At 37.1% G+C, this 70492-nt stretch overlaps 6 protein-coding genes and 1 long non-coding RNA gene across 14 annotated transcripts in view; 1 reads left to right on the top strand and 6 right to left on the bottom strand.

Annotated features, from left to right (window-relative positions):
• The window catches only part of LOC126710169 (uncharacterized), a 21507-nt gene extending 13566 nt beyond the window's left edge, over window positions 1-7941 (bottom strand). Inside the window, exons 1-2 of the long non-coding RNA XR_007649587.1 lie at window positions 7419-7941; window positions 6527-6574 (exon numbers count right to left, since the gene is read on the bottom strand). This is a non-coding gene — a long non-coding RNA (uncharacterized LOC126710169). The remainder of the gene's footprint in view (window positions 1-6526; window positions 6575-7418) is intronic.
• Window positions 7942-10881: 2940 nt separating this feature from the next.
• Window positions 10882-15105, top strand: LOC126709368 (alpha-L-fucosidase 1-like). Of its 3 annotated transcripts, none has more exons than XR_007649374.1 (4): window positions 10882-11494; window positions 11588-11827; window positions 13631-14367; window positions 14909-15105. XR_007649374.1 is itself a non-coding variant. In XM_050409579.1 (3 exons), the coding sequence occupies exons 1-3, from the start codon at window positions 10950-10952 to the stop codon at window positions 14307-14309; spliced, it is 1464 nt and encodes a 487-aa protein (XP_050265536.1). In that variant the 5' UTR covers window positions 10882-10949; the 3' UTR covers window positions 14310-14529. The 3 variants fall into 3 exon arrangements, 1 of the variants encoding a protein (XP_050265536.1); XR_007649373.1 differs by lacking the exon at window positions 14909-15105 and adding an exon at window positions 14589-14790; XM_050409579.1 differs by lacking the exon at window positions 14909-15105 and having other exon boundaries at window positions 13631-14529.
• A 12305-nt stretch (window positions 15106-27410) lies between these two features.
• On the bottom strand, window positions 27411-30609 carry LOC126709687 (cytochrome P450 704C1-like). Of its 2 annotated transcripts, none has more exons than XM_050410013.1 (6): window positions 30141-30609; window positions 29203-29418; window positions 28901-29116; window positions 28404-28724; window positions 28006-28209; window positions 27411-27841 (listed from the first exon to the last, which is right to left on the bottom strand). In XM_050410013.1, the coding sequence occupies exons 1-6, from the start codon at window positions 30441-30443 to the stop codon at window positions 27644-27646; spliced, it is 1458 nt and encodes a 485-aa protein (XP_050265970.1). In that variant the 5' UTR covers window positions 30444-30609; the 3' UTR covers window positions 27411-27643. The 2 variants fall into 2 exon arrangements, with proteins under 2 accessions (XP_050265970.1, XP_050265969.1); XM_050410012.1 differs by having other exon boundaries at window positions 28826-29116; window positions 30141-30608.
• Window positions 30610-32249: 1640 nt separating this feature from the next.
• LOC126709657 (pentatricopeptide repeat-containing protein At5g66520-like) lies at window positions 32250-37179 on the bottom strand. Of its 4 annotated transcripts, XM_050409968.1 has the most exons (4): window positions 35196-37179; window positions 34546-34684; window positions 33449-33597; window positions 32250-33245 (listed from the first exon to the last, which is right to left on the bottom strand). In XM_050409968.1, the coding sequence occupies exon 1, from the start codon at window positions 37140-37142 to the stop codon at window positions 35481-35483; it is 1662 nt and encodes a 553-aa protein (XP_050265925.1). In that variant the 5' UTR covers window positions 37143-37179; the 3' UTR covers window positions 32250-33245; window positions 33449-33597; window positions 34546-34684; window positions 35196-35480. The 4 variants fall into 4 exon arrangements, with proteins under 4 accessions (XP_050265925.1, XP_050265924.1, XP_050265927.1 ...); XM_050409967.1 differs by lacking the exon at window positions 33449-33597; XM_050409970.1 differs by lacking the exon at window positions 33449-33597 and having other exon boundaries at window positions 32250-33042.
• Window positions 37180-37643: 464 nt separating this feature from the next.
• On the bottom strand, window positions 37644-43562 carry LOC126708755 (mitochondrial metalloendopeptidase OMA1). 2 transcript variants are annotated; one of them, XM_050408679.1, is made up of 3 exons: window positions 42381-43559; window positions 42089-42237; window positions 37644-38108 (listed from the first exon to the last, which is right to left on the bottom strand). In XM_050408679.1, exons 1-3 carry the CDS (start codon window positions 43326-43328, stop codon window positions 37859-37861), a joined length of 1347 nt encoding a protein of 448 aa, XP_050264636.1. In that variant the 5' UTR covers window positions 43329-43559; the 3' UTR covers window positions 37644-37858. The 2 variants fall into 2 exon arrangements, with proteins under 2 accessions (XP_050264636.1, XP_050264637.1); XM_050408680.1 differs by lacking the exon at window positions 37644-38108 and adding an exon at window positions 38115-38400 and having other exon boundaries at window positions 42381-43562.
• Window positions 43563-50132: 6570 nt separating this feature from the next.
• LOC126708001 (DEAD-box ATP-dependent RNA helicase 7) lies at window positions 50133-56413 on the bottom strand. The gene is made up of 14 exons (XM_050407794.1): window positions 55771-56413; window positions 55109-55243; window positions 54878-55018; window positions 54646-54757; window positions 54305-54375; window positions 53990-54144; window positions 53770-53881; window positions 52854-52955; window positions 52707-52767; window positions 52452-52620; window positions 52274-52370; window positions 52057-52151; window positions 50969-51102; window positions 50133-50688 (listed from the first exon to the last, which is right to left on the bottom strand). Exons 1-14 carry the CDS (start codon window positions 56275-56277, stop codon window positions 50456-50458), a joined length of 2124 nt encoding a protein of 707 aa, XP_050263751.1. The 5' UTR covers window positions 56278-56413; the 3' UTR covers window positions 50133-50455.
• Window positions 56414-59415: 3002 nt separating this feature from the next.
• Window positions 59416-61304, bottom strand: LOC126708005 (embryo-specific protein ATS3B-like). The gene is made up of 3 exons (XM_050407799.1): window positions 61044-61304; window positions 60777-60884; window positions 59416-59880 (listed from the first exon to the last, which is right to left on the bottom strand). Exons 1-3 carry the CDS (start codon window positions 61164-61166, stop codon window positions 59557-59559), a joined length of 555 nt encoding a protein of 184 aa, XP_050263756.1. The 5' UTR covers window positions 61167-61304; the 3' UTR covers window positions 59416-59556.
• Window positions 61305-70492: the final 9188 nt, after the last annotated feature.

Genomic DNA, 70492 nt, shown 5'->3' with positions numbered 1-70492 from the left:
AGTTTTGTGCTCTTGGTTGAGATTTTTATCATAGGGGTTGAGAAAACTTAATTTTTGTTAAATTTCTTCATGGGATTGGTTTCTTTTGTTGATTTGCATTGGATGTTGGCCCCTTGTGGCAGATAGAACATGTATTAAGGGTGGTTTTCATGATGTTCATGCATTGTTTCACATTATTGTTCATAGTGTGCATGCTAGGTGTTTGATAAAATGCCTCTTAGACATTTTCTCGCTTGTATGGACTCCGATGAGTACCAAACTTTGGGGTTTCTCATGTCTCCTCATTTGGAACATGTTTGGTTCATTGGTTATGTATTTAACAGACCTTTCCCCACATGTGCATTTTTCATGCATTGGTCATGCATTGCACTTAGCCACCTCTTGCACACACCTTTGCTACCCTTGTCATGCATTGGTCTTGACCTTGCTTCTTCATTTTAGCTTGTCATGTCTACCTTATGCTCTGTAGCATTTTACTTTGTCTTTGATTTGAGCTTCATTTTCTCATTCATCTCACATCCCTCATGCATCATTATCATTGTTCGTTCCTTCATCTCTTGCCCTCGTTTCTCCTTGACCCTTTGTCTATTCCTAACAAAAAGGGGGAGAGTATACTCTAGAGAGTATACCGGAGTGTTTTGTCATTTCTATATGACTCTTGTGCACATCCTTAAGGGGAGAAATTCTATTTCTCATGCACATTTGTAAGGGGAGAGTTTTTCCATAGTGGAGATGCATATACCAAGGGGGAGAATACATTGTGTTAACTAGAAAACTTTGTTCTGTTTGTTTTCTTATTGGTTTTATGGTGCTTTGAGTTATGCTTTGTTGTTCTCATTGCATCATGTTTGTGCTTTGGACATGCATATATCCCTATGCTATTGTGCTTCTTTGAATGCATGTTCGGATGATCATTTGCTTTGCTATGTGATCATTGTAGTCATTTCTATATGACTGTTTTGGTGTATGATCAAGTTGCTCACATGTTTCACATCATGTTTACTTTATCGCAATTTACTTGTTACGTTATACTTGTCCTTTTATTACTTGCTTTACCTTGAGGATCTAATGTATTTTGTGCAAGTGTTTCAGGTTACAAGTATATATGTTCCTAGTGCATCACAGCTTCTCATCATTTTGAAGGGGAGAAACTTTAAGCACTTTTAGTTTATATTGTTTAAGTTTTTATTCAATATAATGTGATTTGTACCCTTGTTGCTTTTGTAAGCTTTTAGGGTTTGATATCATTTTTTGTAGGCTTTATGGTTTGTACCTTGCTTATTGCAGCCTTTTATGCTATGTTTAAATTAGTACTTCTATCTAAATGTCTTGCATTTTGTATTAAGTACTGTCACTCTTGTGCCCTTGTAGGATTGTTCCTAGATGCATATACTTTGTGTATTATGCATTGGTTGAGTGTTGAGCATACAAGTATCTTGCCTTGTGCTTGTTAGCTTGTATGTCCTTGTGTTCATTCCAAGTGTGAATGAGCATTGTGGTCACTACCTTGTAGTGATTACTTGGTTGATCAAGTCATGGTTTGTTTCTTAACTCCATCTTTGCTTGATCACGTATTGCCTGTTTCATATGCATTTCACGATTTTCTGCTTACAATGATCATAGTGTATTGTTGTGTTTCAGGAGTCTTATGTTCATATGATTCAAGTGCTTCACAGCTACTAGAGTTAGGTGTGAGTGAGTTTTGCTCAACTGTTCCCAACTCACATGTTAAGTCTAGAGTCTGTTGTAGGGTTTTGTCACAGAATAGCCAAAGGGGGAGATTGTAAGGTTGAATTTATTGAACCATCTAATTGGCTTTATTCCCTGCCAAATTTGCTTGTATTTCAGCATTTAGTAACCCTGTATTTAGGTGGGTTTGTTGTAAGGGTAGTGAGTGAGATAGAGTGAAGTTTACTCAAGAGTGTGCAAGAAAACAGAGACTCGCGGCTTGGCCTCGCGGGTGACTCGCGGCTGCAAGCCGCCAGACGCAGCACACATGCCAAGCATGCCGGAAGGTGAACAGTCATGCTAGCTGGAGCACTACAGGACAAAACAGGACAACTGGCCATACGGTTATCTCACGACTGGATCTCGCAACTTAGTCAAGTCGCGACGTCAAGCCGCGAGCCACCCCTGTTTTGTAAAACCTGACGTTTCACATTCCTCTCTCACTCCAGTATAAATACCCTTTTTACCCACAAATGTAAGAGAGCTTCCAAAGAGAATTTTGAGAGAGAAACCCTAAAGAAAAACAAGATTGATTCACCCACAATCTATACATTAGAGTCTCTTCAAATTCCTCAACTCTCTTCCTCTCCATGGTCAAATCCTTGAGAGGCCTTTTACCAAACCTTGTTCTCACCATATTCATCACTATGAGAGGGCTGTTTGAATTTCTAGGAAGCAGTTAGGAAGGAACCAATCTACATTGGTTGATGCTACAGTCTAGTAGCGGAATCCGGGAAGCTAGAAAAGAAAAAGATTCGGCGCAACCTCGTTGGAGCAAGAAACTTGGAGGGCTTAGGTGCACTGGGTAGATTAGGCTTAGAGGGTCTATTGCTGTCCATGTATCCCAACTATATTTTCTAGTGGATTGTTTACCGCTTGCAGGGCGGCGAAGCGGTTTTACACCGAGGGCTTCGGTTTCCTCTTCGATAACACATCGCATGTTGTCTTTGTGTTTGCATCTTCCTTCCCTTTTATCTTTGCCTTTTATTATCTGCTATGGGTTGTGATTTTAATGTGGTTTAGATAGTTTTTCCAATTCCATATTATAGTTTATGTTAATTTTTCGCACACTTGTTGTTTGACATATTGCTTGAATTGGTTAAGTTGTAATTTGGGGGTCTAAACGTTCAAGGGTGTTTATACACATATTTGAACTTTCAAAATATAATAATACCAACCCACAGTAGATTAAACTTATGAGACTAATCGAGATAACAGCTGAGTGCTCCATAATGCGCATAAGGTAGTCGTCTGAGAATGAGAAACCCAAAATAAACCATCCGAGAGGGTTGCCGAGTAGTGAGGAACTTTGGCCGTGTTTTTGATAACATCTGGCCTCTGATTCGAGGATTGAGGTATGGTTGTACCGGACCCCAACACATTCGCATTAGTTCCCTTGGTACTGAGGATTCGAGGATAGACCGGGACTTTCATTCGGTCTAGGGATTAACCCCATTATTAATGGGTAACCCCTCCATGGGACAGAGTCCGGGGACCATACAACGTCTGGGTTGTGTCCAAAACTCAGTATTTTTCTTCTAAGTAGTTGGTTTTCCCATAGGCTTGAGTTCGAGGACCATACAAGGCCTTGGTTCTGTCCAAAACTTGTAGTTTTTCCTTTAAGTAGTTAGTTTCCCCATAGGCTTGAGTCCGAGGACCATACAAGGCCTTGGTTCTGTCCAAAACTTGTAATTTTTCTTTTAAGTAGTTGGTTTCCCCATAGGCTTGAGTCCGAGGACCATACAAGGCCTTGGTTCTGTCCAAAACTTGTAATTTTTCCTTTAAGAAGTTGGTTTCCCCATAGGCTTAAGTCCGAAGACCATAAAAGGCCTTGGCTCTGTCTAAAACTTGTAGTTTTTCTTTTAAGTAGTTGGTTTCCCTATAGGCTTGAGTCCGAGGACCATACAAGGCCTTGGCTCTGTCCAAAACTTGTAACTTTTCTTTTAAGTAGTTGGTTTCCCTATAGGCTTGAGTCCGAGGACCATACAAGGCCTTGGTTCTATCCAAAACTTGTAGTTTTCCTTTATATCATTTTTTTTTCGAGGATTGGCCCCTCGACCAAGGTGGGGGGCGTTAGCTTGATGTTGGAAGCCCCTAGAGCTGCCCGTGCCATTGAAACTACGAGGTGTAGCCCCTAGCTGAAATTTATGTCGGGACAACAACAGTGTGTTGCTGGAAATGGAGGAGCTTTCGCAGACCCTTGTTTGACAGAGGCTTGACTCCGCCACCACCTGTGCTAACGCGCAAGCCTTCCCACAGACGGCGCCAATTGTAAGGACACGATTGTTAACGACCCAAGAATGACATTGGGCTCGTACGTAAAGGGCCCGAATAATGTGATTTGTAGAGTGTGGGCTTGAAAGGCTTGACTTTGGTCACTGGACAGCGATCTGATCATGGTTTTTGTGGAAGTTTATATGAGGGTGGACCTGGTGTGGCTGACAAAACCTTCTTTCGGTGTGACCTGTGGGGTTTTTGTCCTTGGAATCCGTCCGAGGAGCTTAGTGTTCTTCCCATTCTCCCTCTTTTAGGACTTACTCCCCTTGGGGGGGGGGGGGGGGGAATCCCCTTCTCCCTTGGTTCTTCTTCCCTTATATACTAGTAGTTACTTTTCTTTCAATGTCCACGTGTAAGTTTCACTTTCTGGGATGGAGACTTGTCCTATCAGCCCATACCTAGAGTGGTTGGGAAATAGACGTAAATGTTGAATAGCATGGTCAAGAGCATGGACCTGTCAGACGCAGAATTCTTTATCACAAAATTGGCAGCTTTTTCACTTGTCCTGCCCCTGCACTGAGCTCGTCCTTTTTCTTTAGGTGTCCTATGGGATGCTGAGCGTGAGATCGTTCTCAACCACATCCTTGGGCTTTTTTGGGGCTTTCATTATGCGTCCTCGGCAATAGATTTCCTTGGCTTGGGTCTTGGGTCTTGGGCTCTAATATAAAGTGGGCCAGGACCACAAATTCTCTGGCCCCACAATATCTAATCTTAATATCTTATATTTAAATCATTTGTTTTATGCCCAAGTCGATTTTGTTGAAAACGAATTTTAGTACCTTATCTTTTAAATGAAGCCTTATATGGTGAGCCTTAGTCCTCATTCAAAGCAGGTTACAAGCCATGAAATGGCCGAAAGGATTGGCATGTGACCAAATGCTTTTCGTCCGCAAGATATCAGAGAAATCATAAAGTTTCACATACAACCAAAACAGTTGCATGTGTATTGCAAAATGAAAGAATAGCAGTGTAAGGCAAAGAGCGAGAGCTGCCAAAGATGTCTTGGTCTGGCTAGAATTAACCGCCACTTCAACCTTATTCCAAAGAATCTCAATTTAGTTAACCCGTCCTTATTGTACTCTTTTGTTTTTACTTGGCAAGTTCTTTGTACTCCTTTGAACGCGTAGTTTTGTGGAAACTATTCATTTGTTTTGGTGTTGATCATGTTGTCTGCTACGTGTGTGTTATTTTGCTTTCAATCAGGGAATGGCAAAGTTTTTTTTCTTCTAGTCCTAGATGTGGTGTAGTTTCGCACAAAGACAAAGTGTTCAATTTAGCAGTCAATGTACAAATTTTGCAACCTTGTGCAGAAGTGCATGAATGTAGGACTGGTTGAGAGAGACCTAGGTTTAGTATAGGACATGCAGAGTTGGATACTAGAACTCGGAAAAAAGAAAATAACAATAAGTGCGTTGGGAAAAAAAAAAAAAAAAAAAAAAACCCTTCTATTTTTTCTTAAAAATCATTTGTTTAGTTATATATTTTGCAAGATTTTGATGGTTGTTTTATTCTAAAAACTCAAAATTAATGAAAAAAATATAAAATTTCCATAGCCATATTATGTCATGTCTTAAATTCATGTTCTAATTTTTCAAAAATTATCATATTATTGTATTTAATATCATATTGTGTCCATATTGACGTATTTATTTACTGATATGTTAGTATTATGTATGTGTACGAACTATGAATAGCACAACACGCTGAAAACAAATAACCTGGGAATTCGACTTCATACTGGTAAATTTGAATTTAACCAAAAACCTGTTAATCCCATGACAAGAATCTCAAGGAGCATATAGCTTTAGTGAATCCCAGTGGAGTGATGTATATATATCACTCTGATCGAACCCTTTGATACTTGAAATTATAATATCCTTCTTTAATTACTAAGTTTCAACTATTACTTAATTAGTTTTGTGCACTTTATATATATATATATATATATATATATAAAATTTAAAGTATCGTACTTGATTTAAGTTTTAATACTTAATGCATTGTCTAAAATTGGAAAGACTTAAGAGATAAGAAGACTCTTTAGCACTAATTAAAACTACTAGATAAGAAAATTCCTTGACAATATAAGAATTTTTAACCGACTTTCTAGCAAAAAGAGTGGTGTCAAACTTTAGTTTCAATATAATATACTAACAACTAACAACTTCCGATAAAGCGATATATGCAACTGTTATTTTAGGTAAAATGTTGCTACTTGCTAAGACGTACATTGTTCAATTCATTAAAGCGAATAATTATTAAATTAAATCCATGCATGCCTCAAATCAACTGATTCGACTCAAAGCTTAAAACAGAACCTGATCCCCTCCCCTCAAAGCAAGTGACTATTGTACACACAAAATCATTGATACAAAAATATAAAAATATCTTATCACGCATTTAGAGAGTTTAGATTTGCTTTAAATTCTAATTAATAGATACCATCAGTATAATACTAAGATATTGTTACAATATCCATCTAGACAAGTATATAAAAAGGCAAAATGAAAAGATTTAATACCCGATTTGCAAAGAGATTCTCTTTCTTCCTATTCTTGAAAAGTGCCAACTGAAATTTAAGCGGGCATAATATCAAGTCAATGTCACATATTGATTTAAAATCTAAACAATCACATTTCCAAATATATATGTATATATATATATATATATATCTATATATATATATATAGATGTTTACTAAACATAGAAATGGACAAGTATAACAATTGTCATCCCAACAAATATCATGCATATGTGTAACTCAGAAAATGAATAGGTTAAATGTGAGGCTATAAACCCAGGTAGGGAGAGAGAGAGTTATCAGAAATGTAATATTTGGAAGCAATATTATAAAAGCTAAGTTGTAATTTGAACAATGGTTAATATAATAGGTGGGACTATAAGCGTGACAAAGTTGTAATTTGCTTACTTGATTTTGGAGATTTAAGCATTTGATAATGAAATTTTGTTGGATCTCAAGTTCAAAAGCTTAACCTGAGCTTGAGTTTGTGTTAGGAGTGTGGTGTGTGTGTGTGGTGCTGCATGTGTATGGTGTTGATGATGAGTGCTACATGTGTATGGGGCTGATGATGAATGCATGTGGTGCTGATGAGGCATTCGTGTGGTGCTGCATGTGTGTGGTGCTAATGGGGTGTGTGTGAGTTGCTGATAAAAGCAACTAAAAGCTACAACTTGAGCTAAAAGCAACTAAAAGTCAAGAATTGATGCCTGAAACAGAATCAAATGGTAATGAAGAGAGGTCCGAGTGAGACTGAGAGAGAGGCCCTTTTGTTCTTGAAAGAAAACAACAAAATATAAAAACCCCATGAAGCAAATCCCTAAAAAAAATCCAATTAAACCCAAAATCAAAACCCTAAACCAAAAATTAAAACAAAAAAAATTTAAAAACTTACTGTTAGGAGGCCTGGGCTTTGTCGACAGCAGCATGGTCAGGAGGATCAAAAATATGTCATCGAGATAAGGATCGAAGGTGAGGGTTTGGGAGTCAAAGGGAAAGAGTGGGAAAGAAGGTGAACAAAGACGAAGAAGAGTGCTCGTGTGCCGGTGAAGGGGATCGGTGGTAGAGAGGAGTGGGTTGAAGGTGAGGGTTTGGGAGTCAAAGGGAGAGAGTGAGAGAGATGGTGAAAGTGTCTTAAGTGAGATTGAGAGTTGGAGAGAGAAAGGGAGAGACCCAAGGCAACGCTGGTGATGGAGGATTGGGCTTTGTCGGCGCCGGTGAGTAGGATCGGTGGTAGAGAGGGCATGAATAGTTGGGAGTTGCAGATTGGGTCTAACCACGGCTTAAGGAGTTTGAAAGGGTTAGACAGATAGTGGCTTAAGGTGTTCGAAGAACTCAGGGGTATTTTTTTTTTTTTTTTTCATTTATACTGGGTCCTGTAGTCGCGTTTATAGAAATGCAGCATAGACATGCTTGAAGTCGGGTTTATATAAACGCAGCTTTAGGGGTGCCTATGGCTGCGTTTGACTCTTAAATGCAGTTTTTGGACAGACCTATAGTTGTGTTGTGTAAACGCAACTTTAGCACATATTTAAAAATAAAAAATAAATTTAAAAAAAAAAAAAAAAAAACTAGATGGGTCTATAGTCGCGTTTCTAAAATGCAGCTTAAGCCCAACCTAGCAAAACGCAACTAAAACATCAAGAAACGCAGCTATAGAGCTGATCTTTGGGCTACATTTGGTAAATGCAGTTGGTGTAGCTGCGTTTTTGCCAAACGCGGCTCAAAGCCATTCTATAGCTGCATTTTTTTAAACACTGCTTAAAAAAATGCAAATAAAGCTTGCGTTTTTTGTAATGAGATAGTAAAATAGACAAACTGGTGTGAGTGTGTAAAATAGAAGAAAAAAAATGTTTTTTTTACACAAAATAGATAGAAATTTTGCACCTATTGATGCAGATGCTCTAAGTCCACAACCACAACCATAACCACAACCCATCATCTGGCAGCGGGTTTTTTCATTTGTGTGGATTCCAAATTAGAAGAGAAGTGTGAGGCACAAGCCGCACAACACAACACATGATGGTGTTCTTTCAAATTTGTGTATTTTCATTAGTTTTTGGTATTACAGAGCTAAAGGCAAGTTGGTACTGTAGCGTCATGTGGAGTCTCTTACTTAGATTCCCATTTCTCATCCAAGATCAAGGAAGAAGACCCTTAAAATCTATTGACTTTTGTGGCATCACCATTCACCAACATCAATGATATCCAAGATATTTCTTGGGAAATCTCTAACTTTCTTGGACATGACAACTGGCGGTCTTTCATAGCATCCTTATTCCTTAGACATACCCATGAAGCTAAATCTAGAAGTTTTTTTCTTTTTTTGAGGAACCAGCTAAACCTAGAAGTGGTTCTGTTTGTTCTACACCAAAATTAGGTGGATGACCCCAAATGCCTCTTAGATTTCTTCAACTGGTCCAAATCCCAAATGGGTATTCCTCCGAATTTAGATTTTTCTTTTTCTTTATTCTTGCTGTTTTCCCCAAATTTGATCCCACATGTGCAGATTTTAATTAATTTTTTTTTTAATTTGATGTAGTGGTACAGTTGGAGGTTGGCGTGACATAAAAAATAATTTTTTATTATTTCATTTGACATATCAACTTTTTTCCATTCAAATGATAACATTAAGGACTAACTTGATATGACATAAAAAAAGTTAAAAATCAATTTGACATAATTAAAAAGTTATGAACTAAATTAAAATTTGATGTAAAGTGAAGAGCTTAACTTTATAATTTGCCCAATTATTAATGAGTTGATATCACAAATAATATACGGAACATTTCTTGCCCCATTTCTCCAACCAACCAACATAGCGTCAGACTTCCATCTAACATAGCGTCAGACTTCCATCTTATCAAAACTTTACATTTACGTTAAGGTATTTATTACTTGACATACGTTAGTCTTCCATCCTTTTTTTGGCTTAAGCGTTAGTCTTCCATCAAAAGAAATAAATATGATTATTTTATAAAATTAAAATAAGAAAGTTGAGTTTGAGTTTAAAGCCTACCTGTTCCTCAAAAAAAAAAAAAAAAAAAAAGTTTAAACTTTAAAGCCTACATAATTTTTTATAGAAAGTTGCGCTTAATTAATTTTCAAAGAGATATCCAATAAAAAAAAATTCAAAGAGATACAGCTTGAGTCACGATAGTTGCAATTTTTGTCAATATTTAAGTCGTAATGCAAGTCTCATGTTTAATATCTTGTGGTCAATTTCACTAGAAACAAATCATTTTATATATGTTCTTTGGAAAAAGTGAAATTCAATCGCCTACTTTCTGGTTTTTTACAAAGTAGAAAGTTAATTACAGTACAAACTAAGGTAAGTCCTATTGTTTGTATTGTAAAACTCATATGAAGATAATTTTTTGTGCTTTCTTATACTTGATAGTATTAGCTAGGTCAATAGCTAAGAGACCTTATAATTGAATTGGCAATTCTCTATACACAAAGTGTTTGGAGGTCTAGAGGAGAAAGAGTTTAAGGTACAAAGTTAGCAGCATGTTGTAATTACCACCGCACTCCCTTGGTGCGATGGTCACTCCACAAGTATAAGTGCTTGTGGAGTGTGGGGGCAAGGGCCGGGATTCAAGTCTCCAGGAGGGAGCTTCACACACATATACACTTAGATTAGGCTAGAGTAGAATTCTATCTTGTAAAAAAAAAAAAAAAAAAAAAAAAAAACATGTTGTAATTATCTCTTTAAAAAAAAAGTCAATAAAAAATTATATATGATCAACATAAAATAGTATTAAAAGTATGAGTTATTTTTAAGAGGTTGTTTTCTGCTAAAAATTTATTATAAAACAACTCTATCTCATAACAAATTAAATAAGAAAAATTAAGAGATAATATTCCAACTCATTTTTAATATCCCTACTAAATATAGAAAAATAAGATAATTTTTGATTTTTTCAAATAATACATTTTAGAAAAGTGACTCATTTTTTAGAAAACAATAACATCAAAACAAATTAAACGAAAATCTTGAATGCGCTTTATTGATAAACACATTTAAAGAGAGAGATCATTTTTATAATGAGATTTATAAAATTTAAAAAGAGGTCAACTATCAATTTATCACATAAATATTTGATTTTGAATTTCATATTAATATTATTAATTACACCAATCATTTACTCTAAATATTTAATTTCTTGATTTTTGTCTTCAATTTTGGAAAACAAAACATAGGAGTGATTTCCAAAGGACGACAGCAAACAAACCCGTGAATGAATTGCTAACGTGAATAATAAAAGGTTCCCCATTATCATTATAAAGAATCTTAACCTGTTGCTTGGTCCCCCAGCTTTGTACTTATTCTCCTCCCTTAAAGTCTCAACCTCTTCATTATTACCAACTTATACTTTAGAGAGGGAAAAACAAAAGGTATAGAAGAAAAACAGCCACCAGAATTATGTTTAAGCTATGGTGCGCTTTGTGCACAAGCATACTTTTTCTACTATTCAATTTTGCAATTTCTAGTCTTGCAATTGTGCCAACAACACCACCATTGCCAATTCTTCCCCTTCCAGCATTTTCTCAATTGAAATGGCAACAAAGGGAAATCATAATGTTCTGCCACTTTGGAGTTAACACATTCTCTGACTCTGAATGGGGCACAGGCAAAGAAAACCCAGCCATATTCAACCCAGTTGGGCTTGACGCAAATCAATGGGTGAACACAGCTGTGGAGGCAGGAATTTCTCTCATGATCCTAACTGCAAAACACCATGATGGGTTTTGCTTGTGGCCTTCAAAGTACACTGACCATTCTGTGAAAAGGAGTCCTTGGAAAAATGGGAAAGGTGATGTTGTTCAAGAGTTTGTCAATGCGGCTAAGGCCCGTGGCGTTGATGTGGGGATATACCTATCACCATGGGATCGACATGATAAAAGATATGGGGATGATTTACAATACAATGAATACTACCTAGCCCAACTACAAGAGCTACTCAATAAGTAAGTTACATTTTATATTTGGTGACAAATTTTTTTCCACATTAAGGTGCATCTGAGTTTTTTTAACAATGTCAATTTTTTTTTTTTTTTTAGCTATGGTAGTGTTAGAGAAATTTGGTTTGATGGAGCAAAGGGCTCCAATGCACCAAACATCTCATATTACTTCTCAGATTGGTTCTATATGGTGAAGGAGTTGCAAAGTTCTATCAACATATTTTCCGACGCCGGCCCGGACGTTAGGTGGGTCGGAAATGAGAAAGGGTTCGCCGGGAGCACATGCTGGTCTACCGTCAATCGGACTTCACTATCAATTGGAAATGCAAGCATTGAAAAGTAAGTATACCATTCAAGCCAAGCAAACAATCATGTTTTGTTCCTTTTCTTTTTTGCACTATATAATTGAGTCGTTGCGTGCAAGCCAAAGTAAGCTTGCATCGTGTGTTTTCTAGTTTACTACAAGTACAAACATTATATGAAAGTAAACTTAGGATTTGCTTAATAGGTTTTTCCACTTCTCTTCTTCTTTAAATTACTTACCAAAAAATTCATGTCCAATATGTTGGTAACTTAAGAAAAATAAAAAATAGAGTAAGTTTGTGTATGATTAGGCATTTAAGAAATTTACGTATGAATTATAAACAATTTGATTATTCTACGTAGATTGAAGAAACTCCTTATTTTTTAGAATAAACTCTTTTTCATAATATATTTGTTATTTTTCATTCTAGTTAATATTATCTATCTTCCCATCAAAATAAGTAAATAAACTATTATATTATTATTATTACTAGTGTGTAACCATGTGCATATACACGGTACATTTAAAAACAATCACAATTATATATATATATATATATATTTTTTGCTTATTGATTATGAATTAAAAAACAAATTGAAATTAACATTTAGAATAATAAACGTAAAGATAGAATTAGTCATGCCAAGACAACATTTCCTAAGGGACCAATCCCTTCACCGAAATAACCTTGAAAAGAGTTTGACAAAGACTTTACTAATTGGGGACTATGGTTTTTAGTGTAGCCAGATATCAAATTCAAGTTATTTAATTCGATGATAAAAGCCTTTACTAATTGAATTTACTTAATCTGCACTTCTTCTTTTTTGGAATTTAATTATTCTGGATCTATGGATTATGGGTTGATTTCCCATTTCCTTTGTGTAATAGATGATCCATCGATGAATTGATGTATGGATTGGTAGCGGAGTACAACACTCAATTATTGACTAATAAGGATGGTAGCAAGTGGTTAGGAGTTGTTTGCCGATGGTAGCAAGTGGTTAGGGGTTGAGATTATATTTAGAGAAACATTTAAGAGAGAGAGAGAGAGAGAGAGAGAGAGAGGAGCTTGAGAGTCTACATAGAAGTGGTTAGGGGTTGAGATTATATTTAGAGAAACATTTAAGAGAGAGAGAGAGGAGCTTGAGAGTCTACATAGAAGTGTCTAGGTGACATGTTCTTGTTTAGGTTATTTTTGTGGTCTTCTTGGTTTTTGTATTAGGTGTTAATGTATTATTTATTTTGGCACAAAAATTTAGATGGGACTCATGGCGCAAAATTAAGAATCCAATTAACTCACTTGACCAAAAAAAAAAAAAAAAAGGACACGCGGTGCAAAATTGAGAATTCAATTGAAATCTAATTGAATTTTCTCTCAGGTTCACCTATTATTATATATATATATGTATATATATATATTATTATTATTATTATGGCAAAATTTAGATACAACACTTAGATGAGTATATAATTATCACGAAACTATTGGTCACAAGTACGGTATAAACAATCTGAACGGATTTAACTAATTCATGTCAATTTTAGAGGTGAAAACGATTTGTTAGGCCAAAAGATTTGATTAGGCACTGAATTTAATTTCACCAGACCAAAATTCGTGCTTTTCAACCGTTGTTGAAAAGCAAGGAATATGTTCATGTCATAACTCATATAGTCATAAGTGTGTGGCTACCAAATTCCTGTTGAATTATATATAGGCTAAAGCTGTAGCCCACGATTGCTTTTTTAACGAAACGTAGAAAATGACTTGTACCCTAGTGGTAAAAGAAGCTAAGTGTGACTTCTGAACAAAGACACTGAACTCTCTTTTAACAATGCAGCTTACTTAACACTGGCGATCCACGAGGGACCGATTGGGTGCCACCAGAATGTGACGTTTCTATCAGACCCGGATGGTTTTGGCATAAATCAGAATCACCAAAAAAATTAAGCCAGCTACTAGAGATTTACTATAATTCAGTGGGACGAAACTGTTTGCTACTTCTAAATGTGCCTCCTAATACAACTGGGCTTATATCTGATACTGATGTTCATAGATTGAAGGAGTTTAGGAGTGCAATTGACACAATTTTTTCAGCCAATTTGGCTGAGAAGGGCATTGTAAAAGCTAGCAGCCAAAGAGGAGGCAAAGTGGGAGGTTTTGGACCTGAAAATGTGCTAGATAGTGACCATATATGGACCTATTGGGCACCAAGGGATGTGGATGTAAAGGACCCTTGGATTGAAATTAGAGGGACAAGTGAAATGCTTAGATTTAATGTGGTAAGGATTCAAGAAGCTATAGGGCTTGGTCAGAGGATCAAACGGCATGAAATTTATGTGGATGGTAAGATGGTAGCAAATGGAACCACTGTGGGGTACAAGAGGCTTCACAGGCTAGATGAGGGAATAGTCCATGGCCAAGTTGTGAGGATAAGAATTAGAGAATCAAAGGGTTTGCCTTTGATTTCTTCAATTGGTCTACACCTTGACCCCTTTTGGCACCCAAATGAGCAGTGATCTAAGTGAAGATTAAGTGCATGAAGTTTCAAAGTATCCATAAAGAAATAAATAAAAGGTACTTTTGCTGAATTTCTTACTTAAAGTTCACCTCTTTTTTTATGCTCATTTTGTGTTGTTTGAGGCATTGAGCAATATTGTCATATGCTGAAAAGACACAAGGCATAAAGGTAACTGAAATTCCCAATAGTATAACACCATGTGTGGCTCATTATTATTATTTATATTTGTTCATGTTCATTCCAAAGTTTGATTCCATTTTATTTTGTTTGCTCTTAGGCACCAAGCACCTTATTCCAGGCTTTCCAGCCCATTAATGACCATATTTTATTTTGAAAGCCAATGTGGCGTTTACAGTGCAGATACTATTGTATAATTGATCTATGATTACTGATTATTTTAAAATAAAAAAGATTGCGAGATCGAAAATTCCCTAAATAATTAATAATTAATGTGAGATTTAGTGGGGGCATTGCTTGTTCTTGACTATATGTAGCTGGTCATTATTTTTTTAATTATTCTTTCGATACGTGCAGTCTGAAATTATTTGCTTATTACTATATTAAAATTCTTTTTGGTATGATTTACTTGATATGTAGCCTTGACGTGCATTTGCAACTCCCACCTTAATTGCTGCATTTTTCAACTTCAAAATTGAACTGGTGATTGAATTTGTTTTTGAGATATCAACTTATCAAGTCAGACACTCCATGATGGTTAAAGATAGTGTTCTTCTCTACCTTATATGTAAGACATATGATTTGAAATTGAATGAAGTTGCTTATGAATTTCAACATATTATACTCTGTGATGATTTATATACGCACAAATAGCACTATTACATTACATAGTTATCATTTATCACCAAAACAAACAAAAAAACTTAAAAAATAATTACTGACCATCTCTTTTTCTTTTCTTTTTTTGGTGGGGTTCTTTTTCTTCTCATTTCCTTTTGGGACAAGTTGTCAGTATGGAGACTATCACATGCTTCATGCTTGATATCCTAACATGATTGCAAATCTCATCACGAGACTCCCCTATACTGGCATGCTGCCCCAATTCCACCAACCAACATAAGGCACCGTAAATATTCTCTTAAAAGTTTTAAAGAACTAGGGTGATGGTTCTTAAGATGTCATGATATGAGGTTTTGGGTTCGAAATCTCTAAATAATATCTTGAGGTCACTTTTGAAAATTTTCTTAATGTAATATTTGGTGTATATAAAATGGGAGGAATTATGCACACATGAAAAATAGGTAGGTGTTCAAAGAGCTATGAGCTCTATTATTATAAGCCAAAAGAGAAGAGGAGAGAGAATCATGGACTCAAGGCCAACCTTGGTCCCCAGTTGTCTCTGACTTGACACGTTGAGCTGAACTTTAATAGAAATGACTAGGGTGCCATAAATAACACAAGGACTCGTTTTTTAATAACACCATGAGGATTTTGTGTGAGGATGCTTAATAATATTTTGATCACCGAGTGACATGTGTCATGTTATTTTATTTAGTGAAATAATCCATTTTACTTAACCATTGCCTATAAAATAAGTCATTCATTGACTCACCAAGCAAGTGGAATCAAGTGGCACAAGGTGGGATATAACTTATAAGACTAACCACACAACTCCATACTTGTCACGTTAATTAAGAAATATTCAAGATTTTTAATATTGTATGGAATCTCTGTTCTCCTTTACCAACACCATTCACTCACTTGGATTAACTTTTCCTCAGAGTCACTCTTCATGAGGTCCTTTCAATAATGACAATAAAACTAATCCCCGAACTCCATTAAAGTATAGTATAGTGACCTTGGACCTATGCCAAGACTGCTTTCATGCATCATCTTTCTTCTTCTTTTTTGAGAAACTCTGTTATATATGCATCATCGTTTGATCATTATATTTTAATCACCAAGGCAGTGTCACACCTTCAATGCATTTGGACCGAGCCTCCTTTATATTAGATTAACTTATTTGCCTAAGTTCTTGACCCTGCATGAACAAACATTCAATTACTTAAGACACTATATATATGTTTTTTCCAAGATCTCCGATGGATAAATACATGTTAAGTTTTTTCTCCTGCTACTATTTCTTTCTCTCTTTTTTTGGGTAATAATAGTAAAGATATTTTGTTGTGAAAACATCAAAATATCACAAGAATCCATTGTCAATAATATGAATTAAAAGTACTGTCACAAGTTATTACACTTTAGACACTACATAAAGCTACAACCACAAGAATCCATTGTCAATAATATGAATTAAAAGCTACACTCTTACCAATATAAAGGACTTTGACACCATTCTCATTATAGGGACTCATATGTCAATAGCTATAATACAATTCAAATGATAGGGGCTATGACACCTTCCTAATAACTCTTATCAAAAGCTACACTCTACCAATATATAGGACTAAAATAAGAATTGTGCATCTTCAAGCAGTTCTTCTAGTCAATGGACAATTCTAAATCCAAGAAATCTCTAAAATTTATCCTTTGGGGCTGGACTCAACACATTTAAATTCCCCATCGTACTATCTTGTTTACTTGAGTGGTATTGCTTTTTCTATCCGGATCTATTCGGCTAGCATTTTCTATTCAGCTTTAAGATTGGTGGGCCTATTTTTCTTTATTGACTTTGTGGGTTGCTCGTTTGATCTCTTTGTATGTGGCATGTTCTGATTTTTGTAGCAGTACAACCCCTAGGCAACAGGCTAAAAGAGGCTCCCATGTGTAATTATCATTTCACATTCTATGGTACATTGCCATTTCTATTTTTTGGTAAGCTCATAGATACTATTAACACACAACAAAGCATGCTACTACTTGATCTCATTACCACGATTTTTGCATTTTAGAAAATACGTCATTACTTATATGTCCAATTTATGTGTCTACTTTATGATAATTATTATTTATTATCAAATTAATGGTTTTAATAATTATATTAAACTCATTGCCTACCTTTTAAGTGCTAAAAAAAGAACATATTTTAACGAAAACGAAAATAAGGAAAAATAAAATAAAATAAAAAAATAAACCTAGGAGAGAGGTTCAAGACGAACCAGAGAATCATGGGATATATAATAACTTATTTTGGAATTGAAAAACTGAAATTTTATTTTATTTTATTTTATTGAATCTAACTGCCGAAGGGTGAGATTACTCATTACTATCGTAGTACCTCTCGTAGCTTGCAATGTTGGTTTTAAGGATGTGTTCGAGAGACACTTTTGAATAGGCTAAGCATGAAACCTAGGGTTTTGTTTGATAACTTTGATTGCTAGGTCAGTCATGTAGTGGTGGTGGTGGTGCAGCCTATGCAAGCTGACCAGTTGGTGCAAAATGTTATCTTTTTTGAATTTTCAGGTGAAATAAAATTTGATCATAGACATGGTTAAAGTCATTGAGCAACTTATAGCAGCAAGAGAGATAGAAGTAGAGAGAATTTTATTGAGTCCAAGTAAAATTTCGGTAAGGAGAATGCCAAGAGATACTTACATATAGGGAAGAAGATTAAAAAAATTGTTTATAAAGAAGAAGAAATTAGTGCATTTTTTGCCAGTACTGTTCATGCATTAAGCTTAGAAGTGTGGAATATTTGAAGTGAGAAAAAGTATTGTTTCATATTTTCATATGTACATTTTGTACACAAAATGTACACACTTTCACACCAAATTTTTATATATTTTTTAAAATGATCTGGGGATATATTATCATATGTCTTGTATTTCCCCATGCTCGGCACCACCACATTTAATAGTATAAGATGACACATGATGTGTACTGAGAGTGTATAAAGGTAGTATTAGGATTTGATTCTTTCCCACTACCTAATTAGGAAGAAAATTCCTGCCGAACATTTAGAACAATGAATGGTGATGAAAGGTGCGAAAGAAGCAAGAAAAGCATGGATAGGTGAGGTTGAGGCCCACATCAGACACGCTAGTATATGATGATAAAGATGGCCATCAGACAAATTTGATGAGAAGCAAACTTGGCTGCAGATTTAAGTTAGCCCGGCCGATATGTGTTCACAGAAACTCAGCATTCACACTGATTTAGTTGTGTGCTAGCTGCTTGCTTTTTTTATCTGGCTCTCTATATATTCAATTGCAATTTTTATTCCCTTTTTTGCTTGGTGGTCCTATATATACTCCTATTTGTCTTGCAAATCATGATAAAGTTGCACTGTCAAATTTCATAGATTTTTCTCATTTGATTCTTTTGGATGGGCATGACCTAGTTTCCACATTAGCTGCTCTTTGCCCGGATTCATTGTGTACGTCCTTTTCAGTTTAATATTCTTCTCAATGAATATAGTAATTTTTTACTAGAATAAATATCTAATAGGAGATGGAGGAGTTTCACATAAAAGTAAAACTTCTAAAAAATTGTTTTTAAAAATATCCATAAAACTATTCATTATTAAATCATTATGGCATTTGGATTGTGTTGGGCGGAGGCTTAGTGGGCCAAGTTCAATATCCTACTAGAAGTGGAAGTTAGGTAGGACTAAGTCTAAGTCAGCCCGTTAGCTTTGGGCTGCCATCTTTTAAGGGAACAAAGTTACGCGGCAAAAATGGCCCATTACCATCAATTTTGAAAATAATTTGTCCAGAAACACTGTTTCCGAACAATATAGCAATATACCACTTTTTTAGGTACTCGAGCTTAGTGAGCTCGAGTACCATGTTTTTTTAATCCACTATCGCCCCATATTCAAGGAGCCCTATAATGGCGTTTTTAAGCCCTATAGTGACGTTTTCGGACCCTATAGCGGCGTTTTTAAGCCCTCATACCAGGTTAAGGGGCCCTATAGTGACGTTTTCGGGCCCTATAGCGGCGTTTTTCTGTAAAAAAATTTTTATAAGTCCCCATAACAGGTTCAAGGGGCCCTATAGTGTCATTTTTAATCCCTATAGTGACGTTTTTGGGCCCTATAGCGGCGTTTTCCTGCAAAATTTTTTATTAAGTCCACATAACAGGTTCAAGGAGCCCTATAGTGGCGTTTTTAAGCCCTATAGTGACGTTTTCGGGCCCTATAGCGGCGTTTTTTTTTTAGAAGATGTTTGACTTAAAAAAACATGGTACTCGAGCTCACCAAGCTCGAGTACCTAAAAAAGTGGTATATTACTATATTGTTCGGAAACAGTGTTTCTGGACAAATTATTTTCAAAATTGATGGTAATGGGCCATTTTTGCCAAGTTACGCCATTTTCATCAGCTATAGCTTTTGATGTAATGGATAAGTGTTTGGTTCTAACAATTTGTATTAGATCCAAATCACGGGTTTGACTCCTTGTTGTGCATGTGCATGTGTTAAGGGTGGGATTGTTGAGCAGAAGTCTATTGGGTCAAATCTAATATCCTACTTAGTCAAGGTTAGGTCAACCCATTAGCGGGCTACCACCATTTAAGGAGAAAAAGTTGCGCCCTTATCATCAACTATAACCATGTGCAATAACAAACTAGTTTGGAGTAATTGCACATCCAACTTCAATCACATCAGTTTGTATAATTGTGGAGAGAGAGTGTCCCATAAGATAAATACTTTCTCCTAGTTAGTCTGATACCTTGTCCACAAACGGATTGGCGCCAACGATTGAATCTCAAACCAGGTAGTTGGTTTTAAAGTCAAAAGGAGATACCGTGTCCACTAATGTTAAAAGCCAAGCAAGACATATAGGGTCTTGCATGACCCTAACCACAAGCATGATCAAATGACCTCTCATGAGGAAATTAAATCTGACTTTGACATTGGAGCTACACCATACTAATGATTAAGGGTCACTCTCTCCATTTTTGTAGGTACAATCGTCCAGCTGGGCCAAAAATAAATTAAATAACTAATTGGCAAGAAAATCATTGGGATTGAAGTTCAATATGTAATCCAAATTCGAAGTATCACTGATTTCTTTTATAAAAAGAAAATCTCATTATAAATATGAATTTTATTGTAATATATTATTAAAAAAAATGTATATAAAAAAAATGTAATCCTTTAACTTTTTATCCCATAAATGTAAGTCACAAGACTAAACCACATAGACTTCCATATTTTATTTCTAGCCAAAATGGCACAATAGCACTGTTAATCAAAATATATGAACTCGAGTTCCCTAAACTCGAGTATCCAAAAAGTGGTAGATCCCTACATATTTCCAAAACAATGGTAGATTGATATATATTTCGGTAAACAATGATATTTGGCCATTTTGGCCTTTTATTTCTTCTCTGACTTTTTTATCCTGTACAAACTTTTACATCATAAGATATATGTTATGATTTTTAACAAAAACCGAGGTGGATTTTTTAGAGTCATTAGAACTTTATGCACTAAGAAAAAAAATTCTCTCTTTTAAATCTTTAATAAATTCCTATATATACCCTCCAGCAGTTTATAATTTGATCATCTCCTATAATAAGGCTCAACAATACTAAAATTAGTATTCAAACAATGTGGGGCTATCACACATATGTAGGGAATTAACCCGAAATTCCCAAACTTGTGAGAAATAAAATAGAAAAAAACACACGCCAAAGGAAAATAATCACACGCACAAGACAGTATTTATGTGATTCGGCAATTTTGCTTACGTCTACGGAGTTACAAGGATTTCACTATTATCATGGAAAAATACAAAGTGCGACAGTACAGTTTTTCTCACTCTCAAAAACGACAACAACAAACCCTAATCACCAAAGCCTCTGCTCTATGAACTAAGCCTTAGAAAATCTCCCATTAAAAATCACGCAACATTATTTCGAGTCGGGTCATCATCTAGATTAAACACAACTAGGCTCCACAAAGCCTAACAAATCTCTCACTTGGAGACTAGTTCAATCACCAACATCAACCGCAATCCTCCAAAAATAATCCTTCATCCCTGCAACTCATCCTTCTGTTCTCAAGTTAGAAGACCAATTGAAGCTGCACACAGCTTCAGCTTCTCAATAGTGACACCCATAGTCAACATGTCAGCCGGGTTCTTAGATCCACAAATCTTCTCGAGTATTACCAATTTATCTTCAACAAGATAACGGATAAAGTGGTATTTTGTTTGTATATGCTTCGAATTTGAATGAAAAGCTCAATTTTTGGCCAAAAAAATTGCACTCTGACTGTCACTGTGTAGAATGCCCATCTCTTACTTCTTACCCAGTTCATCTAAGAAGACATGTAGCCAAATCATCTCCTTTCCAACTTCAGTTGCTGCAACATACTCAGCTTCTGTAGTAGACAAAGTAACAATCTTTTGTAGATTTGAGACCCATGATATAGCTGTACCACCCAAAGTAAACACAAACCCAGTAGTACTCTTTCTACTATCAATATCACCAGTAAAATCAGCATCTACATAACCCTACAGTTTCAAACTTGCACATGTAAAGCAAAGTCATGTATCTGATGAACCTTTCAGATATCTCAGAATTCACTTGACTGCCTCCCAATGCTGCTTTCTTGACCTACTCATGAATCTACTCACAACTTCCACTGGATGTGTAATGTCTAGCCTTGTACACACCATAGCATACATCAAGCTACCAATAGCTAAGGCATAGGGCACCTTACTCATATGGTGCATTTCTTCTTCTGTCTTTGGTGACTATTCTTTGCTTAGTTTGAAATGACTACCCAAGGGTGTGCTCACTGGTTTAGCTCCATTTATGTTGAACCTGCTGAGAACTTTCTACACATACTTTGACTGTGAAAGTTTCAATGTACCATTAGCCTTGTCTCTAATGATTCTCATACCAAGGATTTGCTTTGTAGCTCCTAAATCCTTTATTGCAAACTGTTTTGACAATTGCTTTTTTAGATCATTAATCTCCTCAATGCTAGACCCTACAATGAGCATATCATCCACATACAATAGTAAAATGATATAAAAATTGTCAAAGAACTTAACATAGCAACAATAATCAGCTTCACATCTCTTGAACCCAATTCTATGCATAAAACTGTCAAATTTCTTGTACTACTGTCTTGGATCTTGTTTTAGGCCATACAAGCTCTTTCTCAGTTTGCAGACTAGATTCTCTTGTCCTTAAACAATGAACACTTCTGGCTGAATCATGTAAATGTCTTTCTCCAAGTCACCATGAACGAATGCCGTCTTTACATCTAACTGCTCAAGATATAAATTTTCTGCAGCTACCATTCCTAGTACTAGTCTGATTATTGACATTTTCACAACTGGAGAAAATATTTAAGTAGTCAATACTCTTCTTCTGTTGGAACCCGTTGACAACTATTTTGGCCTTGTAACGCCTGTTGCCATCATGTTCATTCTTTACTCTGTATACCTATTTGTTGTGCAAAGCCTTCTTTCCTACTGGCAATTCAGTCAATTCCTATGTCTAATTCCCTAATAAGGAATTCATCTCATCCTTCATGGCTAACTCCTACTTGCTTGAATTTTCATCTTGCAAGGCTTCTTCATAACACTCTAGCTCACCACCATCAGTTAACAGGAGATACTTTAGAGTGGGTGAATAACGCTGTGGAGGTCTAATGGTCCTGGAAGATCTACAGACTTCAACAATAGGTGTACTCTGATCTACCTATGAATCTATATTCTCCTTATCCTCTTCACCCCTTTTCTGGACAGTACTTTCTTCATCTAAATTGACAAACTCAGATTTCTTTTGATCTATTTCTGTAAAACCTGACACTACAGTTGACCTATCCTTGTATATAACCTGTTCATTAAATAACACATTTCTACTTCAGATGATTTTCCTATTTTGTTCATCCCAAAACCTATAGCCAAATTTCTCATCACCATAGCCAATGAGAAAACATATTTGCATCAAGTTTACTACGAACATCAAAATCAATATGAATATAAGAAACATAACTAAAAACTTTTAAATTTGAAAACTTTACCTCTTTACCGCTCCAAACCTCCTCAGAAAGTCTGAACTCCATGGGAACTGATGGTCCTCGGTTTATCAGGTAAGTTGCAATACTAACAGCATCAGCTCAGAAAGTTTTTGGTAGTCCAGCATGCAACCTCATATTCCTAGCACGCTCATTGAAAGTTCTGTTCATGCGTTCAACCACACCATTCTGCTATAGTGTCCTAGGAATGGTCTTCTCCATCCTAATTCCTTGTGCAGCATAATACTCACTAAACCCTCCAACTATGTACTCTCCTCCATTATCTGACCTCAAACATTTTACTTCCAAACCTATTTCTGTCTTAACCATGGCCTTCCACTTCTTAAAAGTTTCAAATACATCAGATTTATTTTTTAGAAAATAAACTCATACCTTTCTACTTGAGTCATCAATGAAAGTGATGTAGTACCTTGAACCTCCAAGGGATGCAACCGGAGAAGGCCCCCACAAATCAGTGTGTACTAATTCCAATTTTTCAGCCTTCGGTGTCCTGCCAATTTTCAAGAAGCTCACATTTTTCTGCTTTCTTAAGATGCAACTTTTACGCATGTCAAAATCAATGGACTTCAATTCTGGTAGTTTTCCTCTTGACAACAGCCTCTTCATCCCTTTCTCACTCATGTGACCAAGTCTGTGGTGTCATAGGCTTGTATCAGTACTTGCTTCAGCAGTAGCAATTATGTCTCTCAAACTTGAGGTCATATATAGAGTACCGGTCTTATTTCCACGAGCCAATACTCTGGCTCCCTTTATAACCTTCCAAGTACCACCAACAAATAGTATTGCATGCCCTTCATCATCAAGTTATCCAACAGAAATCAAGTTCCTCCTCAGGTCAGGAATATATCGAACCTTCTCCAATAACCAAACAGACCCATTGGGCAACAATATACGGACGTCTCCCATACCCACAACATCCAAGGTTGTACCATCAGCCAAATACACCTTACCAAAATCACCTGCAGCATAGTTCTGTATGATTTCTCGGTGTGGAGTGGTATGCAACAAAGCTCTTGAGTCCAAAACCCAATCATCAAGTAGACTGTCTACTACAAGAAGTAATGCATCTTGTACCTCTTCTATTACAACATTAGCAGAATCATCTTCATTCTTCTTCTTAGAACTTTTGCATTGCCTCCTAAAGTGACTCGTTTTCCCACAGTTCCAGCATTGTACTTGTTGGCTCGATCTATATTTACTTCTATTCCAATTAGAATTTCTTGATTTTAATCTGCCCCGATTTGAATTTATGTCATTACCTCTGCCTCTTGTCTTAAGGTTTAGGGCAGAACCAGATCCTGAGATTTCACCTACATCTCTTCTGCGAATCTCCTCAACCAGAATTAAATCTCGTATGTCATTATACTTCAGCTTTTCCTTTCCTGTAGAATTGCTTACTGTCATCCTTATTGCCTCCCAACTATTTGGCAAAGAAGCCAAAATGATCAGTGCACGGATCTCATCATCAAAATCAATTTCTACATACGAAAATTGATTTGTGATAGTGTTAAATTCATTTAGATGTTGTGCTACTGATGCATTATCTGTCATCTTTAAATTGAACAGTTTCTTCATCAGATGCACCTTATTGTTTGCTGATAGCTTTTCATATATACCAGACAAAGCCTTCATCAGATCTGCTGTGGTTTTCTCCTTTACAACATTGTGTGCAACAAACCTAGACAGAGTTAACCTGATAACTCCCAGTACTTGTCTGTCAAGAACAACCTATTCCTCATCCTTCATAATTGCAAGTTTTTCCCCTAGAAGTGGCAGAGGCAACTTCTTCCCATAAAGATAATCCTCGATTTGCATCTTCCAAAATCCAAAGTTTGTGCCATCGAACTTTTCTATTTCAGATGACTTTCCTGCTTCCTTTTCCATTGCTCCCACTCAAACCTAATCCTAGGCTCTAATACTAGTTGTAGGGAATTAACCCAAAATTCCCAAACCTATGAGAAACAAAATAGAGAAAAACACATGTCAAAGAAAAATAATCACATGCACAAGACAGTATTTACGTGGTTCGATAATTTTATCTACGTTCACGGAGTTGCACGGATTTCCCTATTATTAGGAAAAAATACAAAGTGCGGCAGTACAGTTTTTCTCACTTTCAAAAACAACAACAACAAACCCTAATCACCAAGCCTCTGCTCTATGGACTAAGTCTTAGAAAATCTCCCATTAAAAACCACGCAACATTATTTCAGATCGGGTCATCATCCGGATCAAATACAACTAAACTTCACAAAGCCCAACAACATATACTTATCTGAAAGGAACCCATCAAAACACTTGTTCGAGAGTATGCCACTAACTCAGAGTTAGAACGAAAATGAGACTTGAGAGTCACTACCTAGTTATAACTTATAAGTCCAATAACAGCTCTTCTAACTTCTACATAGTCCAATACCACTATAAGTTTCTTTAAAAAAACCTTCTTTCCTCTCCCCGTATGTATGTGTGTTAAAAAATACTTAGTTTTCTCAACAAAAAAAAAAAAAAAATCTACATAGTCAAAATGGAGCCTTTGATCCATGTGAAGGTTGAACATAGTTTCTATCCAAGAGAGTCAATTTCGTACCGAAAGTTGTTTCATTTAGTCAAGGAAATGAAATATTTTGATACCGGTGTACCATTACAAGTTTACTGCTATTTATATATTTAAATATATATTTATATTATTTATGTAAGTATGAATTTATTAATTTTTATGTTTATCAACATAAAATTTAAAATCCACATATTTTATAAGCCTACATATTAGCTTAAGTACATTAACCAATATTAGATTAAATAAAATGTTTTTAAAAGATTTTGTTCAATTTTTTATTTTTTTTATTGTACTGGCTGATACAAGCTGATACAGTCGAAATAGGTCGGTACAACTAGATTTTTTTTTTGGTACATTTTGGAGGAGTACGAGCACTGGTTTAATTGCCGGTATGGTATATTTCCCTAGTACAGCCAATACCTATACGATATTGACTTCGTTGTTTCTACCACAATTTGAAGATCTAATTAGCGCAACTAGCATACACAAAATCAATCTCATTGCCAATTTACATTTATCTAATAATAATAACAACAACAACAACTTCAAAATGAGAAAAATGATACTTTAAAACATTAGACGGCTTATCTATTTGTTTAGAAGATATTGGAGGTATATAATAATCTTACAAATTTCTTCATTATTCACTATATCACCTTCGTTATTCATTATTCAACATATGAGACCCTAGGGTAGAACTCCTAAGGATCGGAGAATCCATATTTATACATTACTATCTTGTTTTTCTAGACTCGAATGTCTTTGACAACCTTACCTGGACCACCCTAATCACACTCAACTGTAAGTAATTAGTTTACAAGATGGCAAGTTAACTATGCCCAGGATGCTCCCGGCTTCCCACAGAGTCATGGTATTACCTTTTAGTAAAAATAAAAAATAAAAAAGACAATGCACTACCTTGCAATTTACAAAGTTATGCTGATTTATTTAAACATTTTAATATATATTGTGATGCTATTTTTCCAACGATTTTGGGCTCATTGGGCCTGAACCCCCAATTAATTTATATTTTGTTCTGGGTTTAGCTCACAATGGGAGATCTCAAAAGAAGTTTGGCTGATGAATGATAGTTTAGAATGGTCGTGTGGTGGTTATTTGCTAGGAATTGGACTGTCTGAGGAGAATATCAGACAGTCGAGGTGCCCCTTTGGGTGTCTTGGGCTGGATTACCTTTCCCAAGTATTGTTTTCTAGTTTTTCACCTTCCACTAGTGTTTCTCTCCCCAGAAAAAGGTTCCAACACCTTACATTGACCCCCCTCTCCCCTTTTTATCCCTTCTATTAGTGGACTCGCTATGATAGGGGAAGATTCTACACGTGTGTAGGTCCCTCCACCAATGATGTCTAGGTGGCTTTTTGAATCTAGGTTACTATTCTAGCATGTCTAATCGCATATCAGGAATGACGCCCACGACTCTGCTATTGAATTGATTTTCTAGTAACTTGTACTTGACGCCGAATATTATGCTTGGCAGGCAGATTCCCCTAAAACATTACCTTCCATCCTCAGGGATATTGGGATTTGTTCAAATATAATTGCCGGATATACGTAGGTCTGTGTATTTTAGCTCGTGTTCTTTATGTCTAGGCCGAACCTAAAGCTAACAATGCTAACAAAGCTCGGCTTGGGCCCAGTATGGGCTAGCTGAACTTTCGCCCTCCAATATCATTTCTCTATTTATAAAGGTTCTCAAGTAAATATAATAATTCTAAAAATAAAAGGTATGAACTCCATATAAAGTTATGCTGATTTATTTAAACGTCGTCTTGTTTGTATTCCCATCTTCTATCTGAACAATTGAAGGAGCTAGCTGGCTGTATGGAATTAACCAAAACTATGAAATTACATGACCCAATCTTGAGGAAGCAAGTATATGGAGGCCTCCATCAATTTGTAAAGTGAGCATCGTCCTGTAAGTGATTGACTTGTTTTCATCACTAAGCTTGAATATGTAGCTGCCCAAAAGGACAGCACTGAATATCTTCATCTGCCTGTAAGCAAATTCCTTTCCCAGACAAATTCTTGGACCCGCCTGTGAATGACAATATTTTTAAATTGAGTTTACAAGCTCCTCATAATCCCATAATACAGCTATAAATGTCTGAAAGATAAGTTTGTCTAATGAAGTGATAGAGGGAAGGTAGTTGGAATATACTAAATTCAGCTAAATTTGGTGTGCTTTTGATTCTTTCTTACCTGGAAAGCTGTAAATTTAAAAGGGCTTTCTTGCTGGAAATGGCGATTTTCGTCGAGCCATCTTTCTGGCCGGAATTCTTCTGCATCATCACCCCATAAGAATTTCATCCTGCCCATGGCATATGGATAGTATGCCACTGCATCACCTTTCCTGACACTGTAACCATCTGGCCAAGTATCATCTGAAAAGCAGATCTTCCCATCCTGTGACAGCACAGGAAAAACTGACTTAAGAAAAGGAACTCATCAACAAAACAATGCAATTTGCATTCATTCATGTATGTTAGAATAATAATTAAATGATTAAATTCGTTATTTCCTAATAGTTTGAACTTCTTTGGACCTATTTCTTAACGGTTTAAATTTTTGAGACAAGTAATAATTCATTATTATAATACCACTGGAACTACAGGATAGAGCCTGAGTGTCTCAGTCAAAGCTGCATGGAGATACTGCATCCTGTCAAGAGCTTCTTCTGTTATGCTGTTTGCAAGTTCATCAATGCTTGAATTATCTTTCAAGTTTGTTGATTCTCTCACTTCTAGTGCAATCTTTTCCTGTATATGAGGATGCTTGCAGAGCAAGTAAATGAACCATGAGAGAGTACTAGCTGTTGTGTCCTTACCAGCTATCATGAAACTAAGGATTATGTCCTTTAAGTACTTGGGATCCGTCTTCCTCAATTCCAGAAACCTTGACAAAATGTCTCCTTTCTTCATCTGCCACATTTATGTGTTGGACAATTAAATTATTCTAGGTACTTAATTTTGTCTCAACTCAGAACAAAAAAATTGTCAAGATTCTAGAAGTTAAAACTCACAGGCAAATCAACTAGTGGATTATTGACTTGTTCAATCTTGCTTGTGATTACTTTGTATACAAATTCATCAATCACCTTCATATTATTTCTAAGCACTGCTTCTGATCCAATGTTCAGGAACCGCTTGATCTTCCAGAAAATGTCAACATACCGATACGAGGTAATTGCACTGGCTTCATCAAAAGCATTGGAGAATCGAATCCCTTCTTCATATGTTCCACACATGCTGTCCAGTTCTACACCAAGGACGATCTTAAATACTGAGTCTAAGGTTGATTTCATAAACAAATCCTGCCAATATTCACCTACAAGGTTAAACCATTTTCTAATGAAATGAAATAGCTGTACTTGTAATATTTACGAGTTCAAAATTTTACTTGGATCTCTATGGTTTTATTTGAGGATACAGCTTCAGACAATATCCGAGAAAGTTTAACTGCATTGGTTTTAAAGACTACACTGCTAAAGTTTTTCAGTATCTTGGTGGAAAATTCATAGCTTGATTCTTTCCTCTGGTGTCGCCACTTTTCTCCATCCACCGTGAAGATTCCATCACCCAGAAGATCAGTTAGAATATTATAGTGGAACCAACCCTGCAAACACACCAGAAGAATGAAATTCTTGAGCTTAATTAACCATTATTTTAATCTCTTTGCGTACCTTCTTAGCATAGGGGCTGAAAAATAGAACCCATTATGAGGTATGACAAAGAAAGAGAAAAGAACATCTTATATGGATGAAGTGCACAAAGCTTGGAAATGCAGTTGACTGACATCCATTTTAACATGTTCAACAGCAAACACAGAGTTTTTTTTTTTTTTGCTTTGAATTTCAACTTAAACATACAAAATTTTGGCTGAATTTTAAATTTCTTCTGAGTAGCTCAATCAACTGAAGTTGCATATGTTGGAGTTGGTTCATATTTGTTACTGGGTCACTGGCCAGATGGCCTATGGGCCTATGGATGTATGCACGCAACTGAACCACATAAACTCTATGTTGATTTTTCTCCTCTTTTCTATAATATTGTGTACAACAACTTGCTATGGAAGATGAATAAAAAAATATAATTAGATAACCTTTTATTCCATTTAATTTTCAATAAGTCATTGGAAATGAAAAAGAAATTGGAATTTCAGTTGTGTGGCTGTCATTTTCCTTTTCTTTACCTATTTGGCAACCATGCAAAGAATGATTGAGCATTATTAACTCATTATGAATCAAATAAACAATGAAATTCATCATTGAACTTAAAATCCCATAAATGACATTTATTTCAAGCTAAAAATCAAAAGTAAGTTGGATGTTACAATACCTTGCCATAGTTTTCAAAGTTTGTTTTGAGGAAGTGTTCAACATTAGCAGGGTCTGCAGTGTAAACCAAAGCTCTGTTTAGGTCAAGCAACCTGTAGGTTGTGCGTTTGCTTGAAAGCTCAGTCATGAAATCGTGCAGCCTATGGAAGTTAATCAGTTGGTGAATACTGATGCCGGCAACAGGATGGTATTTTTTTCGATTTTTAGGTGACCTTCTGGCATGAAATTTAATCACAGATAAGATCACAAAGGAAATTATTGCAGTGAAAGAGATTGGATTAAATAGGAAATCCATTAAATTCATTCTGAATAAAGAAATTTTTGTTTGGAGAATTGAGGAGAGGAACTTATATAGTGGGAGGGCGGGATTGAAAAATTGGTAAAGAGATTAGAATGACAAGCCACGAAGAGTAAAGGTCCACATGAAACGCACCATATAGAGCGTTATCTGTCAAATATTAGCAGCAAAATTTGGCTGCACATATTTTCTCTCCAAACTCTTTATATATTTCTTTATATATCTCTATATTAAGTGTAAATTTTCAAAATCTAATAGTTAGATTACATATTTTTATTATATTCTTCATACATGTAAAATTTCAAGAATATCAAAAATCAATATTTTTATTATATTTTTCATACATGTAAAATTTCAAGAATATCAAAAATCAATTGCTATCTGTGGGTACCTAAAGTGGCATGCTTTGTAACGTTCTCGGCATGCTTAGCAACGTCCTAGGCGTGCTTGACCAAACTAGTGACACTCTTTCTCATTGGTTCATGCTTTATAAGGTAGAAAGAAGGAAGTTATCTTTCCAATGTGGGACAAAAGAATTCAAGGCAAGGTAATCGAGCCAAAAAGCCAAAGCCAAAACCAAAAATTCTTGAGTACCTACACTATCTCATCAAACAAATGTTAAATTTTCAAAATTTTATAATCTAAAATTGTGTATAAAAAATAAGTTTATTGATCGAATAGTAAATAACAACTAATTTGAACGAAATTTGATGTGCATATTAAGAACATAAGAAACATAAAATTCAATGATTAGATTTTCAAAATTTACATTAAAAAAAAATATATATATATATATATGAGAAGTTTGAAGAGAAACTTTTTTCTCATTATTGGGTGTACACATGTAAGTAAATTTTCGTATTGAATAATAATGAGAAGAATAAGTGGTTAAAGTGTGTTTCTATATGTTATATTAATTATTCAAAAAAACTCCCCAAAGAAGATATTTATCTCCCCAACAAGTGGTATCAGGCTTACCATTTCAACAAAAAGATGTAATTTAACAATAGCATTTTATGCAATTGTTAAATTCCATATCAATTAGAAGTTATTACTTTACATTTAATGCTTTGAAAATGCAAGTTATCTATAAGTTATTATAGATTAGAAGTTATTACTTTACATTTTACGCTTTGAAAATCCAAGTTATCTATAAGTTATAACTCTATAACTTAGGTGGAAATTCTTACTTTTACACTTTATTCTTCATAGATGGAATTTATTCTACTTTATTTTTCATTAACTTGAAATTTTTTATCTTTTTTTTTTTTTTTTTTTAAAGTAGATTGTGATAGGAAAAGAAAGTGAATTTGTACTTAAATAAAGTTGTCTCACATAGGAAGAGTAAAATAAATTCTGTTGGTATATTAAATAACACAGACAGGCACACAGCACCAACGAAGAAATTGACCTAAAATGCGGTTTATTTAAAGGAATTTCTGCTTTGAAACACCATTATCAAGCCATCTTTCAGGTCAAATTTCCTCCAGATCTTCCGCACAAATGTATGTCATCCTTCCCATAACAGAAGCCTTATAGTTTAACACCATCTCCTTTATTTATTTTAAAGCTACCTAAGAGAATATCATCTTCTATTTAGAACTCTTCCTATCCTAAATTCAGAATGAAACTGATTAAGAATTTTTAATTTAAAAAGCATATCTGGAGTGAACTTCTTTTTTTCCCTGAAGAAAATAAGTAAACAATTTATTGGAAGTCGCAAAAAGTATACAGACAGCTGTAAGTGTATATGATATGAATCAATAAAAGAAACGTTATAGGATTTTAGCTGTTCATTATGTTACTATGTGCTTCCATGAACAAAGAAAGTCGAAGTTCTTATTTTGAAAAGATAAAGAAGTGATGAAGGATGTCTACTTAGCCCTGACGACATGAATAATCAGTATCTGGTTACAATCGAGAGACAATACCATATTTGCTGCACGTTCAATCTTAATGAAGCAAGGGAAATGTCTCATACATAGAATACAGGCCTGGACCCATTCTTTAGCGTTACAATCCTAGCAGTGGATGGTCAGCTCAGCTGTATGTTTTAGTTTCTACTTTCTAAGTTGATCAACATGAGTACCACGGGGATATAGGTTTACGGCTGGAAATAAGAAGGCTACCTGATATATTTGATATTTCTGATGCAATCCTTGAAAGAAACAAGAAGTGAAGGGGGAACAAAAAATGTGATGCATAACATCCACTTAACATATGAGACTGTCATTCTTGCACAGCGCTGCCAAGATTTTTTCAAGTGTTTGAGCCTCAATATTGTGCAGAGTGGGGTCAAACAAAAAGTGGTCTAAGAAGATACCACATCTTTTCAAGGGAAGCATCAGTGATCATCCGTGCAATTTCATCATGCAGATGTGATACTATCAGCTTCAGCTGCTTCTCTCACTTCACATGTAACCTTCTCTTGAACCAAACGGTGTTTACAGAGCATGCAAAAGAACCAATTCAGTGTGTTTGCAGATGTGTCCTTGACAACAATGTTAAAAGTGAGCAACATCTCTTAGATATTTCTGTCATATTCTTTGGATCCTTCTCACTCACCAGTCACCACCAAACAATTGACAATATATATCATTTGCCTCTGTTCACGAAATTAAATAAATTAATCCAACAGGCAGAGGTTGCAATGAAGAGCCAAACAAGAAGGAAATTTTCTGCAACCATCTCTCAGATATTGCTAAGTCATCAAAGGCTTCAGAGAAACAATTTCTAAACTCATCTGAGCCAGAAGAACCCCAAATGCACATTAAAATTTGAGTCTAAAGTTGATTTTGTCCAGATATCCTGCATAAAAAGTGGAAAAGCCACCTTCTAAGGCCCACTATAATGATATTGTAAAATAAAAATCTTCACACACACACACACGCATATATATATGTGTTTCATACATGCTTGCATATCTGATTTAGTATTCAGGAAGTCATTCTCTGAGGAATTACTTCAAATAAGATTACATCAATTCTTCACTTTCAAGACTATTACCAAACCTGCAAATTCATCAATTGCTTTGTTGCTCTCTCTCTGGAAAATAAACTAATTTTGTTGCATTTGTTCAAAAAACAGCTGTGCTGAAATCTCTTAAAACTTTTGTTTAGAATTAATACATCACAAGCTTATGTTGGTGGCGCCATTTATTCTGCAATGATGGGAAAGGAAAAAAAAAACACCATTACCAAACAGATCTCTCATTATTCCACAATGATACTCTCATGCCAAACATTCCACTGTCGGAAAACTTTAAGTAAAAAGCTAATCAAAGCTGATAGGTTCGTGAAATTTGTTACCTTGCCTTAGTTGGCAAAGTTGGTTTTAGTATATATTCAAGGACAAAGTTTAGTCACAAAATTAGTTGTAGCCTAAGGCTACAACCTTAATAAAATAAATATTACTACATATTTTGAAAATCTAACCATTGAATTACATGTTCTTTACGCTCTTAATACACATGTCAAATTTAGTGTCAATCGGATATATTATTTACTATATAATCTATAAGTTTATATTTTATACACAATTTTAAACTACAAAAACTTGCAATTTAAATAATTTATTGATAACATAGCCATTGATCTTTAATTTTTTAGAAAATTTTCAAGTATGGATGATATAAGAAGAAGATATAATCCAACGATAAATTTGTCAAAATTCATCTCCAAAAAAAAAATATTGAGTAAGATTGTAGCCTAAGCTTACAACAAATTTTGTAACTAAACTTTGTCCTATATTTAATATTAGTTGGATCATCAGCATAAATTTCACCACGTGATGGAGTAATTCACAGATGGGTTATGTATCTCTAAGCAAGAGATGCTTGGTAATTAAAGATTGTATTGAAGTTTGGGTTGCAAACTTCTCCCCCCCACCCCCACCCCCCCCACAGTGATAAGTAATACTATCTGAAGTATGACCTTATTTTCTTATTCAACTATGACAATGATTTAATTTATTCATGCACTACCACATTTATAATGCATGGAAGGTTATATTTATATGGTTGTGAGGTCCTATCACATAACAGTACCCACAGCTAACAATGTACTAGGTGCACATGTTGCAGGATGGGAAGCTTTTTTCTTGATGATACCTGACCATTGGATTCAGAGAAAACAGGTCGGCTTTCATTGAGAAGACTTTCATGGCTGCTGATCTTTCAATTAATATTTTCTTCTTTCCGTCAGACTGAAATTAAGTCAAGATAAACGTTGTAGAGAAAATCTGGAAACCTGCAAATCAAGATAATATAATGAAGATTAGTATTTTGACAACCAAAATTATGAAAGTAACAAGTTTATGAATTCTTGTGATACACACAAAATTAAGTACACAGATCAACTAATCACAAGAAACAGAGCTACATGTTTTCACCAACTAATTAACAAAACACTAAAAGATTAGGCTTTCTTCAGATCTCAGGCTTCTGCAAAGAATTTGGTCTGAGAGACTTAAGTAGATATAAGAAAAAAACATTTGAGATGATATATTCTATGACAATATATTGGTACATAGATAACTGGCACATCAACCCAAGATCAATATAAAAGCAATCATACTTCGTACTTACTACTACTTAAATTCAGAAATATTCCATTACATAATATGTATAGAATCACAGTCCACTTATTGAAGACAGTATGAATTCATATTCAATGCCAAGAAGAACAAAGTGAAATGATTTAATTTCTACAGGACATTGACAACCCTAGATATTTACAAGAATAACTCCTACATGCTTACATGATAATTTTGGATCAGTAATGGCAAGCAACTGTAAATTTTGTCAGAACACATGGGTTGCCTATAAAATAAGGTTTAATCAAGAGCGACCTTATTCTCCTAGGGATGTATATCTCATTCCCTTAAGTATAACTTGATAAATTTTCCTCATACAATAAATTCCTTTTCATAATAGTGCTTGGAGGTTCTTGAATAACTTTCAATAACTCCACAAACAGCAGAATGTCAGTTTCCCAAGTGTGAGCATATAAACAAATTGCTTTGAAATAAAATATAACTATGTTATCACATAATGTTTGCCTTCAATGAATTCTTATTATGATCAAGCATAAATCCTTCTATCTTCATCAAGTTACTAAACCCATTCAAAATACAGACTACTTCCTCCATTAAAACATCAGGTGATCCTCTCACTGAAAATTCATGGACAACCCCATCAACTTCAATCATGCTGCAGCCTGGGACTTCCTTCTTTATCCCTTTTTCTTTCATCAAGGCTCTAATTCTCTTTACATCATCAAATCTATTAGCTTTGGCATATACATCACAAAAGTTCACATAAAAAGCATAGTTCAGAGGTTCCAAATCAATTAAATACTGTGCCACCCTTTCTCCTAATTCTATGTTCCCATGCATTTGACAACCTCCAAGTAACGCACCCCAAACAAACACATCTGGCTCCATTGGCATGCCTCTAATAAGCTCTTCTGCCTCTCCAAAAAGCCCAGCACGGGCAAGTGCATCAACCATACAAGCATAGTGATAAACCTGTGGTTCAATTGAGTAAGCACGTCTCATCATGTCAAAACACCAGCGTCCTTTCTCTACTAGACCAGAGTGAGCACAAGCCGACAATAGCCCAACAAATGTCACATGGTTAGGCTTCACCCCAAGCGTTTCCATCTCTTCAAAAAGATCAAAAGCCTCTTTACAAAACCCATGAAGAGCAAACACCGATATCATTGCTGTCCATGCCAAGGTATCCCTTTTAGGCATATCCTTAAAGACCTCATATGCTTTTTCCACACATCCGCATTTGCCATACATATCAACCAATGCCGTGCCAATTACCACATCACACTCTAGGCCACTTCTCCTCAAGTAACCATGCATCCATTTACCATGATCAATTGCACCAAGATAGGCACAAGCTGAAAGGACACTAGCAATTGTGATCTTGTCCGGTCTAACCATCTCATCCCTTACCATCTGCATTTCATGGAAAAATTCCAAGGCCTCCTTCGGCCGACCACCTTGAATGAACCCCACTATAATTGAATTCCAAGTTATAACATTCCTCTTCTTCATCCTCCTGAACAATTCCAACGCCTTATCAAGTTCCCCTCTTCTCAAACACCCAATAATCATCGAGTTCCAAGAAACCACATCCCTGTTCGACATTTCATCAAACATCTTCCGGGCACAACTCAAATACCCACAAACCGAATACAGACTTATCAAAGAATTCCCAACAAAAACATCATTATCAAATCCAAACTTGATGGCATGGGCATGAATGCTTCGGCCCTTGTCACCCTCGAGCCTCGTCGTGCATTCCTTTACTAGAAATGGAAAAGTGAGGAAATCAGGTGCAATGCCATCACAAAGCATTTGCTTATATAGAATCAAAGACCGAGATGAAGCATTTGTGTTATCAACTCCATTGATTTTAGTAGCATAAGCTCTGATCATTATGTTACAGATAGAGGTATTTGGGTTGTTTATGAGTCGGAAAACATTGGCAGCATAGGTGAGAGAGCCCCAATCAGAAATGGCGCAAAAGTAAAGGAGACGAGTAATGAGAAAATGTTGGTCATTGTTTGAAAGATTTGGACAAGTCAGGATATGGGTATGGATTTGTTTAAGCTCTCTCATGTTCCTGCATTCTTGGACTAAACTTGAGATAGTGTTCTTCAATGTATTTTTTAGGTGTTGGGCTTCTTTCATTTTCTCACCTCATGGCTGGCTATGGCTAGAAAGCCTAGCATGATGCTTATTTATATGTTACCATAACATTTTAGCCATTTTTCCAAATTATTTATCTTTTTTTGTTTTTTGAGATAACATATTTCCCAAATTATTTTATGTAATATAAAGTAATTAAATGGCCAATTTTTGAAAATCACCAAAGGTACCTCGTAATGCAAGGAGGGAAAACTCTGTAAAGTATAAAATGGGCAAAATTTATGCAGCAAAAACTAAATTCAATCACTGATTATAATGCACCAAAAATTGTGTCTGTTATTCATTAGTCAATGCAAACCAGAGCTCCACTTTTCACCAGGTGCCATTTCCTTGAAATGATAAAGGTCCAATCTCTCACAAAGGTGCAAATTAAACCAATAAACATAAAAGATACAACAAATCGGGAATGCATAAACATGGATACAGATAAAATAGAAACCATTTAGTTTTCAACATAAACAAAAATGGTTCAAAAAGAGAGAATTCTCTAAGAACCCGGAAATGGAATAAGATAATAGGCTCAACTTGAAAAGAATCCCAATCCGCATAAATACAGTTACAGATAAAAAATGTTACTAAATAAAATTAAAATTACAATTACGGAAAAATTAAGCAAAAAGAGGAAGGCTTAGAACTTGACAGCCAGCTTCCCTCCAACTACACAGCAAAGCAAGTTAAACATTGGTGTTTGTGTTGCCCTAAAGAAAACCTTCAATTCCACGACCTGATCTTACTTCCCTGTATATGCCAAGAGCTTCTTCCATGACCTGGGCTTGAGCCAGCAACTTAGCTCTCTTCTTTCCAGATGGATGGGTTGAAAGATAATCCCTGAGAGCTGATTCGCCTGTCACCTGTCCCAACTTCTCGTACACTTTGGGGGCCACACGAGGATCATATCCAGCTGAGGCCATCAACAGCAGCCCTATGTAGTCTGCCTCCATTTCCATCCTGAAAAGAAGACAATTTATACAAAAGGGTGAGCACACATCAGAAAATAGGATCATGTTCACCTTTGTCTGTCCTACTATATGGCTTGCTGTTATCTGTCCAACTATCTCTGAAAGAGAACATAGTAGACCAAGTACCTTCTGGAATCATTAAAGGCTTCAGTGTCTCTATTTTTTAGTTATCAATTCTACCCATTAGGACTCACATCACATTTCTGCTTGCCAGGAGCTTTTCCTGTAATGTGATCTAAAGCATCCATTATGCTAATCAAGCAACACTCTTCTTCAGAGTCCTGCAACCATTCCAACTACCAATCTTAAGCAATTCCCTTCACCTCCATTACTGAAACTGAAATTCTGCAATTTCACCTAGCCTTTCTTCAATAATTTACTTACTAAAAAAGGGGAAAGGAAAGGGGGGCAAAAAAAAATCCTTTCAAGACAAAGCAACTTTATTAATTAACTGTCTGTAATGCTCGCTAAACACATTTGAGAGGAACCGTATTCAAGCATACGTTGTAATTTATTCAAAAGGTCACTTAGTAATTTAGCACAAGGTTGAATCAGCTCCAGAACATTCTATTTCACCTTATAATCCAAAGATTGGTGTCTATTTTTTATCAAACAGATGGTCAGACCAACAAACTCAAGGAAGATAAACTAAGAACTTTCGTCATCATATGATTACAAAAAGACATTGCAAGCACACAGAGAGTGGTTGTCTTCCCTTCAGCACTAATCCAAATGATAGTTGGTAAAAACTAAAAAATTCAAATTACACTGGGCTCTAACTAAATAATGCGAGTTTAAAGATGAGATCTGTAGGAATCAAAGACTCCAACATGATCAGAAATATGAAAAACAAAGAATGGAACAAATTGAAGTATAGAACCTTTACAAAGGAACTAAAAACGATGTTGCGATACAGAGTCTGAAAGAGTAATCTACATAATGCATTTTTGTCATGAAGAACAAACAAAATCCTAAACATTCTGCCAATACAACGGGCCAAACAATTATTTTTTAATTCATTATGTTAGGTGTCGGCACAACCCGCCGTCTCTTCAATGACGAGTCGCCTTTTAATTGTCAAGCTTCAGATATTGCACGGTCTTGCATACGTAAGTAAAAGGAATCTCTGATACAAGATATGATTCATCCAACTCTAAAATCACAATATTCAAAGCAAACTTGATACATTGCTCATCCTTTATAAGTTATAACAAAATAATGGATAGCTTTAAAGATAAAATTAATATTTTCATGAAACTTGGTACATTTTTCAACCACCAAACAGTTTGCTATCTATAGGAAAAAGAGAGAAGGGTATTGATTGATTCTAACCAAGAAATTTCAATAATTTATGGATCAGTATGTAATTAACACTCTGTTTTCTTATCTAGTACTGAATGTGAAACATATAATCTACACTCATGCAAAAAAGTAAGAGTTTTTCCTTACTAAGATTTGGAATCCAGGTACCATACTAACAGCACCTTTGCTTAGAATATTCTTCATATCCTACTAAGCAATAAAGTTATGTTTCATAAACCATAAGAGAGGTCAATGAATTTTTTTTTTTTTTTTTTTTGGATTGGTAAATAATAACTTTATTGAAAAAAAAAAAAAGAGCAAGTTCCTTGGTACACAGGAAGTGCACAAGGATTGCAAAGGACTACCCACAATTACATAAATCTCCAAAATCTAAAACAGAGGGTGTGTCAAGACCGCTCAAAGCAGTCCTCCAATCCAATAAAGACAGAAGGAAAATGTGCTCCAACTCTATGATAGAACGTTCCTCCCCTTCAAAGATTCTGTTGTTCAGTTCTCTACATACGTTCCACTTAAAACATTGTGGAATAACACCCCAAACAGATGCCATCCTATGTCGCCCACCACCTCTATGCCAATAAGCAAGCAACTCAACTGCTTGACCCATGAGATACCAAACAAACTAAACACAGAGGACCATAAATCCGAGGCAAAAGGACAATGAATGAGCAGGTGATCCACCAATTCCTCCCAATCTTTTTTACACATACAACACCTCTTAACAAAACAAATATTTCTCTTCCTCAAATTATAAAAAGTTAAAATCCTCCCCTTCGCTGCTTTCCAAGTGAAAAAAGCTAGCTTAGTATGAGCTTTCACCTTCCAAATACTTTTCCAAAGGAATGAGCAATTACCTCCATCAGATAAGATTGAATAAAACGATTTTACCTCAAAAGAACCACTCCAGGCTACTACCCACACCACATTATCTTCCTCATTCCCATCCACCTTAGAAGAATAAGGAAGATCAAAGAAGGATTCCAAACTTGTCAGTTCCCATTCTAGTATTGGTCTAACAAAAAGCACACCCCAGTGTGCAATCCCATTATGCCAACACAAATACTCTGCCACAAACGTATCCTTTTTCCTAGCTATGTGATACAACAACGGAAATGCTTCATTGAGAGATGACTACCCACACCACAAATCGTCCCAAAAAACAGATTCAAAGACCCCTTCCCACCTCAAATCTTATATTTTAGAAAATCTTTCCCAAAAACCTCTAATGTACTTCCATACAATGATATTTTGGAAAACCTCAGTCACCTTTAATTATCATCCAACCGTGAAAATACACAGGATAACCTGCTGTCCAGGGGTGTAATGCTGGAAAACTAGGTGACTAAATTTGAGATCTTACTACACTGAACCCAGATCCATGTACATCCGAATAATTATTGATTACTAAGAACTAATTATTCTGATAATTCAATAATTGGGGAAGGAGAGATTTGAACCCTAGATGTCTCCCTTGGAAACACCAAGAGGTGCCAACCAGCTGAGCTACAATGCTCTAGGCGCTTGCCAGGAACAAATTATTGCAAAAGCTATTGTAGCTATTCACAGTTTTCCTTAAATATGAATCATCTCCCCTCAGAACTCATCCGCCATATGCTTGCAATTACTAGCAATTATAGAGTTTGCAAACTAATAATCCCAACAGCTATAGTGTGTTTTTATTATTTTTCCTAACCCAATAAAGCATCTCCACATAAACCTTTTTAAGATGGTCAGAGGAACAAAAAGTTTATACCAATTCAAAAAAAAAAAAAAAATCAATGAAATGGAATTTGATGGCAAAACTTAATGGAATAACAACAAAATATAGGAATAAATTGGAGCCACCAAAAAAGTCAAAAAGCTTTCAGGTTATGATATTGTGGTCCATCAGGTCAGATACACCAAACCCCCTACCACCAACACACATACACATGTTACTGATAACTCAAACCACAGCAAAGCAAATGATTTATCCAGGAACCTTATGGAGGTTTCTAATATTCAGCCTTATTGTCTCATTCTAAATAATTACATCAAAATATAAGAAACTTTTCTTAAGCAGAAATATTGTGATTACCCAATATATCTCAGAAGTTTATCTCCATGCTGAAATGTAATGTTCTTTACATTCTTTGGGTTAACTTTCATTAGAATAAATTAGAAGGCTCACCCCCATTCTTTGGGTTAATCACAAATTGGGACTGACACTAGCCCCACAGTACTCACTGTTTGGAATTATCATGTTGCCTTGTTGGGCACTTCATGTTGATGCCAAATGATTCAAATCGTTGTACACATACATAAAACTGATACTAAGACTTGTAACGCATGCCAAAAACATTAACACTTATCCAAAGAGCAATTCAGCGATAGCCAAGACTACTGCTCACATTGATTGTGCAATGTACATCACATTTCTAGTTTAGTTCATCTCGAAATCTTAGTAAAGCTAAAACCAAATATTTGCAGGATGAATTGAACTGCAGGTATGACAGAAAAGTCAACAACAAAACAGCATCAAGCATCAAAATTCTCAAACTTTCCCATATATGCATCTCGCCAAAGATCAAAACAGTAACAACAATATCAAAAACTACAAACCATAAAAAGAGAAATTTAACATGCGATCCATCAGGCAATATAGGGTACCTCCGGGAGAAAGGAAGCCTCAGGAAAAGAGTTGACATTGTGTTGACAATATCAGGCATAACAAACTGATAAAGTATCAGTTGTAGAATTGCAAACCACAGGTTCTTCGTAATCCCCTCAGCCGCATGTCGAGCCACAGCATGCCCAACCTAATCAATCAAATAGACCAATGAAAACATGCTTGACCAGTGATCACTGATCACACAAACACAATGAGCAAGCTGTTTTTAAATCCCACATATTACAATTACAGCAACAAAGAGCTAAAGAATATAGCAGTATAACTCTATACCTCATGCCCAATTATAGTTGCTATCTCAGCATCAGTCTTAAATTGTTCAAGCAAGCCCGTAAACACGACAATCTTCCCGCCCGGTAAACAGAATGCATTAACAACAGGCTCATTGACCACCAAAACCTCCCAATTCAATCCTTCCAAATGCGAAGTGGCTGATAGAGACCCTCTGTCTTTACCTTTCTTCCTACTTTGCTGAACCCAACTATCATCAAGAATTTCATCCTCTTTAAACCACTTCCCTTCCTCACTCTCCCTCTCCTTCAATGCCATCAACGTCTCATGGCCTCCGCCGCCTATGCTCTCCTCCGATGCATAACTCATATCACTCCACACCTGATCAGTCCTCAACCCTCTCTGCAATGCCTCAATTATATCCTTTGCTATCAGTCTCACCCTCACGCTGTCAGGGTGTATTGCAGGCAATATTTTGCCCTTAAATGCTGCCTTCATTTGCTCAAATTGCGTCTCTCCCAGCCTCCTCTCCATGCTTTTTGACAAAAGCACGAAATGGGTTCGCTTTGTATATGGGACTGTCTCTAAATTCCCAAAATACACAGTGATGAATACCCCAGAACCCACAAGAACCACTACCAGCACAGTTCTTGGGTTCTGAAACCACCGCTGAGGCCCTCGTGGCCTGAAATGCCGAACCTGGTACCGATCAACGTAGTAATATCTCTTAGCACCTCCGAGAAAAGGGTTGGAATGAATCTGATTGAACCGAATTCTATTGGGTGAAACTTGTAAACCAAGTCTTTGAGAAATACAAGAATATGAAGAAAACCCAGAAAGATTATTAGATTTATTGTAAGTGAAAATCGAAGACCCAGTTTGGGAAATTCTAGAAGTGGGTTCTTGAATTGGAGCTTTGGGGGTTACAATCTTGGAAGTGTAACTTCGAAAAGTATCGAGTGCAAGCTTTGCTCTTCGTTGGTATCCCATGACTTGGGAAGAAGAAGAACAAGAACTCAGCTCCTTTTTTTTTTTTTTTTTTGGTATCAAAGTCTGTTTGTGGCTTGTAGTTTTCAGATATAGAAGGAAAGTGAAAGAAAAAGCGAAAAGAATCAGAAAAGATTTGAGTTTAAGAAAAAAAAGGTTACATACGACCAGGTGAGAGTGTTAAGAGAGATGACCAGGCAGAAGCTTGGAGTAGAGGCTGTAGACGTGTCTCGAAGTTGTAGCTGCTTGGTGCGGTTATTTTAAATTCATATTTTCAGTTTTTTTAAATAATATTAAACGTATCGTTATATATTTTCTCATCAATATATTTTAAAAAAATTAAAATCTGTTATTTAAACATGTGGGGCTCAATAATTCGTGGGTCAGGTCCATTTATTCGTTGGGGTCCAAAGGCCCAAACTGAGAAAGGTGATGGCCCAGGCTCGGCAATATAAGTACGAAATAGCCTTGGGACACAGCCGAGGACGATTCAATCCTCGGCATGTCCGAGATCTCACAAGAAAAAAGGGCAAAAATGGTATAGAAACAACTTGGGAAAAAATCTAAAATATCTGCGCCAATAGAAAGGGGTATGCTGGAAAGTGTAACGACCAGGGAAAGTTGCCCTTACTGCCATTCAATACTCTGCACCTGACAGAGCCATACTCTCCAGCTTTTACAACCACCCCCAACTACTCTGGGTATGGACTGATGGGACAAGTACCAATCTTGAAATGTCGATCCTACACGTGGACGAAGGATAAAAAACACAGGCTAGTATAAAAGGAAAAGTAAGCAATTCATAGCGGAGGCTGGGAAAAATGGCCAAAAACCAGAGCCTCCCAGCCCGCCTTCAGGAGAAAGACTCCTAGGGCGAAGACGACTTAACCATGTACGAATATCACGAAAAACCCACCGCCTGGTGACCAAGGCCTAGCCTTTCAAACCCATGCTCTACAAATGATATTGTTTGGGCCTTTTTACGTGCGAACCCAACACTATTACGGTTCGTTACAAATCGTGTCCTTACAATTGGCGCCGTCTGTGGGAAAGGCTTGTGTGTTGGTATAGGCGGTAGGTCAAGAGAGTTCCCGTGTCATTTCTAAACAGCTGGTTATAGAGTTCTAGTGTAAAGTTCCGCTAGGGGCTATGATTCTTGACTAGGGGCTACGCTTGGTAGCGTCAATCGCATGGATGGTTCTAGGGGCTTGGCCGAGGAGTTAATTCCCCTAAAGCCAAGGTCCCATGCCAAAAACCGAGTTTTGGACAGAACCAAGGTATTGTATGGTCCTCGGACTCAAACCTATGGGGAAACCAACTACTTAGACGAGAAAACTGAGTTTTGGACAGAACCAAGGTATTGTATGGTCCTCGGACTCAAATCTATGGGGAAACCAACTACTTAGACGAGAAAACTGAGTTTTGGACAGAACCAAGGTATTGTATGGTCCTCGGACTCAAATCTATGGGGAAACCAACTACTTAGACGAGAAAACTGAGTTTTGGACAGAACCAGGGTATTGTATGGTCCTCGGACTCAAACCTATGGGGAAACCAACTACTTAGACGAGAAAACTGAGTTTTGGATAGAACCAGGGTATTGTATGGTCCTCGGACTCAAACCTATGGGGAAACCAACTACTTAGACGAGAAAACTGAGTTTTGGACAGAACCAAGGTATTGTATGGTCCTCGGACTCAAACCTATGGGGAAACCAACTACTTAGACGAGAAAACTGAGTTTTGGACAGAACCAAGGTATTGTATGGTCCTCGGACTCAAGCCTATGGAGAAACCAACTACTTAAACGAGAAAACTGAGTTTTGGACAGAACCAGGGTATTGTATGGTCCTCGGACTCAAACCTATGGGGAAACCAACTACTTAGATGAGAAAACTGAGTTTTGGACAGAACCAAGGTATTGTATGGTCCTCGGACTCAAACCTATGGGGAAACCAACTACTTAAATGAGAAAACTAAGTTTTAAACAGAACCAAGGTATTATATGGTCCTCGAACTCAAACCTATGGGGAAACCAACTACTTAGACGAGAAAACTGAGTTTTGGAAGAAAAACTGAGTTTCGTAAGGTTGGCTACTTAATAGAAATTCTAAGTTACTCAACCCTCGGCTCAAATACCATAAAAGGTTAAAAATATTAAAGTTGTTAAGAAGATGGTGAAACGCCCTACAACTCAGCAACCTGGAAGGGCTGTTCATTTTGTGGGTTGTATGTCTTCGGATGATTACTTCCTACACCGCACCGAGCATTCAGTTGTCATCTCGGCTATTTTGGGGTAAGTGTTGTTTTCGCAGGTCAGCATTGTTGTGCCAAATAATTCTATTAAAGTCGTGATAATATCTTTTCCTTAGCAAGAATTTTGACCCTAAGTGTCATTAGTTCAAGTCTGTATTATTGTGCCGAACAGCACTCGTAAGTTCGTAATAGCGCATTTTTCTTTGATAAGGGATTTCGGCCCTAAGTATTGTGCTCTAAGGTCGGCGGTATTGTGCCAAGCCGCCTCAATAAGCTCACCATAATGTTCCTTTCTTTTTCTTCTTAATAGGGGTTTCAACCCTAAGTATCACTAATTCGATTCAGTAGTATTAAGTCGGATAGTGTCTATAAACACAGAGTAAGATCTTTTTATTAGTTAGGATTTCGGTCTTAGACATCAGTCAAAGTGTAAAAATAAAAAGAATTCACAAGATAGTATGTCTATTCACAGCGTAACCATTTCAGAAATAAAGAGATAGAATGTGTGAAATAAAGCAATAACAACTTTTATTAATATAAAGAGGTATTACAACGTACAAAGAAGGGCTTAAACAAGCCTATACAGAAAGTAGATTACAAAAATAATAAAAGGAAAACACAACAATATAACAAATAAACAGTCAAATGTCTTCTTAAACTCGTCTCTGAAGTCCTTCCAAACTCTGCCCCAGTAGCGCCCATATTGAGAGGAGGACCTTCTTCAGAAGAAGATGGAGGAGATGAAGAGAAAGAAGGAGGAGAAGAAGAGGAAGAATGAAAAGCGCCAGGATGGATCTGGCGGTGGAAAGAAGAAGAAAGAGAGGCAAAAGGAGGTACCAGTGGAGGAAGAGAGGAAGAAGCAGGGACGCTTTGTCCCTGCATCAGTCCTGACTCCTAACACGCTGGTGCCATATTAGCTATACTCATAAAAGAGCGGCTGGTACTGATAATGGGTGACCCCAGCTCAGTCGCGCCAAAAGCCTGACGCGACGAGCCCCTGCTTCGAATTTTGGCTGAAAGGAGGGTGAGAAGTATCTTGAGTCTCTGCCACCCCTGCCCCGATCGAGTCCTCTTTAGCTTCATAAGAACATAGGAATTTCTGAGAAGGGAATGGCTCCTTCATTACTTGCTCCTATTTTGAACGAATTACAAATTAAAGTATAACCGGCGGGTAAAAGTAGACTCTGGAGGAGTCTAAGGGTTTCAGATTTCAGGGGGATTAAAAGGGTTCATGTACAGGAGGGAATAACCTTTTGCTTTTTCTTTCTATATGAGGGGCGAAACGGAAGGTATTTAATATGTTCAGATCTCCAAGAAAATCTGTAAACGAGAATATGCCCGCTCCACTTCCCCACACCATCAATAACCATTGAATTTGAATGGTCTCGTAAAGGGAAACTATTAAAGACACGTTTTGGATAGCCAAACGGCATGAACGCGTTGTGAATGAATTCAGAGGAATGTCTCGTAGACCGGTACATTTCCTGGGCAGATGAAGAGACGCCAACATTAATAAAGGGCTGAGTTAAACGAGCTATAATAAAAGCTTGGTATTACCAAAACCCTCCTCTCCAACCAAGAGGTTGGACGGCAGGGTTTTGAGGGGCTATTGTGGGGCCCAATAATTCGTAGGCCAGACCCATTTATTCGTTGGGGTCCAAAGGCCCAAGCTGAGGAAGGTGATGGCCCAGGCTCGGCAATACAAGTACGAAAAAGCCTTGGGACACAGCCGAGGACGATTCAGTCCTCGGCATGTCCGAGATCTCACAAGAAGAAAGGGCAAAAATGGTATAGAAATAACTTGGGAAAAAATCTAAAATATCTGTGCCAATAGAAAGGGGTATGCTAGAAAGTGTAACGACCAGGGAAAGCTGCCTTTACTGCCATTCAATACTCTGCACCTGACAGAGCCATACTCTCTAGTTTTTACAACCACCCCCAACCACTCTGGGTATGGGCTGATGGGACAAGTATCAGTCTTGGAATGTCGATCCTACACGTGGACGAAGGATAAAAAACACAGGTTAGTATAAAAGGAAAAGTAAGCAATTCATAGCGGAGGCTGGGAAAAATGGCCAAAAACCAGAGCCTTCCAACCCGCCTTCAGGAGAAAGACTCCTAGGGCGAAGACGACTTAACCATGTACGAATATCACGAAAAACCCACCGCCTGGTGACCAAGGCCTAGCCTTTCAAATCCATGCTCTACAAATGATATTGTTTGGGCCTTTTTACGTGCGAACCCAATACTGTTACGGTTCGTTACAAATCGTGTCCTTACAAAACACATGTATCAAACAGACTCTAAAACTTGTGGAAAGTAAAAAATCAGTGGACTTATATTTTTCTGGCTACTTTCTGAGGTTGTGTAATTGTATTAGAGCATTCACAGCTGAGGCTTGCAAATGCTATATGTAAGTATATTTTAGCATTAAGACATTAAAATTAAGCAACATCTGGACTTACAAAATCTTACAATTGCAAAAAAAGCTATAGTGAGCTCCTAAATGTATGACTGCACTATAACACAATTCTAAACGAAAATATTATATTTTATTGATTTTACTTTTTTGTTTTCTCTCATTCAATCATTCTAACTTCGTCTCTCTCTCTCTCTCACAGCTCCTCACTACCTCTCTCACATCTCTCTCTCTCTCTCATTCAAAGCTTGCATTGGAGCTAGGTTTTGGATTTTGGATTTGGGATCAGCGTGGATTAGCAAAGATCGGAGATTGTGGTGGCGTGGGTTTGGATCAGTTGATCGGTGGGTTTGAATCGATGGATCTGTTAATCAGTGGGTGGATCGGTAAACACAAACACCATTCGGCCATACCCAACATAAATCCCTCCCTAAAAACCCAAACCCAAATTTCCAAAGACACTAACCAAAAAGAGAGAGCTTTGAACAGAAAAATAAAGAAAACAAAGAGTAAAGAGAGAGAGAGAGAGAGAGAGAGAGAGAGAGAGAGAGAGAGAACCCAGAAGAGCTGCTGTGATGTGTGCTATGTGTGTGGCTTCGTCGGTAACTCCGATGGTGATTTTTTTTTAAATGGTTTTGCTGGGATATGTGGGGTTTTGGCTTGGTTTGAATTGATGCTTTGATGGTTTTCTTTTTTTTTTTTTTTTTTTTTTTTTTTTTACTTTTTTTTTTTTAAATGTGGTTTTGGTCTTGATTTAATGGTCCAGTGAGTGGTGCTGGGATATGTGGGGGTGACGGTGTGTTGATGGTGGCATGGTGGTGGCTAAGTTTTTTTTTTAATTTTTTTTTTATCTATTGTGGCCGGTGCTAGAAAGAGAGTAAAAGGAAGAGAAAAAGAGAAATAGTAAAAAAAAAAAAAAAAATATTTAAATAAAATGGGAAAAAAAAAAGTTTTTGGATGTTGGGTGTATTGTAAAATGGTATGGTATAATTGATAAAATAACTTTTTGGGATAATAAAATAGGATAGGATGGTATTTGCTATTGTGAATGCTCTCAGGAGGAACTATTAGAGCAGTTGAGTTTGGTTCTTGAACAGACAAATATGGATGAATGGACAAAGTATAGCTACTACTCTTACTAAAAAGAAATATTAACATAATCACATATTTTGAAAATCTAACTATTAGATTATATGTTCTTGTCAAATAACATATCAATCGAATATTATATACGATTTAATCTATAAACTTATTTTTTATGCATAATTTTAGGTTACAAAAACTTCGAATGTTATTTACTATTTAATTTATAAACTTATTTTTTATGCATAATTTTAAGTTACAAAAATTTTTAATTTAAACATTTGATTGATAATAATATAATATAACTATTGACTTTTGATTTTCTAAAAATTTTGCATTGATGGTAAATCTAAAAAAGAAAAAGTATTTAGAGTCCGTTTGGTAATGTTATTCTTGTAACATTGTTTGTATTTTTTGAAAAAAACATGTGAGTGAAAAAGTGTGAAAATACATATAATATTATTTAAGAACTGAAAAACTGTTGTTTACATAACGATAACAACAAATAGACTCTTAATGTGTAAATGTATTAGGATACATTTCTGTAATGGTTCCAAGGTTGGTAATTAGTTCAGGGATTATAATTACTTAAAGAAGATAATGGTGATTTCAAAAGGATATTTCCAAAAATATTGGAACAGCCATTCCTACAGGATTAAGTAAAAATCCTAGAGGGAGAGCAGGCTTCAGTCCCAATTTTTGTTCATTCATACAAGATGTTCCCGACAAGTGACAAACCTCATATACAAGGTCCAGCTTGCACAGGCAGACTTCCTGTATCAGCTTAGTTTGTGTCGAATTTCAAGTATTCAGGCATCAAACACCGTAGTTAATTGAGTCCGACACCAAGTGACATGCAATGGCATGACCCAAAAGCTGCAGAAAGATAAGGTATACATCTCTTACTAATGTCACCCAAACATCACTTCTAAAGGATATCCAGAATGGTTCTAAAATCATCCATTTGCTAAGCCACGCGGAGGCAAAAATATGAGAAAAGAATACATGTACTCTTTTTTGTGAGTCATTAAATAAATATAGAAAACGATGTTTAAGAATACATATTCTATTACTTTTTCTTGTGAATCATTAAAATAAACATTCAAATTCGTTCTTGGTCTCACATTTTTAGCAAAGACGAGACCCAAAATGGGGAGACATGGAAAAATCCCCAAAACCTAAACAAATAACTCAGAACACGCTAAAAAGTAAAAAAAGAACAGAAAATTTCTATACTGAGCCAATCTAGATTCGAAGTTTTCCTCATACATGGCCCTATATTGAATATCTTCTTCATTATCACTCGTACCCTGCCCCTACAACAAATTAATTTAGACCATTGGCTACTCGATAATTAACAGTTTATAAGCCCTTCACCATCTTTTGCCAGTGTTGCCACGTCCTCTCCCGCCACTAGAGCCAAACCTATCATTTCTTCTACCAGAAAAACCACCACCACCACCTCTGCCGCCTCTTCCACCAGAAAACCTACTCCCACCAGAAAAACCACCACCACTACCAAATCTTCCCCTGGGCTGTTCTCTTTCCCTCAAGGGCGGCAATGCTTTCAATACCTCTAAGCTCACATTAGCAGCATTTTCCTGACCTGCAAGCCACCAAGAAAAAGAGCCAGTCAAATATACAATCAAAGACGTAAGACTTGAGTAGCAGAGTGTAGGGTAAATCAAATGTTAAACTGCTGGAGTATGACTCAGAAAACTATTGAGAAAGTATGGTAGTATCCAGTACGTGTAATATCCAAGGACTAATCAGTAATCACATAAATTACGATGCAGGAAAATACAGCCTTTAGCAGCAAAAAGAGTGATAAACAGATTAAGGACGCAATTGCAATGAACCCATTGTACTGACACTATGATCCTTACCAGCAAGAAATGTATCCAAATCTCCAGCAGGAACATCAAACACGGCACCCTTTCCATCTGCAGTGAGAGCTAGACCCTGCACTGCCTCTACCTTCTCCTCAGGCAAGAATCTCTTCAGGACATTAAAAGCAAAACTGAGACACAATTCACAGATTCGTCAATTCAGGCAGAAGTCAACAATTATCCATCATTATCAATCAATTCATTAATACCAGCAATTAGTAGTTAAAACAAATAAAAAAACAACCAATACCAATTTAATTTAACACAAACAAAACTCCAGAGAAAGTAGATCTTCCATACTTAGGACAACAGTCCATGTCAATGTAACTCATTCAAATATACAATTACTTAAATGTCTATGGTAAAAATCTTTAGAATACATATAACGATTTTACAGCCAAATTAATTGAAAGTTAAGAACAATAAACACAACTATCTTTTGAACCCTAAACATGAGGCAATATCTCAATGCACCTTCTATGTAATGGTGCAAACACTGGACAAATCCAATGCACAATGCTGCCATCAACAAAAATGATTAGTATACCCATAATTTAGCCTTTTAACTTGGCACTTCAAGCATTCAGAAAGTTTTCCCCTCCCATCCAAAAAATCACAACAAAGGCTTTTCTATGTTAACATGAGTGTTATCAGGCAGTTTTACTTTTTCTTACTTTATTTTTGTGTGGGGGGGAAGGGTGGCGTATTTTAATTCATTGGACTATACCCTCGTCTCTGACCTCAAATTAAACCCACAAAGCGAAGTAGATTGCAGAAACTTTCAAAACTTTAAATCTAAAATTTCTCTTACAAGAACAAACAAAGCGGTCAACAAAATTAGCCACCCAACTGAAAAATCAATGCAGGCATATCCAAACTAGTCCAAGACATCAGATCCTGTTTCAAAATTCCTTATACTTTTGGAGAATTGAACTACTGATACATGTGAACATCCTTGACAAATTGACTCATATTCTACTTTTGCCAGAGGACACAAATCATCAAGTTTAAGATTCCAAAATGTAGCTTTGCACAGAAGAAAAAATATTAAAAATCAATCAGAAAATTTAGAGTTAGTTACTCACGATGGTGTATAGATTGAAGTTCCAGCTTCAAGAAGTACAGTGACGTAATTTTCCATTGAAGTGAGAAGAGATCTTTTCTTTATTTCAGAATATCCCTGCACAGCATAAAATAATTTAAACATATTCCCAACCCAAAGCAGAAAAAAGAAGTTAAAAGATAAGCAGAGAGAAAAATTAAAGACAAATATACATAGTCAAGAGAGGATGAGAGACTCACAGCAGCCTTGGCAAGAGCCTTTGAAAGTAATGCAACTGCTGATAGACCAGAATTATTCAGCAACTCCTCAGCAGCAGACTCAAAAGCAGGAATTACACTGAATTTTCAAAGTATGTTATGCCAAGAGGCAATGAACCAAAATTATACATCAGATAACTTGAAAACGAAGCATGCATACCTATCAGAGACTTGGATAATCATCTCTGCAGCTTGCTCTCCAGCAGCTTTAGCAATATCAGCTGGCTGAGGAGCAGATATGTGCTCAAACTTTACACCAGATTCTCTTTCTATCCTAGAAAAATTGGACTTTCTTGGATCATAAAGCATTACTGCCACTCCAGTATTACCTTGAAAAACAAAAATAAAATGTCATCTCAGTATACCGTAACTCCAGTCATCCAAAACCAGAGGAAGTTCAAGTTTCAACAACTACCTGCTCTTCCTGTGCGTCCAGATCGATGGATGTAGTCTTCCACATCACGTGGAGGTTCACACTAAAGCACAAACACCAATTTCAGTAATGCTTGAAATTAACATGCATTGCAAAGGTGGATGATTAATTAATTGCACAGACACAAACCTGGATGATTAATTGCACATCATGAATGTCCAAACCCCGTGCTGCCACGTTTGTGGCAACCAATGTCATGAATTTTCCAGACCTGAACCCCGCGAGTGTGACCTGCAAGAATTACATCACAACTTAGAGAAGAATAACAAAGAAAGATAAGAGAGATTTCCCTCAAATAAAAGTTTATTTATACATATATATATATATATAGGTCATACGCAGCGCACAAGACTCCCACATCTGCGGGTTTAGGAGGAGATACATATACTTATTCCTACAATGATTTTTTTTAATGGTTTAATTAAATTATAATTTTTTTCCTTTCTCCCCTTGGTGAGATCATAGCAAAACTGTTTGTCACATATAGAAAACAGTGGTCAACAATCTTATGATCAAATCTGATACCGACATCATAACAACTCTATCCAAGATACTTTATAAATTTTTTTAATACAATAGTGGACAGTAAAACTGCAGCTGGCTTGTAGCTAGACCCTTTGAAAATCCCTAAAGCAACTGAGCAATGAAGCAGACCCTTCAGTATACTGGATTGATTTCCATCAAATTTAAAGGAACAAAAATAATAATAAAATACTTTTTTTGAGATTTTGGTTCTTTACTCCATATAGTATGGAGAAGCACTATAAACATCACAAAATTATCTATTGATTATACCAAACACAGATTGAGAGAATCCACATTATTAGAAAAGAGCACAAAGCCAGTTCTTTTACTCCATATAGAGTATTAAGGGAGCCCCTAGAAACATTACAAGAGTAGCTATGGATTATATGAAACACAGGCTGGGAGAATCCGCATTTATTAGGAAAAAATTTACAGTAGCTACTTGCTGCTTGGACAACCATCTAAACCGAAAAAGAATTAAAAAAATGTAGAGCACCATGTAACTGCATAAACATCTTACCTCACGTTGAGACTGCTGTATATCCCCATGCAAAGGTCGTGCTCCAGGCAACAATCCAGAAAGTTGGGAAGCAGAATCTTTTGTTTCGGTAAAAATAATTGTCCGGCCTCCACTGAATCAGAAAAAATCCCACCGGGGAAAAAATGAGAAATGTAAATCAACTTGTAAAGGACATTGAAAAATCTTATATAAAGTAAAGTGGACAATAGAAACAACAAACCTGCTGTAACAACGAATAATGTCTGGAATAAGCTGGGATCTTGCAGAGCTAGAACAGGGAAGAACAATGTGCCTAACATTGGTACTAGCCTTCATTTTCTCATTACCAACAAGGTCAGCAGTTTTCTTGTTTGGTTTAAGAAACCTAGCAGCAATCTAAAATGGGAAACACAGGTTTCAATCAGATGAGATAAGAACAAAATAAATATATATATTTGATTTCAAAGAAAATTTATATCATAAAAAGATTTAACCTCAGATTGAAAGCTGAATTCAGAAAGAGGTCATAACCAGAGATCTTAGTAAAATACTTAACCTGCTTAACCCAGTCAGGCAAAGTGGCACTGAAGAGCAGAGTCTGAACTTTATTAGCATCCTCTACTTTACCTGCAAAGTCCAAAGGAAACTGTTAGACTAAGAAGCATAGACATGAACACAACATGACACGGGACACAGACATGCACAAAACAAAGTGAGGATACAACAATTAATTAATTGATTAGAGCATATCTTGTATACTGTATTTATTTTTAGGCCTTTTTTCAATTTTTCAAAATAAATAACTATCAAAGTCTTAAAAACTATATTTTGCTTCCGGACATGCATGTAGGATTAGGTCAGCCAGGGATTTTTTGGGGTGTCCAATAAATTACATACCTAAAATTAGTTCAACATCATCAACAAAGCCCATCTTTAGCATTTCATCAGCCTCATCAAGGACCCGGAACTTCAAAGAGCTGAAGTCAATATTCCCCCTCTCTATGTGATCCTGCAACAAAGTTGAAGGGAAAACCATAAGCACTAGAAATACCTAAACAAGAACTCTAACATTAGTAGTCTAAGGTATCTCACAGTTTCACCTAAAATGAAAATGGTAATAAAAGGTTACCTTAATTCGACCAGGTGTTCCGATAGCTATATCAACCCCTCTCTTGAGTTTCATCTCTTGATCTCTCATATGAGCTCCCCCATACAAACAGCATGAAGTCAATCCCAACGCTACACCATATGTATCAAAGTCAGCAGCCACCTGGATTTAACCCAAAGGATTGCGTGTTAGAAACATAAAGCTTCAAGGAATCATAAATCCCTTGAATATTGCTTGTATAAAAAAAATTACCTGTTTAGCCAATTCTCTTGTAGGTAAAAGAACCAAAACACTTGGTGATCTCCCATATCCAGTTTTCCTTGATGCCTTAGATGCCCCATTCGTAAGTGACTCCAAGATGGGCAACACAAATGCCAGTGTTTTACCCTACATTGCAAACATAGCCAAGCTCAAAATCCAAAAATACAAACAGGAAAAAGTTCTAGTACCAAGCAGACCACATTCTTTTTTTCACACCAACCTAGCCAAAGAACTACTAACAAAAGAAGTCTAGATAAACTGGCCTAGCATCATCGCTGCCCTTCCATCCAATACAAAGCAAACTAAACACAATCATCCATCAATTTCCAAAATGCTCTCCCCCTCCCTCATCGTTGAAACTATCAAAGTATAAATTTCCCAAATGCTTTAAAAGCCCAAAATTTGAAAGAACATCTTCTATACAAAGAACTTCCCATGTTAGAGTTGCATCAAATTGAGTTCACACCATAACTAGGTTTACAATTTCACTCAAAACAATTAGATTAACTCATGGATAGCAATTCAATATTCACCTTACAAGCTTCAAAAATTGCTTCCCAATTAATCAAATTTAACACATATATGATCCAAAACGAAATTTAACCTAAACCAATATAATTGATAAATACACAAACACACAGAGAAAGATATACCTGACCGGTGCGAGCGCGACCGACTAAATCAGAGCCGTCAAGGATGGTATCGAAGGTCATAGCCTGAATGGGAAACAAGGCCTCAATCCCCTTCTCCTTCAACTTGGCTTTCAACGGCGCCGAAATCCGAAACCTTGACACGGCATTCGGATCCTCCTCCACACTCTTGACCTCCTCTTCCTCACCGTCCTCAACCTTGGCCTTCTTGTTCTTCTTGCTTTTCTTCTCCGACTCCTCGGCCACGCTCTTCTTCGAGCTCACAGGCTCGACGAGCTCAGAGCTGGTCCCGCTCCTTTCCTCCTCCTCCTCCTCCTCCTCCTCCATCTCCAACGCCTTGCGCTTCTTGCTCTCCTTCGTCTTCTTCGTCTTGCTCTTCTTCTCGCTGATTGGAGAATCGGCGGTTTCTAGGGTTTCGCCGTTGTTCTTCATCTTCTTGCTCTTCTTCTCCTTCTTGTCTTTAGGGGTGGTTTCCGTGAGCATAGGATCAGAGAGAGGCAGTGAAGGCATGGTTTTTATAGAGAGAGAAGGTGAATGTATATGAGAGAGAGAGAGAGAGAGAGGCGTTTGTTTCTACTTTCTCCTGCTAACGAGAAGGTGTGGCAATGAGTTACAGAAGCAGGAGAAAGAGAAGGAGGCAGAGAGTTTAGGGTTTGCGCCTTTTTGTTCAGCGGTTGAGCTATTTTGGGCCGTTGGATGGTTAAACCTTGTTAAGTTTTGATTGGGCCCGTTAGATTGGAATATTATGTGAACCAACGCCAACAGAGAATGTGCTATTTTACGATTCCTTCGTGTGGTTGTTGACTCCTTCTCTAGAATCTAGATATTTTAGATGAAAACTTTTACTCATTTTTCTTTTTTCTTTTTTCTTTTTTCTTTTTTCTTTTTCTGTTTTTTTAGTTTTTACTACGACTCATAAAATTATGGCCGAAATTTTTTTTTTATATATATAATACAATGTTTTGTTTTTTAGTTCGATAGTTTAAGATTTTTTTATTTATTTTTTATTGAAGATAGTTTAAAAATAATAAAACCACTCAAATAAAAAAACTTCTTTTACTTTTTTAAAATTTTTTTTATTAGAAAGTTTCGACCTGTGGAACACATTGCAGCAAATCAATCCCAAAGTTATAACAAAATCATTATTGAAATGGAATAAGATTCAACGTCAGCCAAACACCAAACCAACACAACACAAGCTTGCATTGAGACCAGGTAATTTCAAATGGTAAAATTTATTTGAAAATAAGCTTGTGTGGGTTAAAATATCTCCTCGCAGAAATAATGATATGATCGTCACAATTTATTTAAATTAATATGGGCTAAGAATGTAAACAATTAAAGGATTTAAGAAAGGAGCGAGATAATGGGCAAGATAACCATAAGAAATACACAAGTTCTCATTAACAACGATGTCCTCGGGCATGCCGAGAATGAGTTGTTTCTAAACAATTTTTCTCTCTAATGCTTTTTTTTTTTTACATTTCGCACACTACTTTACTAAGAATTTCTGGATCCTTCTCTCTTGGGACTTAGCTCCTATTTATAGGGGGTAAAGTTCCTCCCTCTCCATCCACCTTGTAGCGGGGGAGATGCTTGTCTCATCTCGTTTTTTCACTTATTTTGAAGTGACAGTGGGTAAAAGTATCGGTGTAAGACACTGTTCTAACAGGTCATTTAATATTAAATACGATTTGGCTGGTAGGTAAGGGTCATTTAATGTGGAGGTGACAGTTACTGAGTTCAAATGCTACCTTTCTAGGATGTCTATATGTGTGCAATCCCTTAATTCAAATAAATTCCTGTTTATCTCCACTTGTCATGAGGGGATCCTCGACAAGTGACCGAGGGCAAGATGCTCCTTAGCACATGTTCAAGGATGATTTGATCCTTAATTGATTCCCTTGACGTCCCTTCATTCCTACGGTTTCTCCAAGCTTCTTCGTTTGTCTCCTCGAGACTTATGGACTACGCTTGCTTTGTTCTCCATTATTACGTTCATCCTCCTAGCTTTTCCTTCAAGCCCATAGGTCTATTACCATTCCCCCCCCCCCCCCCCCCAACAAAGCTCATTTGGATTATTAACAATTTTTTAAAGTCTTGTTTTTCCTAATTACAATTTGTTGAAATTAAGCTCATAAAAAAATACACCAATATGGTCGGTGACTAAAAAAATCGAAATAAGAAATAAAAAGTATAAATATTATATTCATGCCATTGGTAACATAAATTAAGGGTAAAAGGCTAAGGTAATCATCCCCCCACACTCCATACCCTTGAGTCAGTACCAGTACTAGTACTTGAACCCAAAAAATCCACAACGAAGTGTGCCACTACTCGACTCCCGATTTATGCATATTATGAAGTATGAGTCAGTACTAGTATGAACCCACAACCTCTTAACACTTGGTTCGAAGTGATGGGCTACCACTAAACCACACTTACTGGTGGTAGATAGAGTTTTTTAAGTGTTGATTTTAATTATTTTGGAAAATAAAACATTGCTTTTCTTGTATTGATTAATAAAATCACGTGGTTGAATTCAATTTGAAAAACTAAAGTTCAATACTTAAGAAACTATACCTAAGTATTGTCCATTGAAAAATTATACTAAGACACCCAAAATACGATGAAAATAGACTTATTATACCTAGTTTTCAAAAAATGACACTAAGCCTCCAAGTTATCAAAATAATAAACGCTTTGCTCCCTTAACCCCCTCGTGACAAACATCATCAACACTAGACCATTCATCAAATTTTAGTAAAATCCAATTATATGTTAAGATCATGACATCTATTTAACTAAAGATCTTACCATTGATGGATTGACGAGAGCAATAAACTTTGTTTTACAGATTATAGGATATGCTCCCTTACAAGGACACTATGTTGGAATGATTTTCTTGAGAGCGTTATCTTTATAATTTTTTTACATTATGTATTTTTGGTTACATGTCAAATTTTTTCCCTAAGGTCACTATTTTTTTTTTCGCTAATCATTCTACATTATGCTCTCTAACAAGATCACTTTACAAGGCCACTTCTTTTTCATACCATCCAACTATATATTTTGGATATTTAGGCTAGCTAGACTATCTTATTTATCAATATTTCACATGTGCTCAAAGCAAAGCTATACCCATAACACAAGATTTCATAAGTACCACAAGCAAAGCCAGGCCTATAACAACAAAATAACTTGGATTTAAGCAAAACAACATCTGGGAATTAAAGATAACCTCATTTTCTTTTAAAACTAGACATCTATTTTAGGGGTCATTTTATAAACTATAGGCCAATTGGAGATTTGCTTATGGACCAAGCAGCATATTACTTTCTCTTTGGAATCTCAAATTAAAAGACCAGTAACAAGAAAATGCTCAATTGAAGTATGTGTGATAGAATCATGTGAGATTGTCATTCTATACGATCCAACTCGCAGACCCATTTCAATTATTTTTACAAGCAATTGTAGTACAATTTAGAGTGTGTTTGGCAACCCAGCGAAAACTAATTTTGGCGCTTTTAAAGTATATTTTATTATTTTGACAGCCCTGCGCTAAATATAAAAAGATAAATACATAATTTCCCCCATCTTTTTTATGATACTTTCAATAAATAAGCAATTAGCAAAAGCGCATCCAAATTATTGAAAATATTTCAGATAGTTCTTGTATTTTTTTAAAAAATACTTTACAAAGAGAGTACACGAAAACATCAAAAGACTGTAAGAGCACTTTGGTATAATACAACAAAGAAATGTAAAAGGCTAGATTGAATACAACAATCACATGAGAACACTAAGAACAAGCCCTAGTATCACATATATGAGCCAGCTCCGAGTAGAAATTTGATGTGAAGAAGAAGCATTCTGACACAAATTAAACCCATACCAAATGTCACTAGGGATAAAGGTGTTGTAGTAAAATGTAACAGCTCTAGTATTGTAACCATAGATTTTCACACTCTCTGGTTTCCAACCATCTGGTCCTGTCCGGTAGAGGTACAAATAACAAATCTGGTAGGCACATGGTCCATATATCTGAAAGGTATCAGACGAACACCGTTCGAAAGCCCTCGTCGATGGATCGTCTATCCTTGGTGCATAAATCTGATGATTCATTTTTAAAAGATAAGTAAAAAACACTAATTACTTGATCTCAAGCTTCATTGATGGGTTACATTCAAATTATGCTCTTGGACCTAGTTTTTTATTTTTTTATATTTTTTTTGTTGGTAAACATAAGTTTAGGTAAGGGGAGGATACCCCATACCAGGGCTAGGGCAAGCCGCAGGCCTCAGAGAGGACTTACATCGGACTTATAGATTGCCCACCATGGAGTATTGTTGGCAACGGGACTCGAACCTAGGCCTTTTTGGGCGAAGCATTCGAGCCTTACCAACTGAACCAACCCCTGTTGGTGACCTAGTTATGCAGATAATTTTGAGAAAAAAAAGTTCTATAAAAAAATTAACACCCATTATTTAAAATTTTGTATATATGTTTTGGCAATGTGTGTGCATTTTTCAAACATTTTTCAAAATGAAAAGGAGCTACACAACTATTAGTTTCACTTAAGGTTCAGTTTATTTTAATCTAATTTGGTGTTTTTGGGCAATGAAAGTACAAACTGGGAATCATTTACATATGCGACCTATTTTCTGAGAGATGAGAGGTCGAGCTATAAACACGCCACCACTACATTTATGAACTTCAGCCAATTTGAACTATGGTCTAAAATATGAAGAAGATCTACAATACAATTATCTTTTCTATTCAGCAAAAGAAAATAAAAATCTAAACTTTTGGGTATTTAATTAAAAAAAAAAAAAAAAAAACTTATCGATAGCAAAATTAGGAATCACTTTTCGATAAAGTTTTAAAGAAAGTGCAAATTTAAGTGAATATCACAATCCAAATCTGATTATCCAGAAATTTTTTTTAAAAAAAAATCATTAAAATTAGCGAAATAAAATTGAGAAATGATTGGAAGTGAAAAAAGGAACCTGATTGCCATAAGCGTCCCCAAAAGAAATACTGATCTGATCACGCGTGTATTTGGAGGAAGAACAGCTTGTTGTTATAACAGCCGTGTAAGAACAGCTTGTCACACTCTAGATTTCAGAACAAAAAAAAAAAAAAAAAAAAACAACAAAGCTTTGATTAATTCAAAGACAAATAACAGAAAAACCAAACCAAGAAAAAAAAAAAAGTGGACAAAAGAAGAAGGGACTTTGTTGTTTGAGATGAAGAAATTCGATGAAAAACTGTACCTGGATATAGCTGATATTGAAGGATTTGTCAGCTTGGGCTGGTAGCGTCGAAGATTTGGCTTCTGAGAGGGTAAAGATTAAGGCCAACTGAAGCAGGAGAAGAAGAAGAAGAGATTTCATCATCTTTTTTCTATTTTTTTGGTCCAAGATGGCGCTTTAGGTTTGGAAAAAATTCAAAGAGCCACAGCTTTTCTAGCTCCTATCCACTACTAGGACCATTCTAGGGGTCTTTCCCAACCAAATTAATATATTTGATTAGTACCTCTCCATTCCGGTTTCCTAAATGTTATACTTTATATACACACGACAAAAATAAAGACTTAACTTACAAGAAAGCTCAAATCAATCATTTTGAGCATTTGGTTGACAATTTATTATTATTATTATTTTTTATAATTTAAATATGAAACATTCAAAGAGTGGAAAATTTAACAAATGCACTATAAGTTTAGAAAATGTTTTTAGAAATCTTATTATGAAAAAAGAAAAAAATTATTTTGTAGATAATTTTTTTTATATATTTTTAATGAAATTGAGATTAAAATTTTTCTAAAATAGTTTATTAATAAATGTCTTAAATACAATTAATTGATTTTTTTTTGAAACAATCAAACACATACTGAGGTTGCATTTAACATTGGCATAAGAAACCAGTTTTTTTTACTATTTTGTTTATTTTGTTATTATTTATGGGTCTCTTTGCACTTTTTTGTACTATTCACAAGTCTCACTTTACTATTTCAGTTACCTTTTAGTTTTATTTACGGTACTTTTAACCAAAAAAATTTTAATTTCAACTAAATAAATTATTCCCAAATAGACTTTATGGTTACAATAAAAAAATAATAGAAATTTACCAAACCCAATAAAGGTCAATCCATTGGGCTAAATGATGACCTATACCATTAGACAAAAACTTAGTTACACTAAATTGCCTTTAAATTTAATTTGAAAACCTGAACCTAATATATTGGACGTAGTTAGTAAATTTTATGCTAATAAAATCCCTTTTGGCCATTGAAATTCTCCAACAGAATTGACGTCACGGCAAGCATCTCTGCAAATGCCTTCTTTCTTTTTCTTTTTCTTTTTTTGTTTCAGTTTTTTTTTGTCTGTATCATGCTGAATTTCATCCAGTGAGCTAAATGGCAACGGGCCATTGGCTACCGTAGTACAATACAAATTACAAAACGCATAACAGTTGTCTTTTAAGGGAGAAGCAGAAAGAGGCAATTAATTATTAGAGATTAACCTAATTCAAAAGCCCAAAAGAATATCCTGGCAAGGCCTAGTACTGAATTTTGTATTCTGGGTCCAAGGAAAAACCAAACCTGATCCCTAAGAGTGAGACCCAGCATGGAGGCCTGTCACCAAATTATAAAGCCCATTTCTTTCTGGACCATGTTAGAATTAAAAACCTCAGGTCCATTTGCTTTTCTTTTCTTTTTTTGAAACCAGGTCCATTTGCTTAAGTTTGAGTGACACCTATTTGCTGCATGCCTAAGGTATAAAAAGAACAAAATATATGATAGAACTTATGTTAAATTGGTTATATTGACAGTCTGATTAATAAGCTACCGAACACACCATCTCAATCAAACTAAGAGAATCCAATCTTTAACAGTGCAACAATATATATGAGCCAAAATTGAAGCTCAAGCTTGGTTCAATGGGACATTGTTAATTGGAAAGTCGAGCTTCAAGAGTTTAATTTGCAGGATTGCCTAGACTACCACTGTGTAATGTGTATAATCTCTAGCTTCAAAGGAATGCTCTTGTTTTTAATAAGGGCATTTTATGAGGAAGCTATTCTTGGGTTGATTATGAGAGACAACAAGATCAGAGTTGAGTATGGAACAAAAGTGAGAAATTGGGTCATACAATTTTCTGTTTTTATAGTTGTGAGTAATGAGGGGATTTAGCTTGTCTGTTGTGCCTATGCCTGTGTGAGTGAAGCATTTTAGTTGTTGTTGTGTGAGCTCTGCTGTTGTTTGCAGCTTTGCCGTTGTAAATTGGTTTGTTCTCATTGAATCTACCTAAATAAATTTATTCATTTATTTAAAAAGAATATTAACAAACTAAATTTGCATCACCTACTGCAAGTTTCATGTTCATGAGTTTGCCTGGTCCACTTTCCTCTGGATATTGTTCGCTCCTAGGACCTATTCGCGGTACGTTGCGTTTTTTAGAGAGCAGGGATTTGAGGACTTCTTGCAGATTCCCCTGTTCACCATGAGGCACGAGATAGGGGAGGCTTTGGTGCGGTGGTTTCATGTCAAGACAGGCATCTTTCACTTCAGTTGCGGGGAGTACGCGGTCCCTCCTCTTGACTGGATGGCCATTCTGGGCATCAGGTTTGGTGGCCACCAAATTCCGACTGAGGAGATAAGTTTTGACATGGCTTGCGATCTCCTAGGCATCCCTCTTTCGTTGACTGCAGAGATGAGGGGATATTTAGGGCCCACTACATCGCCATAGATCCGTACTAAGTGACTGCAGAGTAGCATTCCCTGGGACATGGCCTCTACCGACACTCATCTTTGTCGGTTCTTCCTGTGGTTCCTTGGTAGTTGCTTCTTAGGCAACAACCAGTCAGTGTTGACTTGTCAGCTACTGTGGGCTATGGGAGTAGTCTTCGGCATCAAGACATACGACTAGGGGTTGGTGACCTATGGCTTCTTCATCACTTTCTTGAGGCGGGCCTCCTCGCGGCTTGTCATTCAAGGCTATGGTCATAGGCGGCCCAGATTATGTGACGGGCGCCTTTGATGCTTATGTGGATACGAGCAGAGACTACGCCACCTAGTTTGCAGAGTTCTCTGCTGGGCCTATCATTGGAGATGTCCCTGTGAGCGGAGGTAGAATGCTGGGAGGCGTTATTTATGCTCAGGTGGCCACTGGGGCAGAGTGGAGAGCGTGTGCAGAGACTGTCGAGGCCAGAGTGACAGAGCTTGAGGCCCTATCTACTACTAGAGAGGCACACATGCAGGAGGAGATTGCTCGAGCATTAGCTTGGGAGAGGGAGATCTAGTAGACAAATAGGGAGATGTGAGCTACCGCAATGGATAGAGAGCGGAGTCAATTTCAAACTGAGCTAGCCTTGCATTAAGGCTATTCCATGCTTTTGGCAGGAGAGTTACGAGCGGCTCGTCTTCCCGTTCCGGCTGCCCCTTGAAAAAAAGTTTAGAAAAACAAGTTTTGTCATATCTCATCACTCTAAACTCATCACCCCATTACTCATAATTGTAAGAACATTCATATTAGTTCGTGCAAAAATTTCTATCTATTTTTGCATAAGAATTTACTTTTTATATTTTACATACTCACTTTTCAAAACACCCCACATCAAATTATCTAGTCTACACTATATTTCATTAAAATCTTAATTTTTCTTGATTTTTTTTTTAAAGTTTTCATTTCTTTACACACAACAACTACCATTCACTCTTTTTTTTCATTCTCGAGATACGTACAACTAAATATAAAATTTACACAGTCACTTAATGAAAAAAAAAAAAAAAAAACAAAGAGTATTATGTACAATTTATTTCTAAAAATTTGACATATATATATATATATATATTTTTTTTTTCATATGAAAATACGAGTCAGTTTAAACTGCCCATAACCCAATTAGCCAGACCCGTTGTTAACCCGTTTAAAATGCCATTTAACCTACAATACAATTAAACCCGAACTGATTCAACTCGATAATTTGCCAGTTCTATTTTTTTTTTTAAAGATTAACCAAAAAAAAAAAAAAATTGCACATGACCAAAGACAAGTCTGTTTGGCTCAAAATGTAGTTGTCATTAGTAGTTAAAAAGGCAAAAAAATTTCTCGCTTCATTCAAACCAACGTTAGCCATATTAAAAAACAAAAAAAAACTATTTCCCTCCCATAAACAAAAACCAATATAGCTAGAGCTAAAAACTGACAAACGCAGATCAAAACCACGAATATACCGACAATTTCCTTCCCCCAAAACTCATCTCTCAAACGCGAGTCTCCGAAAAACTGACCCTATCTGAATCCACGTAATTTTTTCTTCATTCTCGCAAACGCAATAGGAGGAAAGAATTTTGAATGAATTAACCTAATTCAATGTTTAGAATGTCTACTTAGGTTTTGATTTGTTCATTGCTTTGCATTCTTGTTAATTGTTTAGATTACTTAGTTGCTTGGAATCCAATGGCATTGCTCTTACTTAGAAGTTATCAAAGAAAGAATGTCACCAAGTCACTAAGGGGGTTCTAAACTAGGTTCTCCTCTTTAAGAGAATTAAGCAATGCCGTTGATCCACAATACTCTTAACACCTTTGATACAAATTTTTGTAGATGCTTTGATTGTGTCTTCATATTTAGAAATAGTATACACACACCCACATGCATGCATATAATAGTGTATATATAATAGTGCATGCATATAACATTGTCTTCATTCACAGTTATTGTTGTTTTGTTTTGATTGTGTGCTTATTTGGGTTGTAGAATTTTTGTGTTGTTGCAGTTGAGTTTTTCTATATACTAACTATGTCTTTGTTTTAGTACCAATGCAGGACATGGAGATGATAAATACTGAAATTAGTTGGCCTAAGGCAACTAAACAGTGGAATACCTCCCTTGCTAGGTTCATCCAAGAGTCTACTCTAGTTATTGATAGAAAATGGGGTACAGTTGCTCCCAGAGAAAGAGAGATTGAAGTTGCATTTTTTGGTAGTAAGCATGATGTCGCTCAATTCATTTTACAAAATCCGACTGTAAGTTGTTTCTTCCCTTTCATTTTGATAAGGATAAAAGGAGAGCCTAGCCTCAGACCGACGGTTTTGGTAGATCTTCCATACATAAGCAGACGGTACGAGAGGCTGACGGTCTACAAGAGTGACGGTCGTGATAGTTGACGCCTTAAAAGCTGAAGGAAATAAATTGAGGCTGACGGACCAAGTATAAATTAACTTGTTTCCCACGCTAGAGAATATTCGAGAAACTCCTATAAGGAAAGGATCCCGAAAAATACGCCAAAAGGACTCCTATAAGGAAAAGACTTCTACTCCAAAGGAAAGAGGGATGACCCTTGCTACTATAAAAACCTTAGTACCCTCGTGACCCAAGGTACGCATAATTTTTACCCTCTCTAGCACTCTAGAGCAGTGAGAATAGTTCTAACTTGACCTTTGGAAGGTATTTGGCCGGTACCACACCGGTACTCTCTGCTAGGTTATTCCTTTTCGTTGTGCAGGTGCCATTTGCGATCGTACGAGGAACGTGTGACTCACTGGTGGTGTTGTTTTCGGTATCATCAGTTGGCGCCGTCTGTGGGAAACGCTTTAACACGTTCTCGCTTCCAAGACAAAAAGAGTTACATGGTACTCACTCGCTCAATGGCGACCACCAACGACGTTCAACAAGAAGAAACCCCTACAACTGCGCTTGAAAGACAGGTGAGGACGCTCGCCGCCGCCGTGGAGCGCCTCACAAAACAAAATCACGACCTAGAAGAGCAACTGAGACAGAAAGATGCAGCTCCCAACAACCAAGGAGTAGATCAAGAAGGAACCAGCGCCGACAGGAGAAACCAGGAAGGACCCCAGGCCAGCAACGCCCCGAGCAAACCAGAACGACAGAACACGAGCATTCCCTCCCTCGCGGAAACCACTCCGCCACTTGTTCTCGCGGAGATGCAAGCCATGAAGGAACAAATGGAGGTTATGATGAATGCTCTCAAGGGACGAGTATCAAGCGACCTTGACGACCTTGTCAACCGAACTGACTCGCCGTTCACCGCCACCGTCAACTCCTACCCTTTACCAAGTAAATTCCGCATGCCACAGATAGACAGTTATGATGGGGTCAAGGACCCACTGGACCACCTGGAGACCTTCAAAACCCTAATGCACTTGCAAGGAGTAGCGGACGCCATCATGTGTAGGGCCTTCCCTACAACGCTGAAGGGCGCAGCAAGAATTTGGTTCAGTCGACTGGCACCAAACTCCATCAGCACCTTCAAAGAACTCAGCGCTCAGTTTACCGCACACTTTATTGGGGGCCATCGCTACAAGAGGTCTACGGCTTGCTTGATGAGTATGAAGCAGCGAGAAGACGAAACTTTAAGAGCCTACATCTCCCGCTTCAACAAAGAGGCACTCTCGATCGACGAAGCTGACGACAAGATACTTGTCGCGGCATTTACAAATGGCTTGAAGAAGGGCAAGTTTTTGTTTTCCCTATACAAAAACGACCCAAAAACCATGTCAGAAGTACTTTATCGCGCCACAAAGTATATGAACGCTGAAGATGCACTGTTAGCTCGGGAAGAGAGGCCTAGGAAAAGAGAACGGCAGGAAGACAATCGGCAGGACCAAAGCCGAAAGAAGGCAAGAACCGCAGACCGAAGAGACGAAAGACGCCCTAAGCCCCTGGGAGGAAGGTTCACGAGCTTCACCCCGCTAATAGCCCCGATAGATCTAGTCCTTATGCAGATCAAGGACGAGGAGTCGCTGACATTCCCAGGAAAGCTGAAGAGTGACCCCAACAAACGCTCCCGAGACAAATACTGCCGGTTCCACCGCGACCACGGCCACGACACAGCTGATTGCTATGACCTCAAGCAGCAGATTGAAGCCCTTATCAGACAAGGAAAGCTGCAGAGATTCGTTAGCAAGGAGAGAGCGAATCCCCCCGCGCAAGACCAACACCCCCGACGAGATAATGAGCGACCGAGGCCCCCAATTGGGGATATAAGGATGATCATAGGAGGAATGGCCGCCGCCGGGTCATCCAAGAAGGCCCGCAAGACCTATCTTCGGATGATACAAAATGTTCAACTGACGGGAGCCGTGCCGAAGATAACAAGAAGAGAAGGTCCCGTAATCGGATTCTCGGAAAAAGACGCACGACGCCTTCACCATCCACATGACGACGCACTCATCGTCAGCTTGCGTGTAGGGGATTACAATATGCACCGGGTGCTCGTCGACAATGGCAGTTCAGCAGATATCTTATACTACACCGCGTTCCAGCAGATGAGGATCGACAGGGGGCGACTGATCCCAACAAATGCCCCGCTTGTCGGCTTCGGCGGGAGCCGAGTATTCCCACTGGGCGCGGTCACCTTATCCGTAATTGTGGGTGATTACCCCCAACAGATAGCCAGGGACGTGACATTCTTGGTTGTTGATTGCTCATCAGCCTACAACGCTATCCTCGGGCGACCCACGCTCAACTCATGGAAGGCAGTAACCTCCACCTACCACCTGATGATTAAGTTCCCAACTGACTACGGAGTAGGGGAGCTGCGCGGGAGTCAGATGGTCGCGCGCGAATGTTACATAGCCATGATGGAAATGGAGGATCAGGTTCAGACTTTAAGTATAAAAGAGCACCGTACGGTAACGGAGCCGGTTGAGAAATTAGAAGAAATACCCCTTGACAGTTCCGATCCTGGCCGAACGACCAAAATTGGAACGCTTGCTAACCCCACAGTCCGTCAGGAGCTCATAACCTTCCTTAGACGCAATCGAGACGTATTCGCATGGGGTCATGAAGATATGCCAGGAATAGATCCTTCAATCATGGTGCACAAGTTGAATGTGTCGCCCGCCTTTTCACCCGTCAGACAAAAGAAAAAGGTGTTTGCCCCCGAGTGAGACCGAGCCATAGTAGAGGAAGTCAGAAAGCTACAGGAAGCAAGCTTCATCAGGGAAGTGTACTATCCCGACTGGTTAGCAAATGTAGTAATGGTGAAGAAAGCGAGCGGGAAATGGCGGATGTGTGTGGACTTCACCGACCTTAACAAAGCCTGCCCCAAGGATAGTTACCCCCTTCCGAGGGTTGATGTCCTAGTAGACTCTACGGCCCGACACCAGTTGCTGAGCTTCATGGACGCTTTCTCGGGATACAACCAAATCCAAATGCATGAAGCCGACCAAGAAAAAACGTCATTCGTGACCAGCCAAGGCCTATTCTGTTACAAGGTCATGCCCTTCGGCCTGAAGAACGCGGGCGCAACGTACTAGAGGCTCATGAACAAAATGTTCGCGCAACAGATTGGGAGGAATGTCCAGGTCTATGTGGACGACATACTAGTCAAAAGCCGAAGGGAGGAAGATCATCTAGGAGATCTCAAAGAAACATTCGACACACTTCGCTCCTACAAAATAAAGCTCAATCCGGGGAAATGCGCCTTTGGAGTAACGGCAGGAAAATTCTTGGGATTCATGGTGTCTCAAAGGGGAATCGAGGCAAACCTGGACAAGATCCGGGCCATTATGGATATGGCACCACCGAGAAATGTGAAGGAGGTGCAAAGCCTCAATGGAAAGATAGCGGCGTTGAATAGGTTCGTGTCAAGGGCGACGGACAAGTGCTTGCCCTTCTTCCGAACATTAAAGAAATCCTTCGAGTGGACTGACGAATGCCAACAAGCCTTCGAAGGATTGAAGGCTTACCTCTCCTCCCCGCCATTGCTAAGCCCGTCGCAGCCAGGAGAAGAACTTTTCCTCTATCTAGCCGTCTCCCCCGCAGCCGTTAGCGCGGCCTTGGTCAGAGAAGAAGAGAAGGTGCAAAAACCCGTATACTACGCAAGCCGAGCGCTTCACGGTGCCGAAGAAAGATACCCGCCCATGGAGAAACTTGCCTTCGCATTAGTTACGGCAGCCCGTAAGCTCAAGCCATACTTCCAAGCTCATACTATAAACGTCCTGACTGACAAGCCCTTACGACGGGCAATGAGCAGCCCTGAGGCCGCAGGACGATTGGCGCTATGGGCCATAGAGCTGAGCAAATTTGACATTCAGTACCGCCCGCGAACCGCCATCAAGGGACAGATCGTCGCCGACTTTATAGCTGAGTTCACTCATGGGGAAGACAAGGGGGCAGCAGAGTCCTCTCAATGGAGCATATATACGGACGGATCGTCCAACAGGCGAGCCGCAGGGGCTGGCATTGTGCTACTATCGCCTGAAGGAGACACCATCGAATGTATGGTCCGTCTCGACTTCCCTGCCACCAATAATGAATCGGAGTATGAGGCTCTGGTAGCAGGGCTTGACCTTGCCAAAGCAGCAGGAGCCGCGAAGGTAGTCATCTACTGCGATTCACAGGTCATCACTAACCAAATAAACAGAGACTACGATTGCAAGGGCGAAAAGATGAAAAGATACCTTGACGAAGTAAGGACAAGGGTGGGAGACCTAGAAGCCAAAGTCGTCCAGATTCCCAGAGAAGAGAACGAGAGAGCCGACCGTCTCGCGAAGGCCGCTTCAGCTGAACAAATGGTCATCCCTAGTAATGTACTCTCTTTCGTACAGCTTTCCCCACTAATAAATCTCAGCAACATGCAGGAAGTATGCTCCGACAGCAGCTGGATAGTGCCCTTAGTTTCGTACTTAAAAAACGGGGTCTTACCAGACGAAAAGGAAGCCGCTAGGAAACTTAAAGTCCAGGCGGCG

Source organism: Quercus robur, chromosome 12 (assembly GCF_932294415.1).
Source record: "Quercus robur chromosome 12, dhQueRobu3.1, whole genome shotgun sequence".
NCBI lineage: Eukaryota > Viridiplantae > Streptophyta > Magnoliopsida > Fagales > Fagaceae > Quercus > Quercus robur.
The sequence above is the reverse complement of the archived record's forward strand: the minus strand, read 5'-3'. Positions and strand labels throughout refer to the sequence as shown.

Bases quoted from the DNA above. Each gene is read 5' to 3' on its own strand.
- LOC126709368 (XM_050409579.1), top strand. From the start codon at position 10,950: ATGTTTAAGCTATGGTGCGCTTTGTGCACAAGCATACTTTTTCTACTA. The intron at 11,495-11,587 runs GTAAGTTACATT...TTTTTTTTTTAG, and splicing joins CTACAAGAGCTACTCAATAA to CTATGGTAGTGTTAGAGAAA. The intron at 11,828-13,630 runs GTAAGTATACCA...TTAACAATGCAG, and splicing joins GGAAATGCAAGCATTGAAAA to CTTACTTAACACTGGCGATC.
- LOC126709687 (XM_050410012.1), bottom strand. From the start codon at position 30,443: ATGAATTTAATGGATTTCCTATTTAATCCAATCTCTTTCACTGCAATA. The intron at 28,725-28,825 runs GTGAGTTTTAAC...TAAATGTGGCAG, and splicing joins ATCCACTAGTTGATTTGCCT to ATGAAGAAAGGAGACATTTT. The intron at 28,210-28,403 runs GTATTATAATAA...GTGCTGTCACAG, and splicing joins TCTATCCTGTAGTTCCAGTG to GATGGGAAGATCTGCTTTTC.
- LOC126709657 (XM_050409968.1), bottom strand. From the start codon at position 37,142: ATGAAAGAAGCCCAACACCTAAAAAATACATTGAAGAACACTATCTCA.
- LOC126708755 (XM_050408679.1), bottom strand. From the start codon at position 43,328: ATGGGATACCAACGAAGAGCAAAGCTTGCACTCGATACTTTTCGAAGT. The intron at 42,238-42,380 runs GTATAGAGTTAT...TTGATTGATTAG, and splicing joins CAACTATAATTGGGCATGAG to GTTGGGCATGCTGTGGCTCG. The intron at 38,109-42,088 runs GTACCCTATATT...TCTTCTTTTCAG, and splicing joins AGGCTTCCTTTCTCCCGGAG to GATGGAAATGGAGGCAGACT.
- LOC126708001 (XM_050407794.1), bottom strand. From the start codon at position 56,277: ATGCCTTCACTGCCTCTCTCTGATCCTATGCTCACGGAAACCACCCCT. The intron at 52,371-52,451 runs GTATGCATGCTT...TTGAAAATTCAG, and splicing joins ATTATCCAAGTCTCTGATAG to TGTAATTCCTGCTTTTGAGT. The intron at 51,103-52,056 runs GTGAGTAACTAA...ATTGTGTCTCAG, and splicing joins ACTTCAATCTATACACCATC to TTTTGCTTTTAATGTCCTGA.
- LOC126708005 (XM_050407799.1), bottom strand. From the start codon at position 61,166: ATGATGAAATCTCTTCTTCTTCTTCTCCTGCTTCAGTTGGCCTTAATC. The intron at 60,885-61,043 runs GTACAGTTTTTC...TCTGAAATCTAG, and splicing joins TCAATATCAGCTATATCCAG to AGTGTGACAAGCTGTTCTTA. The intron at 59,881-60,776 runs GTTCCTTTTTTC...ATGAATCATCAG, and splicing joins GGGACGCTTATGGCAATCAG to ATTTATGCACCAAGGATAGA.